Below are 72,089 nucleotides of genomic sequence, written 5' to 3'. Positions count from 1 at the left end.
CATAAAACATAAAAGAAAATAATTGTAAACTATATTCTTTCTTTATTTCAAAAATCAAAAATTGAGAAAATAATTAAAATTAAATTACTTTTGCAATTTAAAACACACATATTAAAATTTCAAAAATTTTTATTTGCAAAATAGTGAATTATTTTTAATTAATTTCTTTTTAAAAAATATTTTCACCAACAACTTTCAAGCCTAAATTATGTGGACTTTGATCTCTATCACAAGGTACGTAGGCCTTAGAGTTAAATTTTGAATCAAGTCCCCCCCTTATAAATAAATAAATATTTTTCACTTAATTCTGATCATTTTTAGATCAAACACATGAATATGAAAGGGATAATTAAAATAATTTTAAAACTATATTAATATAGCATAACAAACATCAGGTAACTGTTCTGACAATGGGTGTTATGGGGTGCCTAACACCTTCCCACACTCAATTAACTCTCGAACCTGAACCTATTTTTATTTCCGCAGACTATCCTTATCCTCCTTTAAATAGTTTCTCAAGATTTACTTTAAAATCTCGATGGTGGCTCCTCGTGCAACCATTCCCACCCCAAAGGCCGGGACCTTTGCTTACGCGCTGTCCGCATCGCATGCTACACTTCCTTCTATATATGTAGCATGAAATCATACTCATTTAGACAAGTTATGGAATGAGAATTTTTTCTTGAATTTGGTAATACTCTATTGCTAGTTGTGCTTTTTTGTGGCTATCCTATGTTTGAATACAAACATAATCAGAGTTTCATAAACTTTTTATGGTATCTTTGAAGGTTAAAGTTAAAAGTGTTTTAAATATTATTACTTCGATCATTATCTTTATCTTGTCTTGTCTTCTATTTCGTTTCTCCCTTGGTTTGTGTCCTAAGTTCTGTTTTGAACTATCATGGTCCTACTCGTGCCCCCATTTCAAATCATCTTTCTTCTTCTTCTTTTTCAATCCCGACTCAAAAAAATACTGAGCCTGAATGGGTAACCCAAAGTTCCCAACCCTTATTGATAGCTCTACTACATTCAAATTCCAGATCTTATTTAAAAGGTAAGAAACTAGTCATTTGACCCAATATATGTTATAAATATGATATATATATTGCATGAGCTCAACATAATTACAAGAGTTTACTTGAGCGTCTCTATTCTGTCTAGGTATATACAAGCGGGCAGGGTATATAGACACAGAAAGGATTGGTTTCAAGAGTGACGGAAGCATGCATATTAATTAGCAAAGAGAAAGAAAAGTGCTCATGTTATTGCTTTAATTTCTCTTCAATGTTCATCCAGCTTCCGTCCCACTCCATTGATGACATCACAAACTGTGACAGTGCCCCCACCCCTCCCTCATTTCTGGCCTCTCCGCTGGATCTTCCCTTAAGCATCTCTCGGCTAACTCTACACATCTGAAACAGAATATATCATATATGAAGAGGATCACTTTGTTTTTTTGTCATGGCGTAGTGATCATCATTAATGTTTTTTCATGCAGATAAGACAAACTAAAGCAGCCTTATTGCTTGGAGAAAATTAATCAAGTTGTTGCATGCAAGTTGGCCTAAATATTATATTATCTAACCATAATAAGAATAAAAAAAATAAACAAATGAATAAACTGAGGAACCTTGAATACATCCTCCAGAGGATAGCCACCTTGGAGATTCGATCTATGACATTTTCTAAAGTAGCCTTAGGGTCATTGTCTTCGAATATTTCATTAACCTGAAAGTGATTAAAACAAAACTTAGTAAAAGCCGGGTGGGGAAAACACCCACACCCACACACTGACGCGCACACACACAAAAGGAATATGTCAACTTTAGAAAAGTGAAAAATATGTTTTGTTTTCCTTATCTTTCTCATTTCTATTATTAATCAAAGAAGAGTCTGGCTTACAACTGTAATAAGGGATTTCATTTTGCTGGCTTCTAGACTGTCACGAAACAGAGCACGTTTCCCTGTTACCAGCTCGGATAGAACCACTCCAAATGCAAACACACATCAGTTTTGGTGTCAGTTGAAGCTCCTTCACAATCTTCAAACACAATATTTAAGAAAATTAGAACTAATTAAAATCAACCCGTTTTTTGTGCTGAACATGATTATTCAGAGAGCTTGACAACATAAAAATTGTGATTTTTTTGTTTTCAATCTTGGTTCTCAGTGAATATAGAAGCAGATGTAATATATAGCCTACTCTGGTGGAAGGTAGCCAGGTGTTCCAACAAGCCTTGTTGCTATGTTAGTATCCCGGAATATGTCAACTTTAGAAAAGTGAAAAATATGTTTTGTTTCCTTATCTTTCTCATTTCTATTATTAATCAAAGAAGAGTCTGGCTTACAACTGTAATAAGGGATTTCATTTTGCTGGCTTCTAGACTGTCACGAAACAGAGCACGTTTCCCTGTTACCAGCTCGGATAGAACCACTCCAAATGCAAACACATCAGTTTTTGGTGTCAGTTGAAGCTCCTTCACAGATCTTCAAACACAATATTTAAGAAAATTAGAACTAATTAAAATCAACCCGTTTTTGTGCTGAACATGATTATTCAGAGAGCTTGACAACATAAAAATTGTGATTTTTTTTGTTTTCAATCTTTGGTTCTCAGTGAATATAGAAGCAGATGTAATATATAGCCTACTCTGGTGGAAGGTAGCCAGGTGTTCCAACAAGCCTTGTTGCTATGTTAGTATCCTCGCCATTTGTTCGTTCTACCAGCTTTGCAAGTCCAAAATCTGCCACCTGTTAATTAACAAACTCAAGATGATTATTGATATGAACTATGAAGTACACACACTGATACACACACACAAATGATGTGATGTTATTTTCACATCATCAAGTTTCCTATCAGAAGAAGAACCAAGGGTGGTAGTTTAAGCTTTGCATGTAAAGTTATAAGAGCTAAAGTCAACAAAACATGTGCTTCAGGCTCAGACTTCAGTGATAAGCAGTACCTTTGCTCTGTACTTCTCATCAAGAAGGATATTGCCAGTCTTTACATCACGATGAACATATCGTGCTTTGGTATAATCATGTATGTATTCAAGACCTTTTGCAGCATCTAGGGCGATCTGAACTCTAGCATTCCAAGAAAGAGGCTGATAACCTGTTTCAAAACCACCTTCTCTTTGATTAGTTAATATAGTGCATCTGCACTAGTAGTGGAAGGATCTAATGCTCTGTAACACTTCAATGTATAATGTTAATAAATTTATTGCATTCTCTATATCAGACCTCTTAGTAATGGATTATGAAGATGATCACTGAGAGATCCATTCGGAACATATTCATAGACCAAATAGAGGTGGTCTTGTCCACTGGCATATCCTAACAACTCTACCTGCAACAGTAATTATATCTGTAAATTTATCAATCAAAATGTCTTTAAGACTTTATTTAAGATCATGTCATTGGATATATATATATATATATCACTTACAATGTTGATATGATGGATCTTGCATAAGATATTGAGTTCTGCATAGAACTCTTTTGATTTATTAGACCTCATCTTCTTTATTGCAACCTCCTGAAAAGCAAAATCAGCTGGTTTTTATACGCAATAAGATTCTTTAACAAGTAATATTAGCAACATAGAAGTTAATATCCTGTAAGATTCTTTCAATTGGCGTTATGTAATCTGAAAATATTTTCAAGTGGGAGTTTCTATCTTTCACTTAGAGAACTTGAGTGCAAACACTTAAATTAAATTACTTGATTCAAATCTCTTGTCTTTTGCATACCTTCTCGCCCATGACACCAAAATACACACTTCCATATCCACCAACTCCAATTTTTCTGGTTTCATCGAAGTCATCGGTAGCCTCTTCAATCTCCTCGAGACTAAATATTACTGTTTTTTCTGATTCAAATGGTGTCGCATCTGTACTAGTAATTAAATGCCGTAATATGAATTAGCAAATGATCTATCTTACATCCTTTGTGGGCTATTACTGAGAAATTGTACGGCATAAATAGCAACTTATGTTACCTTTCACAACTTTTGTATGAAGAGGGTCTGAAAGAGTTCTAATGGAAACTGATCTTTCGGATGATCCTTTGCTCTTTTTGCTCTTAATGATGAGAATAAGCGTTGTGGACAACGAAAGCAATGCCAACTGCTAGTATCCCAACGACTATTGTAAAATTGGTGATCCTTTTTCCTGCCCAGGGGAAAAATCAAATCAAGGACATTCAACCTCCTTTTGATTGCTTGCAAATAATACAAACATCAATGGGCTGAAGATTAAGGGTGTATAAAAGAGGCTAGTTAATTAAGTTGAAAATTTCTATTAGACTCCACAATTAAATTTAAGAAACTAATTTGATCAAACAAAAAAGAGGTTTCCATGTCCTTCCTTTACTATAACCGCAAATCTATATCCACCAAATAAATAAATAAATAAATAAACCAACTTCAGAAGAGCACGAGTGACATTGAATGTATATCAGACTCAAATATAATGCAATGATACAGTTTGATCGTGGCGGCCAAGAAAAAAATACCTTTATTATCAACATTACTATCATCAAGCGATGGAATGCCATTTAACTCACTGGGAATAAATGGAACCCATCCGACATCTATAAACGATGGGTTTGGATTTAAGATCCTGTTCAAGTTCTTCATGTTATCAACCGTAGAATCGAGCAGACTAGCAATCGTGAAGGGTGTTTCATTCTGCTGCACCGTATACGTCACGACAATCTGAGACTCACTCATTGAACACCCACAGAGAAGATATATCGTTAGAGTCTCATTTGTCTTCAAATTAGTATGATTTCCCAGAATCCATGCTTGCCCATTATAAACCAGATCAGAAATATTCTGCACTGTGTCATTAGGCTGCACTGGTCGTCTGATAAAAGTACCCACTAAGCTCACTGGTATTTAGACAAGTACAAGGTACACTAACGAGGTAATCATCCTGTTTACTGTCGGGACGCCTTACGGTTTTCAAATGGGATACGTTGATGGAGTAGTGTAATGCGATGTCTTCTTTGGTGAGGAGATTATTATTCTTGTTCACATGATATAATGAGGCATTGCACTGGGGGATAATAGTAGAGCAATTCAAGGGTTCTTTGTCAAAGACTTTGGTCTTAATCATGAACGAGTTTGCTAGAAGAGGAAGAAGCAGAGAAAGAAGGAGGTTACGTGAAGCCATAATGGAAGCTTTTGAAAAACTTTGGTGCTGAGAAGAAGAAAGGGTATAAAACTGAGGAGGTTTCAGACAAGAGCTTCGTGCTCGTCCGTTGTTGTCATGACTTGGCAAGTACTGATCATTCTTCGGAACGATTGATGATCTAGAATCTAGAATCTAGATTAATGAATAGAATATAATTTGCATGAACTGTGTTAAGTTAATTATAAGCTAGGGTTTTATAGGGTGGAGGGCTGTGCATGGCAAGTTACATATTACTGCTCGAAGTTTACGTTCTGAGTTATCTATGTTGTCTCTCAGCAATATTAACAAATGTCAAGATTAGTGATCTTTCATTGGGTGGCATTGTTGCCGCCGGCAATACATGCCAAATTCACACCTAGTTGGAACAAGAACCTATCATATTAATTGATAAAGATATATACATAGTTCTACCAGCAATCTCGTTTCGCACATTATAATTAGCTTTTGGAAAAGTAAAAACTGACCAAGACCTGTATGAAATATACTCCATCGAGCAGTTGAAACATGCAGTTACTGTATGATCAGTTTTGAAAGGTATTAATTCGAACGAATGTAAAGTTGGCCAACGTAGAAATAGTTAAGAATTAATAATTAATAAATCAGTAAAAGTATATAGTCCATGAAAAACTAGTAGGTATAATGCAACACAGTAATACAAGTCTTTACAATTAAAAATTGATAGTAAATAATTTAAGAGTTATAACCAGGCGGTGTCAAGAGATTTTGAGGCTTAAAGGTAAAAGGGCGTAACATATATATAATAAGTTATCAATACTTATATTACTTTTTAACTTTTCTTTTTTTCTTTAATTTTTCAGATTAATACTTTCTATTTGACATCTTTTATCACTAGAAATTAAAAAAAAAAACACAATACACATAGTATTTTGAACAAACACACCTGATTGCAGCAAAAAAGGTCCTGTGAATGTGATGAGCCTTTGAATGAAGTTGCGTGAGATTTAAAAGCTGACCTATTTTGAATGTTTGTTAAGCCAAGAGTTTTCTAGAATAGAAAGACGGGAAGAGAGCATGATTTCTTTAGGTTTTAGAATGGAAGCAAAAAAAGAGAAAAAATGGAAGAGTTGAGATGAAAAGTGAGAGAAAGTTAGAAATGATGATGCTAGAATTGTAGAAAGAGAATGAATAATAATTAATGATTAGATTAAGGCTAACCCAATAATTAAATATTATTTTGGAATGTGGAAAGTTTTTTAATGGGAGAAAAATTGGGGCTTTATTTTTTTAATTTGATATTTATTACATAATAGGACAAATATATCTCTTCATCTCCTCATACTACTACTACTATAAAGGCACTCATGACCTTTTTTTGGGGCTCTAGGCAAGCGTCTTACTTGCCTATGGGTTCCCACGGCCCTCGTTGTAACATGGTTAGTCTCCGATAAACTATGATCCTACTTCGATGCTGTGTGAAGATCGCTCATCAGACGCCCACAACACAAAGGATAAAGGAATATAACCATTGATTTAATCAAATGATCTTTATGTTTTCTTTTCTTTTTTTGATAAAATCTTTATGTTTTCTTTTATTTCAAAAGAGAATATTCAAGTCCGATCGAGAATAGAGAAATTAAAGAGACAGAGAGTAGGAAAAACCAATTTGGATGGGGATCTAAGCAACGATGTTTTTGCGAATAAATTAAAGAAGATTCTCATTTCTCAATCAGGTTTCATATATTGGGACGACAAAGATGTGTGTCAGCCTCGTGGCCAGCTTCTTATTATTTTAAATTTAAACTTTAAATGCTCGTTTTAGTTTTTTTGCAAGTAGAAAACGTTACCCTATTTCTTTGTGACTATATATGATCACTGACAAATTAAATTCCCATTAGTTTCTCGGTCAACTCTCAGAGGGTACGTACTCATGTGTACATATGTAACTTTATTTATTTATTTTTCCTTTTTTTGCTTATTGAATGGCCTGTACATGTAATTTTTATTCAACATGGATGCGCGGGCGCACATACATACATACATATATAACGTGCCTGGATTAGGCTTTTTGGTGCCATTGGTTAAATTACCAGAGTTTAAATGTCTTTGGTATTTTACAGCTATAGGTGGGTGTATCTCTTCTCTGTTGCTGTACATGTTTTCAATTTAATTAAGATTCCATTAATGAAAACCGAAAAACAGCTTGTGGACAAATTTTATTTTGATGTCACTGCACTGGGAATTAGCTGTGTATTTTTTTTTAAATCACCATAACATGTGCGAACATCGTGTTTTGGGACCAGGTTGTCGATGCCCTGGCTGGACTATGTTTTTCTCGTCTGTTTTCCAAAGCTTCTTTTATTTGTTGTCCCTGATCAAATACATACACTTGTTTTTTTTTAATATAAGGCCACAGAAAAAATTGTGCAAGAGATCAAAATCAGATTATGTCGTAAGTTATAAAGCTTTTACATTCAATGGTGGGCTATTATAGAAAGTAGTATCAAAATGATCCTCTTAAGCCATATAAGTTAGACAGTTGGCACAACGGTTGGCTTTTCTATAGATATGGTCAAAAGAGATTTCTCAATTTCTTATAAAGATGCTTCGAATGTTCTTTAAAATTTGTGCAAGAGGGTGGTTTTGCTTGAAATTAGTTTCAATGAGAGAGAGAGTTTTCATAAAATCGGAGCAAACATTCACTTTGATAATCTCAATATTTCAGCTTATGTCACACTCGTTCTTATGTTTGTGTGTGTGTGAGTGTGTGTGAGAGGGATAGAGGATCTTTTAAGGAAGCGTGAGGATCGAAGGACGTTCATTCGGTGGTTGTTATTATTTTAATTTTTAAGACCGACCGGAAATAATACTGTTGAAATTTTAGGTAATTAGATAAATATAAAAAGTCTCATAGTTACATTTAACATGCACTACCACTTAGGTCTAACGGCCACAAACTTCACAAAAAGTCAAAAAACGAAATGAAGGCAATAACCTTTTGTGCATTGAGTTATATGAAGATATCATTTCACGTTTATTGGAGAGGATATCCACCAGATTTTGTTTTTTCCTAACATTTTGCACACTGGGGTGCCGTACAATTAGTTTATTTTATTTTTGTATTGGCCTTCTCTTCTTCTCCGATATCCTTCCCAAAAAAAAAAAAAAAAACCCAAATATTAGCCATTTCTAAAATTTTGTTCCACGTGAGCTTTAGTACTTGTGGAAGTTCCTGGACAAGAGCAAACATAGCTAGGTTACTGGCAACGTACACTCATGCAAAAATTTACTTTAGCTCTGACCCAGTCACCCACCCTCAACTTTTCTTTTCCACCTACCGTAAAAATAGAAAATAAATAAATAATAATTAAATTAATATAAAAAAATTAACAGTCCTCCCAAAAAAAAGATCTGGAGAACAAACAAAGCCTCTTCTTCTGCCATGGCCACCAATATTAGAGGTACACTTATATCACAACTTCTACATATGATGAAGATATAACTTAGACATTGAAATATTGGAGATGGTGACATGCTTTGTTACTGCGGCCTTTGTTTTATTCAACATGGTGGTCGTAGTCATGGTGGTTCCTTCATGCGAGCAAGATCAGTCTGCAGAGAAAAAGCCGATGAGGCGAGGGATTTGCAAAAATAACCACACAGTACTTAAGGAAAGGTACGACAGGAATCGTTGCCCATATGCTGAGAAAATTGTGGCTGATCATGTCAAGGATCTTTTCGCCAATGACCCTATCGTAGTTGCCAACTTCATTCGCAACCTCTTCCATGACTGCTTCGTTAATGTAAGCTTCCTTCCCAAACAATTCAACATTCATGGATATATAGTAGACACCCACATGAATTAAGAGAAATCTGGGCACAACACAACATTTTTTAGAAATATATTTTGTTCACTTAAGAAACAATAATACTTTCTGATGGACTTGAACATTCTTACTACTGCATCATTTTTTTCAAAAAAAAAAATGAGTTCGTTAAAGATCAGATATGTACACTCTCTACTCTCTTTGTATTAGAATAATTTGGAGAAATATACTGCCCCTCTTCAATCATAAGAACTACTCAAACTAAAGTTATCGTGTTTAACCAAAACGTAAACCCTTTGGCATTGTGGATGGACTTGAATCTTCTTGCTGCATCATTTTCTGAGAAAATGAGTTAAACGCCCTCTCTTACAGGAATGCGATGCGTCGCTTTTGTTAGACTCGACGGAGAGTAATGGATAAGGTACAGAAAAGTTCTAAAACAAACGGAGAGCTCTTGCAAGGCGTGGGATACATTGACGACATCAAAGTGAAGCTGGAGGCAGCTTGTCCTCTGACAGTGTCATGTGCTGACATACTCTCATTCGCCGCCATGGAAGCCATGACACTTCTCGGAGGACCTCGATGTCCGTATCTCGGAGGCCGCCGCGACGGAATGGTGTCGCTTGCTTCTCAAGTAGACATAGACCGAAACATTCCTCTCCCAGAATGGACCGTCGACCAAATCATCCAACTCTCCCATAAGAAAGGGTTCAGCGTGGAGAACATGGTGGTTCTCAGTGGCGACCACTCTGCTGGTGTGGCTCACTGTAGTGTCTTCAAGGACAGGATAGTTGGGTACGGTGGGTCGCCGAAACCTAACGTGCCAAACCAGCTGGTGACAGGGCCGGCTATGAAGCGTAAGCCACCGGGGACGACGGAGGCGAGGGCATATCCGACGGTGAGCTTTGAAGAGACACCGACGGTACTTGATAATATGTTCTTTAGGAATCTGGTGGAACAAAAGAAGGCGTTGCTGGCATCGGATCAGAATTTGCTTAACGATCCAAGAACTTCTCCTTACGTGCATCAGTTCGCCGGAGATGAACAGTTGTTTAAGAACAAGTTTGCCGACGCGTTGGTTCGGATGTCTTCTTTAGATGTGCTTATTGGGAAGAGTGGGGAGATTAGAAGGACTTGTAAGTTAACAAATTAGTTTATGTTGTCTGGGGATCGTCCGCTGGGGTTGCAGTTATTTTAGAGCCGTTAAAAAAATATTGTAATTTCGAAGTCGGATCAATCATACATTTCCTTCTAACCAAAAAATGCAAATCATAACATTGCCCTTCCTTAAAAAAAAAAAAAAAAAAAAAACTACATTTGCTATTTGCTGGATCACCCTTTATCAGAAGCTGAGATGCCATTAAACCTCAGATTAGCGAGTCAAGCAACTTGGTTATGTGTCTAGTGCTGTTTATAGGAATCAAGACAGATGAGAGGATAAAGTAGAAGCACATTTTTGTCCTTTCATCTTTCTTGTGAACGGATAGAAGCTCCCTTTTACATTGGATAGAATGTAAAAGCCGCCGTGCTTCAGGTAACAGCGAGATGCCAAACTGCCACGGGTTCATTCTGAAAGCCACGGATAATAACTACAGCGACATATCACCTCCTATTTCGTTCATAACTTTCTCCACCTTAGACAAAATATCTATCAACAGCAAAACCGTGCATCAAAAACGTCTCAAGAAAACGACAGAACGCGTGATGTTAACAAATGAATATGTCAGAAAATAAGGCAACAAACACGCTGAAGTTCAAGCCTTGAATCTGCAGAAAGAGCATAGTGATTGATGCTAGAGAATAAGATTATGGGTAATATGAAATATTGAAATTACCCGTAAGAAAAAGGAACATGAGTACTTCTTCACTTAACTAACCACCTTATGTGTTGAAAAAGTGAAAGGATTGACCAAAGAAAATAACCGGAGTTTACATTTGTAAGCGAAATAAGCATTACGCGAGAGAGAGTCAGAGTTAGGGGTGTTCACGGGACGGGACGGAACCGGAACACCCCCGTCCCGTGCCCCGTCCCGAAAAAAAGATCGGGACTGAATTTTGGTCCCGTGTCCCGTCCCGTCCCAAAAGTCGACCCGTCCCATTAAAAGTCGGGACGGGACCGGGACAAGATCGGGACGTCCCGCCGTCTCGATAAATGAAATAATATCGAAAAAAGATTTGGATAATAATATTCGTTAAAATTTTAAATTATATAATTTATTAAGTTTAAAATCAAAATAACACAAGTACATAAATAACAATAATTTAAAATCAATTATTAAATTATATTAATCACAACTACATATTATAATAAAAAATACAAGTAATCTTTATGCTATAAGATTAGCAACAACAGGCAAGTCAAACACAACATCAAATAATTGTTCTTCTACTTTAGTGAAAATGTACTAAGCTAATTACTCTTCTAAAAATAAGCAAGAAATATGTTATAAATAAAAGTTATTAAATAGATAGATATAAGAATAAATTATATTAATATAATTAATATATTATAAAAAAGATATCACCATGTTTACTCCATGCCATTAAAATTATCAATATAAAAACACTTTAGTTTTAAATAAGAATTGTAAGTATTAAAATTATAATTGATATAATTAATATAAGTATAAATTATATTAATATAATTAATATATTTAAAATAAAAATAATATATATAATATTTGGGACGGGACGGGACGTCCTGATGGTAATCCCGTGTCCCGTCCCATCCCGAACCCCTTTCCTGTCCCGTCCCAGTTATTTTCGGGCCGGGACAAGACCCGTCCCGATATGATCGGGATGATATCAGGCCAATCGGGATGAGTCCAGATTGAACACCCCTAGTCAGAGTAGTAGTTATTATACCTTGGAAGAAAGAGTCTTCCATGTACTTCTGCAACAAAAGAAGACAAGTAAATATATTAATGGTAGAGTACTATTTATAATAGCAGAACAAATTTAAAAGGAGAATAGTTGTTCCAAAGCATTCTCGTCAGGGAAAGCCTATGCTGACGACCAGCTCTGTATCAACACAGGTAATAGAATTTTGCCAGTATCAGTACTTTAAGGGTAAAATTCTAGATATGTACCACAATCTGGGACTTGATATCAATCTCCTTGGAAACATTTTGTCGAGCTGCAACACAAAATTTTAATCAAATAAGACTGATTGTAGTGGGAAATCAGAACCAATCTTGATGTCACCAAAGAAATATCATACCCTGGCTGATCTCAGAGCAATCCATTAGTAATGATGTGAAACTGGGAGGCAAGGCAGGGTATACGCCTTCAAAATTGTGACCAGCAGTGGTTTCCTTTTCTTGGGTACCTGAATACCGGTTACCTTCATTGTTGGAACTTGGGGGCATTTTCGGAATATAAGTGTCAAAAGGTGTTATGGTGCTAAGTTCCTCACCAGCTCTACACATAAGGGAAGCATCAGTATATATTCTCAACAGAAACTCTGCATAATTTGAAATGAACATACACAACTTCTGGAAAGAGGAGAAAAAGGAAATAAATAACAAGGAGAGAACTCGGGACATTCATCAAAGCCAGCGAAGTAAAAGAAATGCGAAAATTGACACATTAACATCATTGACAGTGCATGAAGATGTAATTACTCAAACTTCTATAGTCATCCCGTTACAACCTACAGCAGTCATTGAACTTCTCACCGGTGGGAGTGCTTGTTTGATGACATAAACTCTGATTGCGATGAAATTTCAGATCCAAAGTCAGTATTGGGAGTTTCTGGTCCCTTCTTATCTTCCAGGATCCCCTAAAATAAAATAAGTAAACAAACACACTTCAGGAAAGCAAAGATGGCATTACAAACCATGCCCCTCGTTTCATGTACCGGTCAAGCATCTATTATGATTCACAATAGTGGCTTCACCTTCAAAGTATCTATAAATGACTGTGCATCATAGAATGATGGAAACCTCATGCCGAACTTCTGGATCTGCCAAAGAGCAAAATAACTGTCTGAAGAGCCTTTTCTATTACTGCAAAACAAGGTGTATCATAACTAGGACTTCAGGTGAGTTATGTGCATAGCCAGATTTTCTTGGTATTCTAGTGAAAGCAGTCCAGTTATAACCTTGCAGCAATGCAAAAATTATCAGCAACCTACAGCATTTATCTATCATTTGCAAAACTAAAAAACTTCGTATTTAGTATTTGCAAATGCCTGTGTAGGCAGCAAGAATTTCAATTTATACATCATTTTTTTATTCAATGATAACGCCCTTAATCTTGACAATGTAAACAATATTCATGTAGCTAGAAGACACGACAAGAAAGACAACTACTTTTTTTTTCCGCCAAAAAAGAAGAAGAAGAAGAAGAGAGACAACTATTTCGTTCTCTCTCTTTCTCATTTATAGCATCTGAGAAATGGGAAGAACCTGCACTGATTACTTAAGGTCGTGCTTTGTAAAGTTAACAAAGGGAGGGATATGAGATAAGTAAAATGGTCAACTTGCCTCCCCCACGGAATCTCTGTAGCTGACTAGTACAGTTTTGATGCCCCTAGCAGGAAATCCAGATGCACATGACACCTGGGGCCAGGAAAAATGCAGCTTGGAAACGTAGTGCTCCTCCTGTCAAACATTACACAATAATTCTCCATTGAATGATGTGCTACTAAGGAAAGAATCAACTGGCAGTGGCTCACTAAGACCAAGCCATATAATGTTCTAAACAGGAGCAGCTCTATTTATATGCATTGCTGCTGCGTGCACATAATGAATAAAAGTGCGTCCATTAACATGCAGAACAAAGTGTATTTAGTATAAATATATTTTTCGTCAGATAGGCTAAAAAGAGATCTCTCTTATCAAGCACATTTTGAGAGATAATCGAAAACTAAAGCTGAATTTAGGCATGAAGGTTAGTTGGAATTTTAAACAAATGCTCCGCCAGAAAAGATAAGAAGAGGACAAATAAAAAAATTGAAGAGAATTTCCATTGACGAGGAACATTATCCCAATCTCAGCCTAACGGAAGTACCGGTACTTGAACAGGGAAAAAGTATTAAACATTACATTGTTCTTCAAACTGTATTAAATATGTATATATTGTATAGGCCTATTTGATCGAAGCATGTTTTATAGGGCCGTGTCCTGTCACTTAGCCGTACATATATTTCTAAAGCTCAAGTCTCAACGTCTTTTATATGCAATCAAATCTTTTATAACACAATCGGATGAACTTTTGCAAGCAATCTAAAACATCATTATCACAGTCCTTAAACTACATAATGGCGATTTGACATATTTCAAAATCTTCTGCCATGAACGCCCTACCAAAATCTGCAACCATTAAAATGACATTGATGTTCTTTGAATCTTAATCAACGTATTTCTTACTAACTAGAAAGAGCAATCGTTCGAGAACCAGGAAGTAAACAAATATCAACACTCACAAATCAGAGCAAGTAACATGAGAAGCGTCTAACACTGCCGAAGAATTAAGGACTTACGAGTACTTCGTCGTTGAAGTAGATGGTGATGATCACATCGGAGTTAGAATAGTCGTTGATGAGCCGGCAAAAAGCAATGGAAGGGGACGAGATCCAACTGCCTCCGGGACGACGATTCCTGAGGCAAGTAGGCAGAGGAACAGGATCCGAGCAAGAGATGGTGATTGAGGGATAGGCGAAGAAACGAGCGAAGTTGATCTCCCACTCATATCTGACAGTCTTCATCGGGTTCTCACTGCCATTGCCTGATATCAGAGCGAGCGAACCAGCCATTTGTTCTTGGCTCGCCTTTCAGAACTTTGAATTTAGGTGCGAAAAGAATGAAGAACACTCTTGTTTATATACGAAGCCCCCGGCTGCTAACCCGAACAGCGTGATCTTGTTTGCGGCTTTCGTAAGCTGTAAGGCTCTTTCTCTCTCTGTTTTTTTTTTTTTTTTTGCTTAGGTACAAATTAATAAACTGAAAAATTTGTTTTCCATTTTGATATTGATATTAACTATTATTTCTCGATCTTTGTTTTATTTAATATTATTTCACTTATAATTAATTTTATTTGAGAATTTGATAACAAATCTTTATGTTGTCATCTGTGAATCAAAATTTATAAAGGCAAACAAGAATTTAGAATGAACAAATTATGGTGTTGATAATTGTGCTTCATCGTGATAGAAGACAAGCATATTTGTTGCTGGATTTTATGGGGGACAGGGGGAGGCATAGCTTTAAATAGTCGGCTTTTGTGGCCACTACAGCAATTAGATGATCCATCTAAATAGTACTCTTTTTTATTTTAAATTATAAAATATTTTTAAGTAAAATTTTACATATCAATAAATTTTATTAAATACACTTAACAATTTTATTTTTTTAAAATAAAAATATAAAATCTTAAAAATATTCATAATTTTAATATATTAAAAAGAAAAAAATAAAAATTAATTATAGAAAGAGAAAAGGTAAATTTAAAATTGATACATTAAATAAAACCTTAATATATTCAAAATGTCTTATATTTTAAGATGGATAAACTTTTTTGAAAGTATTTTATAATTTGGTATAAAGAAATTTTAATTCAAATTTGGAATTTAGGGCCGATACTACAAGCTACTAACTCAAGTTGGAGTACATATAAGAGATTGGATACAGATTTGGCTTTGGAAGCTGATATTGCATGCAAACGGGAAGGATTGCGATTTGTACTTACCTTTTTCTATATTAGATGCAATTTTTTTTTAAAAAAAATTCAGCCAAGTGAAGCAATTGTGCATGAAACGGAAAGAGCAGAATGAAATAGAAAGAGCAGAAACGAGCTGAAACAGAAGGCACACACATAATGAAGCAGAAAACGAGAGACACACATAATGGAGCATCATAAACTCTTTATAACCGCCCCTTAATTTTTGTAACCCCCCTTTAAATTTGTATGGCTCAGTTTCACGAATTCTAGGATTATAAATAGGACCTTGAGACTTGTGAAAGAGGCAGACTTCAGAGAATAAGAATTGCTTGTTGTTCATTCGGTTTCTGTGCCATTTTGGTATCAGAGCTGGTCCAGAGAGCGAGAGAGTGAGTTACAGTTGAGAAAGTACGCCGGAAAGAAGAGAGATTCAGAGGAGGAGTCCCTGACGTCTTCGCGTTTTACAAACCAGGCATTTTCTCAGAAAACTAACATCACCATCGTGCTCAGGAGGTCCGAAAATGTGGAACAAGAGGTTCCTCGTTACCGAAAACAGCCGCACGCACCGCCACGCACTACTGTCTTAAGACCACACGCCTCGCCGTCGGTCCACGCGCCTTCATGCGCCATCCGAAGGTTGAAGACGCTGACGTCATCTGCCACGTCATCATTCTGACCGGTCAATGACAGGTCAGCCCAGTAGTTTTTCGCCACGTGTCACAATCGCCACGTCACTGTACCCAGTCAGCCAACTTTTCAGAAATTACAGTTACGCCCCAAATCTTTCAGTAATTCCAATTTTACCCCTATTTTTTATGAAATTTCATATTGACCCCCAATTTTTTTGAAATTCCATTTTAACCCCTAAACTTTTCTAAAATTACACTTTTACCCCTTGATTTTACCTGAATTTCATTTTAACCCCTATATTTTTCATAAATTTCAATTTGACCCATTATTCTTCTAGAATCGCTATTTTACCCCCTAGACAGTCCAAAATCCCCATTTTGCCCTTAGCCTTTTGAAAAAAATCTCACTTTACCCCTATATCCTTCAACGTTTCCAATCGCACCCCAATTTTTATCCCTAGCCTTGACACTTATCCAAAATGCCTCCAAGACATAGACATGTGCACGAGGTTGAGATGGAAGAGTTGAGACGTAGGATATGAGAATTGGAAGCCACTGTAGCAAACTCTGTTAAACAACAATAGAGAAAACTTAGAGAGAGATTCGGGAAGCAGTAGTTCGTCATCTACTGACAACCGCCGCCGCCCACGACAACAACAATTTCGCCCTAATGATATCAAGGTTGACATTCCTGAATTCGAGGGAAGGCTCCAGCCAGACGAGTTTGTAGATTGACTGCAAACTGTTGAACGAGTATTTAAATACAAGGAGATTCCAGATGCGCAGAAAGTCAAAATTGTCACCCTCAAACTCAAGAAACATGCTTCTATTTGGTGGGAAAACCTCAGACGGAAGCGAGAACGTGAGGGAAAGCGCAAGATTGAAACCTGGGAGAAAATGAAACGCCAGCTCACCAGGAAATTTTTACCAGATCATTACCACCAGGATAATTTTATCCAGTTGCAAAATCTTCGACAGAGATCTTTATCTGTAGAAGAATATACTAGAGAGTTTGAACAACTCATGATGAAGTGTGATATTCAGGAGAAGGAGGAGCAAACAATAGCCCGGTACCTTGCAGGCTTAAACACAGATATCAGTCGTCCAGTCCAGCTTCAACAATATTGGACCTTGGATGATGTCATCCGTCTAGCCATGCGTGTTGAGAAGCAGATGCCCAAGAGATCCACTTTCCAACCTTCATCCTCTAGGAGTTATCCAGAAGGCTGTAAAGCAGAATTTCAGTAGACCAACTCCTCAAGCAAGCCACAACCTACTGCTATGCGCAAACCACCATCCAATGCTGTCAAGGAATCTGGTTCTAAAGCAATCAAATGCTTTAAATACCAAGGATTTGGCCACATTAATGCAGACTGTCCTACACGAAGGGTTGTCACCATTGAGAAGGATCAGGGTATGAAGCACTAGAAGAAGATGAGGAGGACGATGAGTTCCACGGCACTGATCCCGTATATACGAGGAGGTCACACCTGCTGATCAAGGAGAAGCATTGGTGCTTAGACGAAGTCTGCATACAACAATAGTCAAAGAAGAACCTTGGCTACAATGCAACATTTTTCACACTCGTTGCACGGCCCAAGGAAAAGTTTGTAATGTTATCATTGACAATGAAAGCTGTGAAAATGTAGTATCTGACTACATGGTAGAGAAATTGAAGTTGCCAACACAAGATCATCCGCAACCTTACAAGCTTCACTGGCTCAACAAAGGGAATGAGGTAAAAGTTTCTAAACAATGCCTTATGACCTTTTCTATTGGGAATCGATATTGTGATGAAATTTTATGTGATGTTGTTCCCATGGATGCATGCCACCTTCTCTTGGGGAGGCCATGGCAATATGACTGACATGTTATGCATAACGGGCGAGCGAACACTTATTCTTTTACGAAAGATGGTGTCAAGTTTACACTAGCGCCTCTACCACCCAATGAGATTAGCCAATCTTCAAGGGAATCTAGTGTTTTTAAGCCGTTAGTGTCTTTGTTGACTAAGGAGGAATTCAAGGTGTCAAAATCCGAAGCCCAAATGATGAGCATTATTCTGGAGCTTGAGGTAAACGATGAGATAGCCAATCCACCTGGAGTCATTTTGTTATTGTCAGAATTTTCAGATGTAATATCCGATGAGATACTACCAGGGTTGCCTCCAATACGAGACATATAGCATGCCATTGACTTCGTTTCAGGAGCAGTCATTCCTAATAAGCCTGCTTATAGGATGAGTCCCTAGGAACATGCTGAAGTCCAACGACAAGTTGAAGAGTTGTTGAAGAAAGGATTAGTTCGAGAAAGTATCAGCCCTTGTGCTGTACCTGTTCTTCTAGTACCTAAGAAGGATGGAAGTTGGAGAATGTGCATTGACTGTCGAGCCGTCAACAAGATCACTATTAAGTATCGATTTCTGATACCTCAGCTTGATGATATGCTGGACCAATTGCATGGTGCCACTACTTTCTCCAAAATTGACCTTTGTAGTGGGTACCATCAAATCAGAATTCGGCCAGGAGATGAGTGGAAGACCGCTTTCAAGACCAGAGATGGCTTGTACGAGTGGAATGTGATGCCTTTTGGATTAACAAATGCCCCTAACACATTTATGCGCCTGATGAATCAAGTATTGAGACCCTTCATTGGTAAATTTGTTGTTGTGTACTTTGACGATATTCTTATTTACAGTAAGAATCAAGAGGAGCATTAGATCACTTGCGGCAAGTTTTGCAAGCCTTGCGTGAACAGAAGCTTTATGCAAATCTCAAGAAGTGTATCTTCCTCACTAACGAAGTTGTGTTCTTAGGTTCCATCATTACCGCGGAAGGTGTTCGCATTGATCCAAGCAAAGTTGCAGCCATTGACAGCTGGCCAATTCCAAAATCTATCCAGGAGGTTCGAAGCTTCCACGGATTAGCTTCTTTCTACAGGAGGTTCATCCATAATTTTAGCTCAATTGCCGTACCACTTACAGACTGCACCAAAGGAGAGAAGTTTTAGTGGACAGAGCAAGCTCAGAAAAGCTTTAAGGAGCTTAAGAAGAAGTTAACCGAAGCTCCAATCCTAGCTCTTCCTAATTTTGACCAAGTATTTGAAGTTAGCTGTGATGCTTCTAACACCGGCATTGGTGCTGTCTTAAGTCAGGAGGGCCATCCCATTGCCTTTTTTAGTGAGAAGCTCAATGATGCCAAGCTCAGATATTCTACCTATGACAAGAAATTCTATGCCATTGTCCGAGCTCTTCAATATTGGAGTCATTATCTCCTAAATAAGAGTTTATACTTTTTTCGGATCATGAGGCTCTCAAGTATTTGAATTCCCAGCAGAAGATCAGCCACAGACATGCTCGTTAGAGTAAACTCTTACAGTCTTATCCATTCCTTATCAAACATAAGGCTGGAACTCTGAATTCCGTAGCTAATGCCCTTAGTCGTCGCCATGTGCTACTTACAACACTGCAAACCAAGGTTGTTGGATTTGACCTTATCAAAGAGTTGTATCAGGATGATCCTGATTTCCAAGGAGTGTGGGAAGCAACCGTAAATCAACCTTTCCACCAATTTTACAGGCATGATGGTTTTTTATTTCGAGGTAAAACCCTCTGTATTCCACAGGGTTCCTTAAGAGAAGCCATAATTTGGGAAGCACATGACGGTGGATTAGCTGGACATTTTAGACTGGATAAAACAGTTGATCTAGTAAAGGAGAACTTTTACTGGCCTTGACTTGAACGGGATGTCAACAGGCATATACAAAGATGCAGAATTTGTCACTTGGCTAAATCCAAGGGTCAGAATACCGGACTATACATGCCTCTGCCAATTCCAGAAGCACCGTGGGAAGATGTAACTATGGATTTTGTTCTAGGTTTACCACGGACTCAAAGGCAAAAAGATTCTATCATGGTAGTTGTGGATCGTTTCTAAAAAATGGCCCATTTCATCCCATGCCAGAAGACCAATGATGCTGTTCAAGTAGCAGACTTGTACTTTAAGGAGATTGTGCGTCTTTATGGCATTCCTAAAACTATCACTTCTGATCGTGATGTGAAGTTTCTTAGCCACTTTTGGTGGACGCTATGGAAGAAGATGGGAACTAAGCTCCAATTTAGCAGCGCTAGTCATCCCCAGACAGATGGTCAAACTGAAGCTATAAATAGAATTCTTGGTAATCTTCTTCGCAGTTTCGTGGGAAAGAATTTGAAGCAGTGGGATCTTATTCTTGCTCAAGTTGAGTTTGCTTATAATAACTCTGTCAATCAAGCAACTGGGAAGTGTCCATTTGAAGTTGTTTATGGCACTCGTCCCCTTAGTCCACTAGACTTGAGCCCTTCACTTGATAAGCAGCAATACAGCTTTGATGCTGACCAAAGGGCTAAGGAAATTAAGAAGTTGCATGAGCAAGTTCGCGAGCGAATCCAAAAGCAGAATTTGAGATACAAAGCTCAACGTGACAAGCATCGAAGACAGTAGACTTTTAAGATAGGAGATTTGGTTTGGATATATTACGAAAGGAACGATTTCCTAAACAGCCAAACACCAAGTTGTCTCCAAGAGCTGATGGTCCATTCAAGATAGTGCAAAGGATCAACAACAATGCTTACAAGGTGGAATTACCTGGTTCTTATGGTGTATCTGCCACCTTCAATGTCGCTGATTTATCTCCATACGTTGATGAAGATGATGAATTTGACTCGAGGGCCAGTTCTTCCCAACCCAAGGAGGATGAAATGAAAGAGCAGAATGAAACAGAAAGAGCAGAAACGAGCTGAAACGGAAGCAACACACACAATGAAGCAGAAAACGGGAGACACACATAATAGAGTATCATAAACTCTTTGTAACCGTCCCTTAATTTCTGTAACCCCCCTTTAAATTTGTATGATTCAGTTTCACGAATTCTAGGACTATAAACAGGACCTTGAGACTTGTGAAAGAGGTAGACTTCAGAGAATAAGAATTGCTTGTTGTTCATTCGGTTTCTGTGCCAGTGCAGGCTTTTATACACTGATGCGCGCTCATGAGGAATGAGGAACCTAAGACAAAAAGGAAAATTGGGAATACATGCTTCAGGCAACTGATGAGTGTCAACGTCGAAAGATTGCAAGAATCACAACAACAATGCTGGAGGATCATTTTCAAGTTGCCTAAAACCAAAAGCAAACTGCATGAGATACAAATTGATATATATATATATATATATATTTTAGGAACATCAGATACATAAACAGAGATACAGACCTAAGCACAGATTAGAATTGGCAGGGTCCGAGTCATTAAGGAATCTAGAGTTACCAACTTGGAGGGGCAAAATTTAAAACCATCAAGCATAAGGAGTAAAAACTAATTTTCACATTTTTTTGCAAAGAAAATTAAAAAAAAAATACAAAGGAACATCGCAGCTAGAGGGAAGGGTTGCACAGAAAACTAACAGGATAGGATTTCAACCTAACTCGAAGTCTAGTCTTCCTTATAGAAAGATTGGTTAAGAAAACTTGTAATTTGATCCTATCCAAGCATAATCCAAAGTTTAATAGGACTAGATTGATTTTGTAGAATTAAAAGACTAGTCTTGATATTTCAATATCTCTTTTTGTTTTCCCCCTTTTTTCCTTTATAAGTGTTGCAACAATTCATTTCAACTTGATAAACTCAATTAAGATAATAAAAATACTTATAATTATACAAAATTTATCACAAAACATTAAGAGTTAATCATCATAAATCCATAACAATCTCCAACAAAAAAAGTATTAAAACAATCTATTAAAACATTAAACAAACTTTAACATGTATAAACTACATTACAACAAAAAGTTAACAACAAAGTTTAACCAGTTCACATGCAATCATCTTTTCTAGTGTCAATTACACTTGACATATCTCCTCCAACATCAAGAACATGAGCCACCAAATCATATATCAAAAGAGCACAAGCATCACTAGAGGAGCAGCATGGCGAATGGTGGACGACATGAGAGAGGCTAGGGGTAGAAGACTGTTGGTTATTGCTTCTGTGCAACGTGAAGATGGAGTGAAGAGTGAATGAAGAGAAGAGAGGTAGAAAATTAGAGAATGAAGTGAGATGATGCATTTAATAATCAAGTCTTAAGTTTCACATTCAACTATATTAAAAATAAAAAAAATTATAATTACGTTTAAGTAATTTTATAAAATTGAACCAAATTAAGTGGTTTGAAATGTCAATTCCTTGCCTAATCCAAACTGAAAATGAAATTTGATCTTGTTAATCCTTTTAATTCTTTGGGTCACTTTTTCTACAAGACTAAATCGAATCAAATTTGCTCAAATTGAATTGAGTTGGATAAAATCATTAGACTTTTGCATAGCTCTAATAGGGGGCAAGCACCCCCTGCTTTCATCATTGCTCTGAGTACAACCCTAGAAGTCACTATGGGATGCATTGTTCTTCATTCAAACACAGCTATATTCATTAAAGGTATGGGTTCAAAGATCATTTATATTTTTCATGTGTCCAAATGGTCTTATCAAATTTTTATTCTTCAAATTGGAAAGTATTTGTGGATAATTCACTATCAAAGTTCTTATATCAACAACAAAATTTGAACTCATAATCTTATAAATTATGAGTTAAATCTTTATCTATTGAATTAACTTATTAATTTAATAATTTTACAGCAAATAATACTGTTTAAAATATGTGAAATATATTTGTATAAGTAATTACAAATAAATAATTATAATGATAAAAGTATAAATAACAATATTTTTTCATTCCTGAAGCATAAATAATTGTGACAGTCAAAGTGTAAACAACTATTATTATTATTATTATTATTATTATTATTATAAATAACTATTTTTATTCCCACGCATATTTAGTATTTAAAAGAGACAAGTAATTAACAATTTGCTTGAATGTGTAGTTTATTATCCTTAGTTATACTCAAAACAAAAACAATTTATTTATTCTAGAAATATATACTTTTTTATTTCCACAATAAATCTTTCAACCTCTATTACAGCTTAGTATATTTTATAATTTGCTATCACAAAGAATGTTAAAAATTTTTAAAATATATTTTATTCCAAAATTTATTATTCCTGTTATCTCATGTTTATTATCCTTTACAATTTATTATTTTTATGCATATAAAAAATATCAATGATAATTTATTTTATTTTATAATTATTTACTTAATACATGTTAGAAATATTAAAAAATTTTATTGAAATTTTTTCAGTGAGTTGTACACCTATTTTTTATAATTTATATAAATTAAATTTATAATTTTTTTACTTAATACATGTTAGAATATAAAAATATTGTATTTAAAATTTTTCAATGAGTCGTACACCTATTTTTTATAATTTATATAAATTAAATTTATAATTTCATAACATAACAGAGTCCATCATTTTTTTTAGTGTAAGTCTCATGTTTATCACCTCTTTTTTAAAAAAAAAAAAATTTGGGTACAATCGCTTGTTTTTTTAATACAATTCTATCACCTGTTTTCTTCACTCGGACCACCTATCTTTCTTTCATTTTTGGGCCACAGATATTAGATTTACACTTTTTTCATTATAGGCCCACGCTCTACTTCACTATAAAAATTTTCTTATAAAAAAGTGCAAATTAGTGAATTACCATAATTGCAATATACTAGAGTACATAGACAGATCACAGATTGTCGCTGCGTTGACCCCAAAAAACATTTTTAGTATCAGTCTGTAATTAAGATTGAGAATTGACGGACCCCAAAAAAAGTGTAATTAAGAGTTTGTTTGGATAATTATTAAGAGTTCGTTTTAGCCACATTTAAAATATATTTTTATTAAATTTAACAAATAATTTTATCCTCTGAATGAACTTCTGTACTACAGAGACTAAACACATGCTCCCTCTACTTTTATTTTTTAAAAAAATTATTATTTTTATTTATTTTTTTACATAAACAAAATTATATATTTTAATAAATATTTATTATATATTTTTTAAATTACCTCTCATAATTTATATTAATAAAAAATTAGTAATATATATTTATGTTAATTAATATAGTATATTTTAATTTAATTTTTTTATTTTTAAATATAATTATTATGAATAATTAATTTTTTAAATTATTTTTTATTTTAAATTATAAAATATTTTAAAATTTTTTTTAAATATAAAATATTTTAAATAAATTAATGTTTTATTAAATAATTTAATTTTAATATTATTTTTTTCTTTCTATAATTAATTTTTATCATTTTTTTATTATATTAAATAATAAATATTTAAAAAATTATAATTATTAAATATATTTAATAAAATTTATTAATATATAAAAATTTATTTAAAAATATTTTATAACATGGAAGGAGTATATAATATAATTTATATATTTATATATATATTTTATTGGCGGGAGTACTCAGAATTAAGAATATTCCGATGATTTCAAGGTCAGCGTGCTGAACCCGCTTTGAACTAGTTTCCTCTCCTCTTCTGTGCTTCATATCCAAGGAGGCAAAAGCAGAGAAGTTAGAACAAGTTCTCACCATGGAAGTAGTGCTTCACTCAGAACCTTCTCTCTCCCATTCTCATATGATCTTCACCAGCAAAACGCGAAACTTCACTCATGCCTGGGTTCAGCCATTTCAAAAACTCCGTATCAGAGATCGTGATCGGTGGATTGGACGAAAGCTTCGTTTTACAGTACAAGCTACATTGGATTCGGCCATTATCGAACAATTAGGGATTACGGAATTTGATATTAGGAATCCGGCTTTGTCTTCTTCGTATCGCAGTTCGGCATTGCCGAAACCGAATCAAACAGTCTTGGAAGCTCAAGCTAGGGTTTGTACTGGGCCTACACAGACCAGGCCGCTTGGAGAGGATCAGGCTTTTAAGGTTCTCGATACAATTTTAAGATCAGGTCATCATACCATCTACTTAATATATGTCCTTCGTTCCCGTTATTCACGACTATCGAGTGATGGATTACTCTCTAAAATTAAAGCAGCTTGGTTTGTTTGCGTGTTTTGATCTCAGCTAGGGGAGAGCTCAAAGATGAAGATAAAGTTTCTGGAGCACAACTTGGGGCATTTTTTGCTGGCATGACGATCCGTGCAAATGCCTTTCCTGAAGCAACCCAATGGAGTGAAGGAGAAACGCGGGCGATGAAGACGCTCTGGCCGCTTCTGGTTCGAGTGCTTCCATCTGATGTAATATTCATAGCTGATCCTGAAGGATCCATAATGGGGGTCGGAAGTTCTATTGGACCACAATATGTTGGAAATAGCACAAGTGAAATGAGATTGGTTGGTGCTCTCAGGGAAGTATTAGCCGGAGGCCATCTTGGATATGAGGAAGTCCAAGGAGTATTAAGAGAAGTTCTTCCCTTCAAGGATGGAGGAGAATCACAAGGAGTAAGTGATGCATTGCTATCAGCATTTTTAATTGGTCAACGTATGAACAGGGAGACTGACCGTGAACTAAAAGCATATTGTCTTGCATTTGATGATGAAAATGGTATAAGTTTTAGTCTCATTAGTCAACTTGAATTTGACTATAGTTCAATCATCACATTCTGAATTTTTATCAGCGCATTTCCGATCGTTAATGTTTTCATTTGTTTTCTAGGTCCCACTCCTGTTGCTGATGTCACATCTTTGACACATTATGGTGAACCTTATGATGGAAATACACGATTCTTCAGGAGCACATTATTTGTCTCTGCTGTTAGATCCTGCTATGGAGAATCTTGCTTGCTTCACGGAGTAGAATGGATGCCACCTAAAGTGTGTTTATTCTTTCTTTCTTTCTCTTTTTTGATGAGCTATTGTGTGTTTATTGTGCTCCTTCTTAGGATCTCAAGTTTGTTATTTCTATCACAAAACCAGGATGTTTTTACAGTCATTCTATTTTTGACATTTTCTCCTCAGAACTGACTACTGCGTGTGCTGATGCTGAAGAACATTTTGCTATTAATTTTTATAGTTCATATCTAATTATACTTGCCATGTTTCGTATTGAGGATCCTCTTATTTCACGAGTGCACTATCGTTGTTTGTTTTTCAGGGGGGTGTTAATGAAGAGCAAATGCTGAAGTATATGGGGGCTAATACCCACTTATCCCCATTGCAGGCCAAAAAACTTCTTGAGGTCTCTTTGATCCCTACAATATATGTAGCACAATGTTTTTCTCATTATCTTCTTTCAGCCTCCGTATATTATATCTTTGTGCTGGCTTTTTTCCAGGATGAAGAGGTTGGTTTTGCTTATATAAGTCAGCGTGAAGCTCACCCATCTCTGTAAGTTTATTTGGCCAACTTTATTAATATAACCCTTGTCTGTGCTGTTCATTTGTATAGCGACACTGGTCTTATCCTCCTGCAAGAAGAATGCATGCACTTCAAGAACTTGTGTCTCTGTGGTTGATTTTTGAAAATGTAGTTTGAAGATTACTTAATCATTATACAATTATTAACTGGTGTGTCTTCTTCATCTAGTGATGAAAGTGTAGATTAATGAGTGATCAGTGGCATTAGCTTTATAATGTCAAAAACCTTTATGGGACTATGTTTTGATAGTTTCTTCTCTCATAGTTAAAATTTTGAAGATAATTTTGGATTTTTTTTTTTTTTGAGACCTGTCAGGATTATTCAACTACTTGTGGATATCTGGCATATTCTGCTAACTTAAATTGCTATTTTTGCAAAGATTATTGTGGTATGCTTGTCTCCGTGTGTGTGGCCATAAGGATTGTGTTTAAGATGATGGTTGAACACACAAGTCTTTTCTGCAGCTACTCATTAATCGTTTTCTGCAGCTACTCATTAATCGGAATGAGGGAGCACATAAAAAAACGTCCTCCACTTGCAACAACTGAAAAGGTTCAGCAACTTGTAAAGGTGGGATCAGTATTTCTTTTGGCTGTGATGCTGGCAACTTTCTACTTTTTTTTCTTTGTTGTTCTCTATTGTATAACATTTTCTGCGAGGCTTTCTAGCCATAGCAAACCATCTAATTTCTAGCTGCACCAAGCATGTAGAGTTTTGTGGCAAATGATGGCATTTTGAAATTACTTTATTACTGACACATTTCATGATCGATATAATTTTGTTAAAGGCTATGCATTTTTAGTTTTTGACATTCATATATTGATAAATTCAATATATACAATGGTTTTAGTCCTTTTTTTTGGGATGGCCAGAATTCTTGTGTATTTGTAAACAGAGCTAAGACATGAAAGCATTGTCAGGCAAGGTTTTAAATGCATATTATATAACTATAGTTCTTTTGTTGTGGTTTTGCTAGTCAACTTTAGTAATTAGTAACACTGTCTTTTTTTTTTTCCTTTATAAATTTGATCTTTCAATGAAAATTTCCAGAAAATAGTTACTACAAAATTTCTTATTTTACTCATGGGCTTATGGTATGAGTTGAAAACATATAGATATATATGGCAATAATCCTGCCACTCAACTCCTGAAATAAAGCTGCCATAAGGCAGCAAAATCCTTGGGTGTAAAGAAGGGGGACATAGATGTTGATAACCGACAATAAATGACTTGATCAAACAACTATAAAAACAGAGAAACAAATGCATTATAAAACCTTATTACAATCGCAAAAAATGAGAAACAAAATAAGAAACATCATTAATCTAAAGAGACGATCACCAAAGAAAACACATAGGATTTGAGAGGGAATAGCATTCTGATGTTTCCAAAATGCATTTACAATCTCTTCCCTTAAAATTTCTCCTTTGATGCAGTTTTTTGGTGTTGAAATATCTTCTAAATCTGGGACAATACTATTATAGTAAGTTCAATTACCAGTTTCTTCATTGTCAGTTTATTTTAGACTATATAAATTGTGGAAACTCAGTTTTAAAAAATTAAAATTTAGAAACTCTTCTTGATCCATTTGACTTTCCTCAATATTCCTTAGCAGCCTTCTTACTCTATTCGGATTATCCTTAATTTTTTTCTCCATTGATGCAGCTTCTTGGGGTCGACATACTTTCTAAATCAAGCACAGTACAAATATATCAAGCTTAGACACTAGTTTCTTTATTGTCAGCTCATTTTATAGAGAGTATATAAGTTGTGAAAACTTGGTTTCTAATAATTAACATTGGAAAATAAAAATGATGAGCAATGGGTTGATCAAGATAAAATATTTTGACTGTGAATTCTGACAGTAGGAACTGAATTGGATAAACCAAAGTGGTATAAAACATGGCTTGTTTTTCCTTCTTTCTGAAAAATATCACCATTTGTTTATATGTTTGTTGGTTTTCAATAGGCTCGTGGCAGGGATGCGATTGTTGCTGGGTTTTATCATGAGGGTTATGAAGAGCCATTGTTAATGCTCATGAAAAGAAGGGGTGTTCATTCTGGTTTGGTGGTGAAGGTTGGGATTTCACCTTTAATATATCATGAATTGAGCATTTCCATATAGCGTTTTTATGAATAAACTTTTTGTTGAAGTATATAAACAATTTGATTCTCCTCTTACTCAAAATGATTAAATCATTTTAATATATCAAAAAACCTTACAAAAGAAGCTACTTCACATATACTGTGGATATTCAAATTGCAGGGTGAGGAAGGTGCCCTCTCAATGACAACAAGGTTGAGGTCAGTTAGCACAACTAAAGGACTTCCTGTGAACTATTGTTCAGGGTTCCGCTCGCTGAACATTTCATCTACATCTGAACTTGGTGGTCTGTGTTTATTTTTTTTTTTTTTTTTGGGCCGAATCGTTTAGTTGTCATGTTTATTTTAAGGCTTGAAATACTAATTGATTAGAATGCCTGTTTGTATGTATGTATGTATATATATATTTTGGTTTTCTAAATGTTTAACTTGATGATAAATTTTTACTATTCAGAATACTATTTGGCTTAATGGTACTTTGGTCCACTCTTTATAGTGGACTGATGTAAAACATTGATATTTCTTATTGCAGGAGTCTCACGTCAAGTTTTTACTCTTGAGGTCAATGCCCAAGACTATGGTTTTCAACCAACAGATACTCCGAGAACTGATAGATCGGTAGAGTTCTTGATGTTAAACTTTTTATATTAAGTATGTTTGAGGGTAGTGTACTTTATTAAATTAGCTTAAGTTATTTGGTTAAATACGTCCTAAGTTTTATATATTATTAATCTATCTTCTATCTTCTAGATGTGAGACTTTTGATTTTTTATCTCTAATATTCCCTCTATTACATTTCTTTTTTTTCCCCCTCAATTGTTTTTATTCATTTTTTCCTTCTTCTTGTTTAGGCTTGTACTTTTTTTTTAATCTCAGAGGCCTTATATCTATTCATCTTCTTCTCCTATCTTTCTTTTTGATCTCTCTCTTTCTTTTCCCCATCTTTCACTCTCTCTCTCTCTCTATATATATATATTGAATGGCTCATGATACCATGTTAAATTTTTTATATTAAATATGCTTAAGGATAATCTATTTCACCAAAATAACTTAAGCCATTTGGTTAGACACATCCTAAGCTTTATATATTTTTAATCTATTTTTGTGATTATTGTCTCTCTTCCATTCTATGTTATGCTTTCATCTGGTGTTTACTAGAAGTTACCCATATTTCATTTTCCCTAGCATCTAAATTGTTCCAATTTTATGGAATGACCCCAGAGAGACTTCATTTTCCATGGCAGTGTGTTTAAAATTTTGCTTTGCTTGCCAATTTTTTTCTTTTGTTACCTTTCCTGGTCTCCAGATCATCCAACTGCATTTGGTTGTTTATTTGTTGACTGAACTTGTTATATGCTTCTCAGTGCTCTAACTTGTCTCCTACCCCTGTCTGCATAAATATGGGAGTGTTACTAATTGTGACGTGTGAGAAGTTGCGTGAAATTGAACTAAAAAAATGTTATATGGATAAACAGATGGTTTCCATTTCTGAGCGATAATATAGTTCCGCGAGGTATTGTCCAGTGAGCTTTCTTTCCACAATCAGCAAGTATAATTTTTGAAAATTGCAATGTACTTATTTTATTCCATAACTTGCGTATCACTATGTTAGTAACAACCTTAACCCCTTGCGCATTCCTGCATTATTATTAATTTTTTAAGAATATATGAAGTAGCCCAAAAGGTTGAGTCTTTTGACCAGTATAATTTGAACTTAGCCATTTGTGATACTTAGACTGATTTTTTTTTTTTTTGGTTGCCTGTTTCCTAATTGCTAGAATAAGTGCTGAAGCCTATGACTTCTAATCGTTTCTGAAAATTTAGGTCTCGAAGAACATTGAATTGGGTTTAGCAGCTCTTGGTGGAGAAAAGGGTCCAGCATATGATCGAATTGTCTTAAACGCTGGTATGGTGGACCACTTGCTTGGAGTTGATGGTGCTGAAGACATATCCGTGGCCCTAGATAGAGCAAGAGAGGCCATTGACAGTGGTAATGCTCTTAAACGGCTCTTAAACTATATTAAGATTTCCCACAAAGTGGATTAAACTAGCCCCGGCTGGTAGAGGTACATGTCATTTGCAATGCTCTTGATATGGTGATCATGGTTGGAAGAGGAAGCAAAATTGTCAGATGGATAAACCTTAATCCAAAATATGGACGAAGGAAAGGAAGCATTAAAAGGGAAGGGGAAGTGAGAGATACAAAGACTCAGTTCTTTAACACGTCATTCTGTACTTCACGTTACCCTTTGTATAGATATACCTCATGACAAGGAATCACGAGTGGTTTTGAGCCTTAATGAACTGCCAGGTAGCATTGTCATAAAGTACTAAAAACGTCGTACAGTCTTTTTTTATCTTTTTTTCTTTCTTTGGTGATAACTTCATACAGTCAATTTTTGGATATTCTCGTGTTAGACGGTTCTTCGTGAAAAGACTGTAAAGATTTGTAATTTCTTCCTGGATTTGCTCATACACATTGAAGCTTTGTTTTGATTATATGGGGATTGGATTTTTCTTTTCTTTTTTCTTTTAATCTTTACTCACGTTTTACTCGTAGGCCTGTTTGGTCGCAGGTATTGGGAGGTTCTTATTGAGAAAGCCCATTTTGTGTTTGGTATGAGTCCATGAGCAATCATTGGGACTATTTAATCCCGCGAATGGAATTATGCAAACATGGTCTATTTTGACTAACATGGTTGAACTAATTAGAAGAATAAACAAAGTTTAATTTCTGATTTAGTTCATTGAGAAGAGATTGTGTTCATTTATTAGATTTGGGCTCATCACCCTCACATCTTGTATTTTGTGTTTTTTTTTTTTTTTTTTTGCTTTTAACTGGTATGAATCCACTAACGCTAACAAAGTGATGTAGATGATTGATGTTGCAAGGTTTTTTGGAGTAAGATGCTATACAAGTAAAATAAATTTATCATAATATATGCAAAACTATTTATCAGGTAGATGAAATTGATTCTCATATAGGCAATCTTGATTTAGCACGCAAAACGATCCTCCTCTGTCCCATACATGAGCATCGATATTATCTATAGTATCCTGGTTTTTTTTTTTAATAAAAAGATCAATATATAAATATATAAGTAAATAAAAAAGTTGTAAGGATAAAGTCGCCACTGATAAAGTATTAAAAAGGACATTAAGTGGCTGATTATCAAAGAGAAAAAAGAAGAGAGAAGACATTAAGTGGCCATCAATATTTTTTAACAGAAACTGATGCTTCTCCGAAACCATTGAGGAGAGAAATAATGTCTCCCTTGAGCAGATCATGGAAGAATCTTGATAAATAGTCTTCACTGTGTAGTATTTTGGTAATTTTTTTTAAAATTGTTAATAGCGTGTTACTCAAAAGACCTGTTTGCAAGGTATTGGGAATTTGTGACTACTGAATCTTTTTTATTAGATGTATGGTGTTGTGTGTGTGTGTTTTTCCCCCCTATTCTATCATTCAGTATTCTCAATGTGTATAATTGTTATTACCAACAACAGCTTTACAAGTGCGTTGGAAATGTCTTAGATATATTTATTTAATATAACTGCTTATTATATACGCAAATTCAATATCACAGGCTAAACTGATTTAACTCTCTCCATCAATTGAATCAAACACCCATCGATAATATATGTTATTACTATGTATGTATATTTCTATGACTTGTTACTTTAAATAATGTGTGTGTGTATGAATGTTTTTGGAGGATAAAAATGGGAAATGACACTTTTAAGACCTAATAAAAAAATTATCATATTTTAAAATTCTAAAATCGCAAAATGTCAATCAAGAAATTTAGTTTTTCACTGACATTTAAAACATGCCAATTGAGAAAAATACCCCTATACACATCCAACCTAGACATTCTAGAAATTAAGTTGAAAGTTCTGACGGTATAAGTTGAAATAATTTCCAACTAATTATTTGTCATATTCATTGTCTAATTTTGAAAATTGCAGATGCTAAGTCGAAAGAAAATAATATATTCACATTGAAAATACTAGAAGAATAAAGTTAAAAAATTTCATTAACTGAAAATAATTTTGATTGAAACTTTTTTAAAAAATCAACTTCTGCGTGAATATAAACATTTTTGCTTATTGACTTATTTAAAACAGCAGTGAAGTAATAATGAATGAAAATTCTTAATTGACATTTTAAAATTTAAGAGTTGTAAGATATCATTATCCTATATTTAGTTCCTAAATGTTATTTTTCAAAAAAGAAAAGAGCAAAGACAGATTTCATTTTCTAATTTGTTTCTATTTTGTCCCCCGTGGGTCATCTACTCATCACTTTACTTTCGTTCGGTATGAGAGAAAATGACATAATTTACACATAATAAAAAAACTTAATTATTTAGTTATATATTTAATATATTTTTATTTAATTAAATTTAAGCAGAGAGATTTTAAAGTATTAATAACAAAATAAATGCTCTATAAAAATTTTTGTGATTTAATTAAAAATACACATAACTATTATCTTCATTAAAAAATGTAAAACATTTTTTAAAAGGTTAAAAATTTAAAAATATAAAATATTTTTAATTTTTTAAATGTAATTATTATTTTTTAAAAAGTATTTTTCTAAATATATTAACTTTTATTTTTTTATAATAAAATATTTTATTAAATAAAAATATAAAAAATAAAATTAATTTAAAAATAAATAATTATTTTATTAAAGTATAAAATTTGATTAAAAATATTTTATATAGTTGAATAAAAGAAGTACGTATATGAGGATTTTTATTTACATGATCAATTTCCTTCTCTTCATCCTGCCAGAGGCACAAGCAAAATTGCTCTCTTCATCTTCACGAGTCACGACCTGAGCGGGGAAGGTTAAAACTTAAAAAGGAGAAAAGCTGAGCCGCAGTTGGTTTGTGGCTTTGTGCAGAGAGGAAAAGCTGATAAACAAATAGGAGCCACTCCTCTAATAGAGAAAGTGACATAAATATTTGTCGAGCAGCGAGGCCATGGCTCTTTTATCTCTCAGGAGACTTTTGGCCACATTTCTTGCTCCAGCATTATCCCTTCCATTTTGATATAGAGACTCCAATAATCCATTCAAATCATTCAGTGGTTCTGCTTCTGCCAAATTTTGTACACTTACTGCCACTCCCAAATAAAAACACGTTCTTTTTTCTCAATTATACAAATAGAAAAAGGTCTCTCTCCCGTCAGACACGCATAACAACGCTCTATACTACTGCGTTGGGTTTCTTGCTGGACATTACAAGCGACTCTAAGCGAACCTCGCAGGTAACATTTTGCTGTGAGAAAGCTATGAAGCAAACCTTTTGCCTTTTCCTTGAACTGGGTTTGTATTTTGTTCTCTTAAACTTGAAGGGTTCGTTCAGGATTCTGGTTTGGAGTGGCTGAACTCTGTTATGGGTTGACTTTCATTTTCTTGGGCGCGTATCATTGTGTACTGGATATTCTAGTTTCTGTGATTATGTAATTATGTCATCGAAGTCATGTACCGTCGTTCTGTTATAGGTTCAATCTGAAAAGTGAAATTTTGACGAGTTCAGTCTGTTCTATAATATTAACGTGTAAAGGGCTACCTTCTCCGTGTTTATTTTGTAGAGTATATCTGAACTAATGGGATTTATTTCTATAACCTATGGGATTCTGACGAGTCTTGTATGGAAGGTACGGGGACTATATGGGACTTGACTTTAGGGATTCGATCGAGTCTTGAATGAAATTTGGATTCTCTAAGGTGGCTTTTGTGGTACAACTCTCCCAGAAGTTCTTATCCATGGCAGGGGAGCACGTATACCTATATAGGTAGCGGATACAATACTAACATGTATGCAACAACGTGATAAATTCTAAGATGTCTAATATGCTACCTCCGGGCCAATTTATATTTTAACTGTAAGCTGTTTTTTCATAAATAGGAGTTAGTATATGTGAAGTATTGTGTCGTGTCTAATTTGAAAGTCCTACATGTTTTGAATAAAGACACACTACGTTTTTTATCTTGGTAAAAAAGGCCTTGCACTACCTGTCATGAGTTCATCCTCGTTCTTTCTTCCTCTCATGAGCTAATGAGATGTACAAGTTAGAGGACATGGGGAAATGTAATGACTTGGTTGCAAATATGGGGCTTGAGTCCCATGTTTAAATTATAAGACTTTGATGTGAACTTGTATAAACCTTGTTTTATCCAACTTCATGAGCCAGCGTTTTGAGCTCTCAAATAATCATATAATTTCTATGTTATTGTTAATTTGTTACAGTTATGTTTGTTCCACTAAATTGAATGTACTATTCGTTTTCAGACATAGCAAACTCTTATCTTTGATGATGCTGTGATTTGAAAAGAGAATAAAATTCAATAAAAGTCCAATCATGAAACTCTGCATCTTGCATTCCCATGTTTACTTCACCAATTAGCTTGAGTTCTGTCACTAAGCATGTTCCTGAATTATAACATTTTACATGTTAAAAAATATATTTTATCTGAGGGCTCTTTTCTTCTTTACCTTTCTTCCCCAATGAGCTTTAAATCAATCAGGTTGGCAGCGGGCTTTATTTGTAGCCAATTTTTTTGGCTTCTTATCTAGTGACATCTGCAAGAAGTCTTCTACTCCACCATGCCTCCAAGACCCTTAGACTATGAGTCTATTAATGAAAATGTGAAGAGAGCTCAATATGCTGTTAGAGGTGAATTATATCTTCGAGCTTCTGAGCTTCAGAAAGAAGGGAAGAAGGTTTAGAGTATATCATATTCTTGAGCAAACTTAAGCTTTTGGATAAAATGATCTTAATGGATATAAACTCCTCTTATTTTAAATATTTTGGCAGATTATATTCACTAATGTTGGCAACCCTCAGGCTCTAGGACAGAGACCTCTGACCTTCCCTCGTCAGGTCCACTGTTTGTACCATATTTTCTTCCTTCAATTGCTATCTTGTAGTTTTCTTGGTATCAAGAACTAAACGTACTTCTTATTTAATTATATAGTTAGAGTGTCAGACTTTGGTACTTGTTACTTATGCTGAACCAGAGTAATTCTGCTGTTGCAGGTTGTTGCTCTGTGCCAGGCTCCATTTTTACTAGATGATCCCAATGTTGGATTGCTGTTCCCCGCAGATGCAATTGCAAGAGCTAAACATTATCTATCAATGACCTCGGGAGGTCTAGGTATTGTTTTCTTAAGTACTTTTCAATATTTTATGCCTAACTGTATATTCAAAATAGCATGTTAGAGTTTTATACAATCTGTTTATCTTTGAAATTCTTGCATGGAAATCTTCATTTCTTTATGAAGTTATTAATATTTCAATTACAAACAACCCATGTGAAAAAATTCTGTGATATTCAGATAACTGGCATTTTTCAACTTCTTAAAAAAATGTAAAATCCTCACAAGTTAAAAAGCAATTTTCCAAATAATGATCCTGGAGCCAATGTGAACATTGTGTGCTGAACATAGATTCTATAATTTTCTTCAATGTATTTTTATTTCTAGTAAGAATTCTGGATTTATTGACCCACTGCTGCAGTATGATCCTAGAACTAATGTAGCATTTATATCTATTATCCAATTTTTCCTGTGAAGTTTCCTTCATTTTCCTTGCCCAAGGATCATAAATCAATTTTCAGCTCAAATGAAAAAGAAATTGATTCAGAAATTAGGTTGCACTAGCAGAATATAGGGGAATTTCATAGTTAAGCAAGCTCTTGCCTGCAAATGAAAGGCTTAATTACCAATACCATTGAGTTTCTCTCAATTTCTCTTAATAGGTTCATGTGTTAGGAATTTTGTTTTTGACACAAACCTCCACTAAAAAACTGTAGAACTTATTGTATATTCTAGGTGCTTACAGTGACTCCCGAGGCCTTCCAGGAGTAAGGAAGGAAGTGGCAGAGTTCATTCAAAGGCGTGATGGTTATCCTAGGTAATTATCCTCCGTGCTAGCTCCATTTTTTTGGCTTCATACTTTTTAGGGGTTCTCAAGTCTAGTTTGCTATTTGTTAGGTAATGGATTAATTACTTCTTGCTTAATTGACAGCGATCCAGAGCTTATATATCTCACTGACGGTGCCAGCAAAGGTGTGATGCAGATCCTAAATACTATCATCCGAGGTCAATCAGATGGGGTAATGCATATGGTCTATTTCTTAGCATGTCTCTTTTGATGTTTCCTGTATTCACAGTGCCATTTCAAACTATCTTCCGACACTTTCTTTTCCCAGGTTTTGGTTCCTGTCCCACAATACCCACTATACTCAGCAACAATTGCTCTCTTTGGTGGTTCTCTTGTTCCCTACTACCTTGAAGAGACAGCAAATTGGGGTCTTGATATTAATGAACTTCGTCAGGCAGTTTCACAGGCTCGCTATAAAGGAATAACTGTATGTGTTTCACAGACTTGTTGATATGAAGGCCATGAACCTTCTCATAGTGAATTCATTTGTTTCCCAATCCAGTTTTCTTGTTCTTCTTGAAATGACAACCCAAAATGACTGGGCTGGTTGTTTCATCACCAGAGAAGGCAGGGGAAAAGACACTAAACATAAATGGTTCATTTATGAATTACCTCTTCAAGTGCAATTCTAAAATGTTTCTACTGTTTCTTGTGACTTTTCAGTCACCAAATCACTTCATGATGATCCAGTCTACTGGATTCAAAGATTCAACATTAAATTCAAGTGCTTCTGATTTATCAAAATCTCCTCTTATCCTTTTATGTAATTCCTTATCATACTAATTAAATATAAAAACTGAAATTTGATCAGGTAAGGGCAATGGTGATCATAAACCCTGGAAACCCAACTGGTCAATGCGTTAATGAAGCTAATCTAAGAGAGATTTTGCAATTTTGTTACCAAGAAAATCTAGTCTTGCTTGGAGATGAGGTTTACCAGCAGAATATATATCAGGATGAACGACCTTTCATCAGTTCTAAAAAGGTATACATTGTCATGCTAATCTCATGTTTTGCCTCTGATGTTAAATTGAGCAAATACTAAATATTCATTTGACACAAGTAGGTTTTGATGGATATGGGGCCACCTATGAGCAAGGAACTCCAGCTTGTCTCTTTTCATTCTGTGTCCAAAGGATATTGGGGTGAATGCGGACAGCGGGGTGGATATTTTGAAATGACCAATATTCCTCCAGAGGTTTGTCTTTTAATAACTCTTTTTATACTTTGCAACTTCGCTATCTGTAAAACTTAGAATGAATTGGCCCATAAGACAAGGCCTTAAGTTCAAACTCATATGGTCAACCCACAGCCCTAAAATGACTAGTCTAGCATAATGAAATGGCTTGTACAGCCTGGTTTTCTAAAAGCTCAGAGCGTTTAAGAGCCAGGATAGCCCTATTTGACTCTTTAGTGACTTTCCATCTTTAATGTAAGATTTACCTTCAGTTTACAATGTATCTACACTGCTGATACTTTTTCCTTGATTCTTCCTTTTTGTTTTTCTGCAGACAGTGGATGAGATTTATAAAGTTGCATCCGTGTCACTCAGTCCAAATGTTCCAGCACAGATATTTGTGAGTCGGAGCTGCATGTTTAACGTTATGATATTTCTTTATGAATTCAGTATTTGTTCGCATTATAACTAGCATTTATCTCCCTTCCATTCCTTTCCTTCAATTTCCACCTTGCATTGCAGATGGGATTGATGGTCAACCCGCCCAAACCCGGTGACATCTCTTATGAACAATTTGTTAGGGAAGGGTAAGTTATGCTTAAACTAAGCTGCTAGATGTTGATATTTTTGTCATGTTGACTCATTTTCTCTTTCAATATATATGAACATGGGAAGCAGATTGCCACTTGCCCAAAGTCTTAAGACATTTACATAATGGCCTCTTTAAGCTATGAACTGACCATTATTATAAAAATATGCAGCAAGGGAATACTTGATTCACTGAGGAGAAGAGCAAGGTTAATGACTGATGGATTCAACAGCTGCAGAAATGTTGTTTGTAATTTCACAGAAGGTATGGACTGTACACAAATGAATGTATAAAAATATGGACTGTACACAAATGAATGTATACTTCCAGAAACTTTTTTTGGCCTGGTAAGCTAATACGTAGATGAATACCTTTGTGTTCAGGTGCCATGTATTCATTCCCTCAAATTAGATTGCCACCTAGGGCAATAGAGGCTGCAAAACAAGCTGGAAAGGTTCCAGATGTATTCTACTGTCTCAAGCTTCTGGAAGCCACTGGCATATCCACAGTTCCTGGTTCGGGATTCGGGCAGAAAGAAGGGTACAGATTTTTCTATATTTTACCTCTATTTTTCCTCTAATAAAGATGTTGATAAAACCAACCATAAAGCTTTACTTAAAGTTCAAACTTTTGAGTTGAGATAAAATGCTTCTTAACATTACAAAGTGGTCTAGATAGTAATCCCTACCACTATTTTCAACACCATGTATGCTTAGCTTGTGTTTATTCACATCTCTCGTGTACCTACTTGTCTTCTAAAGTGAAAATGTGATTTAACTGTCAGTTATGAAATCGGCACAGAATTAGTCCTCCGCGGTCACACTCCTTCCAATTTTATTTATAAGGCAAAGAGAGGAGATTTTTTTTAATTCTATTTGTAATTTATATCATTAAATTTTTATTACAAATTTTCTCCTTTACCCTCCATTAAATGATAACAAGAGAAGGTGCACTACTAAAGCATGTATATTTAATGAGTTGTAAGGTTTTCTTTGATTCTGATAAAACATATTAAAAGTAACTTATAAATAAGATCAGAAGGGTATATAATAAAATCTCCTACTATAAAGTCTGTAGATTTAGTGACAAATTACATGTTTCTAAAACAAGCCTTATGAATAAAGAAGAGAGATTCCACTGTTGCCCTGTTTCTTATAAAAGCTATTTAACTCATGATAGGGTCTTCCATTTGAGGACAACAATTTTACCAGCAGAGGAAGAGATGCCTGGCATTATGTCAAGCTTCAAGAAGTTCAATGATGAGTTCATGGAGCAGTATGAAGACCATAGAGGTTATTCAAGGATGTAATCAAGCATATCATTGTGAAAATTTGTATTAAATCTCTCACTAAATCTTTTGTGACAGTAAGCTTTTCTTTTCATACACTTGTAAAACTTAACCTCCTCTACACTACATGAGGCAACCTTTATCTGTTGGCAATGATTCTCTTACTACTTCATCATCTTTATCATCCGTCAACTGTGTATTTTGTTTCAAGCGAGTCTGGCCTCTAGCAGAGTTTTTAAATGGTGTGGCAAAAATATATACTCCATCCGGTCCCTCTATCTATCATAGGGCACTTTCTAGAAAGGTTTTTTGATCCTTAATATAAGATACAGAGAGAATAATTTATTATCATTTTTCAATGTTATCTCTATTGTAAATTGAATTTTATGACTTATCATATAATGTGTATCTCTGTTCTTATTTTTAAAAAGGGTAAAGTTGGAAAATTTTCATTTTAAAACATATTAAATGAGTTAGTTGTTATATTTTGATTCCCCTAAAGTAATTAAAAGCATCTTCTAATTTTAATAGAGATTGAATGAAGTTTTAAGCGTGAAAGTTCTCATTCTTAAATTCAGTTGGTAGGAAGGGATTGGACCGTTGTGTAAATTGGCTAGTGATCCAAATCTATGAGATGATAGATGAGTTCATGGTGTCCATGGACCAACTCCAAAGTGCGAGACCATATTATATTTAGACTTGTATAGCAAGCTTAGGCTTCAGCATTTCTTATTCCATTTTTAAATGACTCATTTTCATGCGTAGATTGAATCAATTATACATAAACGTTAAGCATATTTAATGTTTATCTTAATAAAAAGTACACTAGACTTGTTAATGTTATACCCAAGGCTCCAAACTCATCTCCATGCTACAAAATTAATGGAAGTTAATGACAAAAAAAAAAGTATATTTAAATATGCAAATGACAATAAATTCCTGCAAAATATATAATTTTTCAAATCTCAAGACCTTTATGGTATTAATGTCTTTTATGAAATGACTATAATGTCCTCAAGTATAAATTAATAACTACTTTAATTTAAGTAATGATCACTTTTATTTATGAAATATCTAAAATAGGATATCAAATGACAAATTTCGTTCTGCATATTTTTAAGAAAAAATTACATCTAGATCTCACAGAAAAAATTTATTATCAAAAGATTTTATGAAACTTACAAAATATTTTCAAGTCTCAAATTTTATACACGTACAACTTGGGTAAGGGCATTTACAATTAGACAACGGGCATTTACAACTTGCTATTATAATTTGTCATTTTCTTTTGCAAGTTATAAATGTCTATTGTCTAATTATAAATGTCCTTGCCTAAATTGTAAATACACAGGATTTGAGATTTAAAAATATTTTGTGAATTTCATGAGAACTTTTGATAATAAATTCTCTATAAGACCTAGATATGATTTTCTCATTTTTTTAATCACTAAAGTTCAAATGTTATAAATATCAGTAACTATTTTAATTTAAATAATTATTTTTTTTAATAATAATTGAAATGGAATAAATAATTACAACCTCCCCTCTGCAAATTTTTTAATCATTAAAATCTAATTATTGTAAATATCAACAACTATTGTATTTTAAGTAACAACTAATTTTCTTCTCACAGAGACAAAAACGAGGTAGCAAATAACAAGTCCTATTCTACAAATATTTTAATCATTAATCCATTTATTTTTAATTTTAAATTAGGGTCATTATAATCATTTCATGAAAGATATTAGTCAAAAAAATTCGAAAGGATTTGAGATAAATTAACATATTTTGTGAAAATTCATTATTATTTATATATTTCATGAGATTTTTCTGTCACTTTCTCAAATTTAAATCTTAATAAATTGTAGCGTCGAAAATTACGGCCTGAAATAGATTTGAATACAGTTAAAACAGGATTGTACAGGTCATGATTTTTAGGACAGATATTCTTCCTTCTAGATACTGTATCTGCTCTGTGCTCTGGTCATGGAATACGTCATTTGGCGTGAAGGACGACACATTGAAGAACTGCTTTTTCCGGTCATCACAGCTAATGGCATGGAGAAGAGTCTTTCATTTTTTTTCCTTCATTTTTTTTATTTTTTCAATTCTTATCAGTTAAATTATTTTATTAAATAATTTTTTAAATAATAAAATTAATGAATAGTAAAGATGAAAAAAATAAATGAAAAAAAATAAAAGAAACAGAAGTGAAGAGATTCCGAATTTGAATGGAACCAATATATCCAGTGGGGTAAAAAAATTTGGATAAAAAATTGGGGAGAAAGTACTGAGCATTTAAAATTGAGAAAATCATTGCAAAGTTTCTTGTAAGGTTCTAGTTACTAGAAAGATCCCAGAAAATGAATAAATTACACTCAAATCACAATTTAGGATCATTAAATACCATTTATTTCTATGCAGATCAAATAATTCTTATCTTTCTTCACAGGATCAATAGATTTAAATATAATTAAAATTTGTTGTGAGAAGAAACCATCACTCAAATATATATATATATATATATAAAGTTGTGAAGAAGGAATTAATTATTTTTAAAATAAAAATGAAATTTATTTTTTAATAGAAATTTATTCACTAGATTACAACATTTTTTCTATAATCATTTAGTTAATATCTTGAAGTTGTTAATGAAAAAATTAATTGTTGTTAAAATAAAAATAAAATTTTTTTAATGAAAACTTGTTCACCGAATTATAACACTTGTTTCTCTTTATCATCAAGTTAATTTTTTAAAATTATTAATGAGAGAATTAATTGTCATTAAAAGAAAAACATAACTTGATTTTTTTTAAATCAAAATCTGTTGTTAAGAGAGTTTATGTATATAGGAGGGATAATTTTATTTTTATAATAAATTTTAATTATATTTAGATTCCTCGCTCTTGCAAGCACTATCAAAATTATTTTGCCATGCAGATTGCGGAGTAATGAATGTCGCTTAGTGGTCTTGTTATGACATTCCCAATTATTTATTTATTAATAAATTTTATGTATATCTCATCAAAAAAATTTATAATCTTTTGTTAAAAAATATAAAATATTTTTAATCGAGTCTTACTCTTAATAAAATAGTTATCTACTTTCTAACTAACTCTATCTTTTTATATTTACCTGTATTAAATATTTTAAAATAAATATAAAGTTATTATTAATAGGGACACTTTAAAAAAAAAATGATTATATCTCAAAAGACTAAAAATATCTTATATTTTTAAACATCTAACTCATTAAAAAATGTCTTTAATAGAGGGAATATATAATTACTAAAATATCATTATTTTATTTTAAAATAAATAGTCAAGCCATCCACCACCTGTCGCTGGTCCGAACAGTCCCCAACATCATCCGACCGGCCATTATAGCTCCGGCAATTGGCAGTGGATGGGTTGATTTTTTAAAGAAATCAGCAGAATAAAAATATTTTGGTATTTATGCATGAAATTTAATAATAAATAAAAATTTGAAACTTAAGGATAATTTATAAATTTCATGAAACTTTATGTAAATAGAAATTCAGAATCATCTGAGGGAGTTTGTAGTGATTTTCTTTTAAAAAAAATTGAAAGTGGGCATGGATTTGAGTTTCAAGAATTATCAATATAAATTTTTAAAATGTCTTAAAACTCGGTTGCATATTTTAGAATCTGAAAAGCTGTTTAAGTATCGTATTGATCATTCCTCACTTTTTTTTTTTTTACCCATTTCATATGTTAACACAATTTTTTCCTACATTAATAATCACATTATATCTAATTGACCAACAAATAGGTCAACTGGACAACCAAACGCTAAGGGATTGAAGAAAGATTCCAACCATGTGAAAAACAACATTTATAGGATAAATTCCTGGATTATAAAAAAAAAAAATAATGCTTTGTAGTTGGTAGGCTTCATCACTTTAAATTAAAGTTGAACAACTGGATTGGAATAAATTGAAAAGTAGTGGAAGTCTGAAAGTAAAAGAATTTTTAAATATGTTTTGCCTGTAAAACATTGGAGATGCTGTTGAGTTTACAAGAATATCCCAACTCAAGATTAAAAAAAAAAAAAAATACAAGTCTGCAATTACATCCTTGAAGCAAGAATCTCATCATAGATGGAAGTAAAATATACAACAACATCAATAATATGCTTTGAAATGTGAGATCATAATTACAAAGAAAACGACAATAATATTGTGATATTAACTATTACGTATTATGACCAATTAAAGTCAATATGAATGGTAAAAATTATCATTATTTAAATAAGTACATGGTTGGAGGTTTGAAATCACAATCTCTATATATGTAATAATTTAATTAGAAAATATTACTTTCGATGAGAGAGATAATCTTTATTATTGACAAAATCTACTCCTTATGCTTACCTAAACAAATTATTAAGAGCTATGCAATAAAAAACATGGCATTAAGTTTGTAAAAAAAAAAAACATGGGATTAATCAATAAACTTATATATGGAAATCAAGGCGGTAGTATTAATTAATTATTGTCAACTTTAATTTACTCTTATTTTATTTAACGTGAGCTACATAATGTGCTCTATAACTTCAGGGAGCAGGGGAAAGGTTCACATTTTGATTAATTAATAAATTTAATTTTAGATTATAATTTTTATTATTGGCCAAGCCTGCTTCTTATAAATAAAAAAAGAAAGAAATTTGTCACCATGTGAGTAAAACAATTCGAACATTGTGCTAATTAAAGCTCAAATTCTTTAGCGTGATTTTGAAAGGAAGCTCAATTTAGTTGCAAGAATAAACTTGTATATTTTGTTTAGTATAATTATAATTTTTAACCAAACTTTACCTCTTAATAAAATAGTTACCTACTTTTAAATTAACTCTATCTTTTTATATTTATCTCTATTAAATACCTCACAACAAATATGAAATTATTATCAATAGGGGTACTTAAAAAAAAGGTAATGATTAGTTCAAAAAATTAAAAATGTCTTATATTTTTTAACATCTAATTCTTTAAAAAAAATTTTATATTTTTTAATAGAGGGAATATACACGTGTGTATTTTGTAATTAATAAATTATTTTATGATACAATTCATGAGAGATAACAGTATAGAAAAGGAGCATCATGTACATCATTAAAAATGAGAGGAGATATAAAATTGTTGCCGTGCATCATATACAAGAAGACTTGCTCCCTCGTTTGACATTATAAAACAATTTTAATTGAATTATATTTTCAAAAAATTAATTAATTATTTGTAAAAGTATACATTTTTTTATGTTTTACTTTGTTTAATAGGATGCTTCAATTAAAAAATTTTATTAGTTACAACTCTAATTAAAGATATTTTTTAAATAAATTATTAATTACATTGTGAAAGATTCAAAATTCTTTATATTTTTTTAACATTTCACCTAAAAAAAATCTTTATATTTTTTAAGGGTGGGAGTAATTAGCTTAAATTTTAACTCGGGAGAATGAATCAAGTTCACAAGATTAAATCAATGATAATTAAATTTTTAAAATTTTGTTAAAAAATAAATTAAAAATATTCAAATAATTACAAATTTAAAAATTTTAATTACAAATAATATATTTATATTTTAAATGAAACTTTTAAATTATAAATAAATTTTTTTATAATTATTTAAATTAATATTTATGATTCATTTTATAAAAAATGTGATGATTTATAATCCAAATTTGAGATATTACCTAAAAAGGAACTTACAAATTCAAAGTTATACGGTTATATTAAATATGTACCAAAAAGATCTTACTGTATCAATGTGTAATAAAAATAATGATAGTGTTTCAATTTAAACATTGTAATACTAAAATCTAATATTTTTTTAATAAACAAAATAAAATTTGATCTAATAGCACGAAATACTAAATAATTGTATAAAAGAAATTATATCAAATCTGTTTTAGGAATCAAATCCTATCCACTTTCTAATAATTAAGTATTAAGAATTATTAATTATCACAAGTACATAGAATTAAACAAATGCTCAATGATAACATCAAATCAGTACTGAAGATTATGTTTGATGTATAGTAAGTTCCATATTTTATTCAATTATTTATTCCTCAATCCTACGCTTGGCACTCATTGGGTTCATCAGAACATCTGGAGAATATATATATATATATATATATATATAACCCAAGGTCTGAAAAGGAAAAGAAAGGTGCATTGTATCATGAGTGGCAAAAAGGTCTTTTCGTTAAAAAAGTTGATTTTAAAAAAAGGCTTTAATTCAAAAATTAAAGAATAAAATAAGGAAGGTAGAGTTGGCGATCCCAAAGCCTTAAAATTTTGGCGCCAAAATCCAAGTCAATCTTATTCTCTTCCCTCCCTTCATTTCATCCTTCTTGCGTGCTGCCCGTCGGTCAGCTGTTTTCACGGGCACCATTCGTCTTGCCTTCAACCTTTGTGCCCCTTTTACATTTTTTTTGCCCGCAATTACCAATTTCTGCACTGAATTTTACTGGCCGACAAAATTGCTAAATTAAATATCCGTCTGCTTTTTTTTTTACAAAAAAAAACAGACCTTTGAAAAATAATTTTAAACAACTTCAAGATGAAAAATAAAATTTTAAAACATTTTTAGATAGATATTTGACTGTATTAAATTTGAATATTTTTTGATTCAATTACAGTTTAAATTTATTTACCCAAATTAATTTTTAAATAATACTCCTTTTAAATTTTTTTATAAGGTGTTTGAGACATTTTTTCCATGCATTAAGAAAAGTTATGATGTTATTTTATTTATTAAAAATATCCAAAATTTTTAATTATGTTCTCATTAATTAAAAGAATAATAATTTTTCAAGTTAAAAACTAAAACTAAAAAATTATTTTATGTTTTTATTTAATGCTTTAATTTAACTGCATTTATTTGGGTAGGCCTGTATTTTCTAAGATGCAAAAGTAATTTTTATAGCAAACAAGTTGATTTAGTATTTAAAATCAGATCGGGCTTTGGAATTTGAATAATGAATATCCCAAAGGCCAAAATGAAGATACATTCTCCCTGTTTTCTTTTTTTTTTTAATAAAAAAAAACCTCGCATGATTCAAAATTCCATTTAATATATTCTTTTTATTAAAATAAACAGGTAATGATGTTTGGTTACGTCACGAGTTGCCTCGGGTTCTCTCTCACTCTCAACTCTCATTGGTTGAAAACATGCGCCAATTTCAACGTCACTCTTTTCCACTTCATTTATATATAAGCCCCTTCTCCACCTTCCTCTTCTCTCTCTGTGTGTCCCCTCTGCTTCTACAATCTTCATTCGAACTCTTCCATTGAACCATCCTTCAATCTTCCCTTTTCACTCTCTCCCTTTTCCCACCCTCCTCCCCCTCTCACCGGTCAACTCTTTACTTTCACTTTCTTCAACCCTTCCTTTATTCATTCACTGCTCTGCAACATCATTCTTTGCCGCCATGGGTTTCTCCGAGAAGGCGCACCTCGACGGAGCCGCAGCCTTTGACTCTGATAATAGAAAATGGGTCCTTGCCGGAATCTCCCTCCGACCGCCGTTGAAGCCCATATACACCATCCCCGCTGCTGTCGTCAACGACAAAACGCCTCATCAAGACGATGGCGACGAAACAGACGCGTATTGCACGACGCCGACGAGCGAAGAAGCCAGACTCCCGACCACATTCACTTGCCCGCCGGCTCCCAGGAAGCCAAAACCTTCTTCCAAGTTCAATTTCCGTCGTGGGACTCGTCAGTTCTTCAACCCACCAGATTTAGAAACTGTGTTTATACGCTGTGTTGAAAAGGCTAATTGATTCATCTTCATCAAATCAGTAGTACTTCTCAAGTGTACCTTTCTTTTTACCTTAGTTTAAACGCAATCTTCTCCGTTGGGTAGGACTATTTGTACAGTGCAATCTAGATAAATAAAAACGACATCTTCATGGATTCTCTTGCTTGCGTTGCGTTGCGTTGCGAGCTTGAGTTGAGATTCATTCCTTACTTGTTCTGAAGCATCTCGTGTTCGTTTCTGTGCTTTGCTTGAAATGGTAAAGAAGACATATTTCGTTTTCGTGGCAGCGACTTTATTGAATTCTGGTTGGCCGGTGGAGAGGTGTTTTGTATTTGTAGTTTTGTACTGTAGTGAAGCAGTGTGTCTGTTCATGAACACGCGAAGGAATGTGACAAAATTCCACAGTCAAAAAAGTGAGGTAAGCTAAACCAAATACAAGTTGGAGGAAGATCGTTTTCAATGAGTTTGGCTGATGCTGCACGGCTTTTCTTCTTCTCATTGTTCATTGACTAGGACTCAAAGCCCCACTTAAGTAGCACTTGTTGGATTGTAGCCTAAAGCTCTCAATCTGGGTAATTAGATTAAATTTGATAATTTAGATATAATAGTTTTTAAAAGAATAGATTAGTCTGTTCTATTAAATGCATTGATGACAGATTTAGGGAGCTAGCACCCACAAATGTTTTACTTCCTTATAAATGTTTGAAATCATGCTTTAGAAATAGATCATAAAAATTTTTGTAGTTAAATCTCGCCTCCCATAGGTAGAAAAAGAATAAGAAAATTGCCCCTAGAAAATAATCTTAAATCTATCATTGGTTGAGTGGCTTAGATTTACAGTGAAGGTGTAGTAGAGAAAAACTAAAACAGAGAAAAACTCCAATGAAAAGAAGCCAAGTATGTTTGTTATAATGTCAATATATATATATATATATATATAGAGAGAGAGAGAGAGAGAGAGAGAGAGAGACGTGGAGCTACAATTTCTTCTCATTTAGGCCATTGAAGGGATTAATGAGGGGTTTTATTACATATCACAGCAGAGTGTTAGCCCTACTAGAAATCATATGTATTAAAGTCCTAGTGTTTAGATTACGAGAAGTCTTACCTCAAACAAATTTAGATCGAAGAAAATGTGTTGAATGAAAAGTGACGTAAACTCAATACTTTGTTTTAAGATTTTAGGGTAACAACGAGCCTCCCTGGTTTTATTTATTTATTATGTTAAACATAAAGGTCATGGTAATAATTATGAAAATAAATAAGGTTTAAAGTACAAAACCGCCCTGAAGTATTTTTAAAGGTGTAATTAGTATTCTTAAGTATTTTTAGAAGCAATGATGTACCCCTCGATGTAATTAAAATGTTACAAATAAGACCTAACCTAACTTAACGAACTGATGACGTTAACAGTAAAATTGCTTACTTTGACCGTTTCTTGCTCTCTTGATGAATTTCTACGAGGCGCATTATTTTGACCGAGACCTTTATTTTTATTTTTATTTTTCAGTATTAAAATACCATCACGTTTCAGCTTCCATGTCCCCTCCTCTGCCGTCGTATCATTGCCTGTGCCTTCTTCTTCCAAGGAAGATGAGTGGTTCTTAGTCTTCTAAATCTGAACCCTGTTAGTAGGTTCTTTCATCTCAACGTCAACCTTCTTCTTCTAGATATCAGTCAACCTTCTTCTTTCAGATCCCAGAGCGAAGGAGGTCATGGCATTTGATGGAAGCACAATGCTGAAGGTCTCGGTCTCGATGGATGATGTGGTTGCAGATCAAAGGTTATGGATTTTTGTTGGGAATAGAGAGCAACCGTCTGAGAACGGTGGAAGAGGAGAGGTAAGCAAGAGGAATGATAGAATACCACATCTTAATTCAAAATCTCAATGCTCAAATTTATGAATCCTTTTCCTTTATTATATATAAGTTATTAAGCCTGACTTTATTTGATATGAGACTTCCCACATCATTTTAAATCCATTTACATTTGGATAACCTAATAATCTCCCCTACAAGTATGAATCCACAAGCTCTCTATATCAAAAACGCCTCAAACACCAAGTCCTTATTTTTTAGGGCCAGCCCAGTTTTCAAACTTCAAATAGTGTGGTGCACGCAAGTCTCTATTACAATTAGGGTTAGTCATTTGAACTTTAAATATATGCACAATGACGGGCTTTCAAGTCCTGCGCAAAACCTGACTCTAATATCATTTGTTAGAAATGAAGAGTGACCACCTGAGAATGGAGAAAGAGGAGAGACAGGAAAGAAGAGTGGAATGACAACACATCTTAATTCAAAATTTCAAAAATTAATTTTATGAGTCTTTTCTTTTCATTATATATTAGTTATTAAACTCAACTTTATCTAAATCATCTTAAGTTCACTTACACTTAAACAATTTAATCATTTTGAATGTCTTTATTTTGGTATTCAAACAATAGTCATACAATGGCTTCTTCACGACTATCACATGGCTTCTCCAATGGCCAAGCCACTGTTGTTCTCGCCTCCACCATTTTCTACAATAACCCTACCACTATGAGAAACCTCTATACTCCGTCTCTTATTTTGCATTGATAAATGGTGATTTTTTTAACCCTTATTTTTGAGTGAAAACTGAAAATGATTCTTTTGGCGTTTGGAATTACTTCAAGTGAATTGAATGTGTTGTGTGATCTCTATATGTCTTGGGGTTTTTTGCTTCCTCCTTAAACCATATTGTTGTTTGTTGAAATGTTGATATTGGATTGCGAGTGAATGATGATTTTTTGTCAGTGATTTCTTTTTTTTGGGTAAGAGGTTGTTGGCTAAAGTCGCAACCCATGGATCCCTACTAGTTGTGTTTTGCAGAAGCCATGGATCACAACATTTAATGTTCCAAGCTTTGTAAAGAGGAATTTCTTGTTTGAAAATGTTCACTTGCGACGTGAGATGAAAATGAGGGAGGGAAGTGCTTGGTCAGCTTTGGGAAGTTTTAACCAGAGACAAAAACAATACCCAAATCAAAAAGAAACATCTAACGTGGCATTAATGTGTCTGCCAACATAGCACTTAACAGTCAAAGCAACAGTCAACAACCAAATTTGTTGGCCGAGGGTAAAATTGCAGCATTTTAATTACATTAAAAGGAACATTGCTCCTAAAAATATTTAAAAAATACTAATGCTGCCTCTAGAAATACTGTGGAGACCAATTTTTATTTTAACCCTATAAATAAATAAAAAAAAAGGTCAACTTGGTAGTATTGTAAAGAACATAATGATGAAGAGAGACATCCATACCGTGAGCTTCGTGAATCAATCTAATGCTGCAAACTTACGTGACTCTCTATAAACATGATTTAAAATAAATTACTTTCTTAATATATACTCCCACCAATCATTAATATAAAGCAGACTTTAAATTTTTTTTAAGATAAAATTAGAGTAATGAATATATATTTTTTAAACTTTTATCCCTTTTTATTTATTATCATTTGAATTTCAAGGTAACAATAAGTCACAATTAAAAAATTGAAATACTTTTTATCAATTTTAAGGATACACTAGTACTTATCATTTTTTTTAATAAGAGCGAAGTTAATTTTATCTTTTATTAAAAATAAAGAGAGTAGATCAATCGGAGTTAACTCTAATAAAAGAGACTAATATACTATAATATAACAATTCAATATTGAATATTAGTTAAAAAAATGCTCACATTTAATATTTAATTATATTTTAAATAAAATTACTTTGTAGGCAATAAAAAAAAAGGGGGGGGGGGGAGGAATAGAGTGTGGAAGCAAAATTGGTTGAGAAGTAAAATGAGAAGAGGGAAGGTTCTGGGCAATGAAGATGTGGAAAAGAGACAAAGCACATGTGGAGGGGAAGGATTAGAATCCTATGCATATGCAAGTTGGGTGGCCCTAGTTTTGCACTTCTGAACTAATGCTTTCAAGGCCAATTATTGGCACATTGAAAACTTTTATCTTATTCACAAATTCTTTCTTCCACTACCGGTTTCTTCTGGAACTATTATTAATAACTATTTTTAAAATTATATTTTATTCCAACAACTCTTCCCTTCTCTTCTTAGCTTAGAGCAAAGACTGATAGTTGTTTCCAAATTTTGATAATATTACGTATTCAACATACATGATATATGTCCTCGTGTGGCATGCATTTCAATCCATTCCTCTCAATTTGTCTATTTTTAAAATAAAATATTTTTTATTTAAAAAAATAATTATAAAATTATTAATAGAAAACTTAGAGGACAAAAGTGCATTCTAAAATAAAATTTATCAATACATTTTTATTTAATCTTTTCACTTATTAATTTATATAAAAACTTGTTTTGAAAATATATAAGCTAAATCTATAATAAAAAGAGATATTTAAGTTATACACGATGCACCTTTTTTCTGAATCAAATCAAAATAAGTGATTTGTTTCACCTACTTACTTAACCTATAACTAGCTTTTGTTATTACTGAAATTTAGGAAAATCGGCAGTGTTTGGATAATATATATTTTCCAAAACCATGATTTTGAATCCAAAATTTATTTTAGATGTGTATTCAAACAGGTTGTATAGGGAATGTTTATCATGGAGATATTCAAAACCCTGATTAGTTTAAAAGGTGGGGGAATGAAGAAAGAGTGGAGTAGTACGCAAAATATTCACCTAATCTCCTAATAATAATATAATATAATACAATACTTAATAATATAATACTAGTGATATGAAAGTGAAAGCATATGGTTTATGAGGATTGGAGTTAGTGATGGAAGCTAAATGCAATAACCAGATGGCATGTGGTTCAACTTGTAAATAATGGAGTTAAATCAATTTATTTTGAATTCTCAAGTTCTAATAATAATCATATATAATGGGATTTTGGATTAGATTAAAATGAAAGTGGTAAAATCATTAGATTTCTTAAGATATTGGGCTATGGATTAAAAAAAAAAAAAGCGAAGCTTTATTTAAGAGTTGAGAAGGGCAGATTGTGGTTGGCTTAGTGGCTTGAAGTGTGTGGGGTCGTACTGGACTAAATCCTTAAATTAATCATCCTCATTATTGCACATCACATGATCTCCATCGTTAATTATATTCACAAATCACATTTGAATAGGCGTGCAATTAATTATAAAAAAAATATAATTTTAAATCCTTATACTTTAATTGAGTTTTATTATAGATTTATATATTTTTTTTAGTATTTCAGCTTTTACACTTCTTTTTTAAAACATTGAAAAATATATATTTTTCTTAATTACAAGACGGCAAATTTCACGTGCACTCATATATTCTTGCATCACTTTTTTTTTTTACTACATGAATAGACAGGATATGTTAGCTCAAAAAAAAAAAAAAAGAAAGGAAAAGAATAGACAGGATATCATAGCTAGAGGATCTGATTTGTACTCTAAGGCTATGTTTGGTATGAGGTATTGACAGGTTGGGACTGGGACTGGTATTGAAGAAACCCACTGATACAATGTTTGGTATGATGGATTCTTTAATCCTTGGGTCTGATGAAACTCATGTAGATGGGATTAATGAAACCCATGGGGGAGGTGGTATTGAAAATTTAAACCTGGGATTGAATTTTTTTAGACAAAAATGCCCTTTATTTTTTTTACACATCTGGCCTTCCACCTTCGTCTTCTCCGATCTCGCAACCACCGGCCAACATGAAAATCTTCTCCTTCTCCGATCTCGCAACCACAGCCTCTGGATCTCGCAACCGTCGCTGCGTTCTCCTTCTCCGATCTCACAACCGCCAACCTCTGGACCTCACAGCCACGACTTTTAGATCTCGCCACAATCGCTACCTTCTCCGTTGCCGATCTCACAGCCATAGCCTCTGGATCTCGCAACCGTCGCTACGTTCTCCTCCGATCTCATAGCCACGACCTCTAGATCTCGCAACCATCGCTGCCTTCTCCGTCGCTGATCTCGCAGCCACCACCATTTAGATCAAAATCACTTTCGTCTCCTTCTCTCACAGGTCCAAACTCGATCTCCCTCTCTCAAAAGATGCACAGTCACGAAATGAAGATGAGCCTGTGCTGCCATGGTTTTCGAGAAGGTGTTCCAATTTTTTTTTAAATTTTAAGGATAGTATAGTCTTTTCATACTTTATATTTAATTGTAAAATAAAATAAAAATAATTATTCTCTATAAGTATTACCTCATACCAAACATGATTTTAAAGTCTCATTCCCACTACCAATCCCACTACCAATCTCAATACCAATCCTAATACCAATCCCTCTAAATTCAGGCTTGCGTACCAAACAGGGCCTAACGGATACATAAAAAACAAACAATCTGTAGCCTGTAATTCCTGTGGTTTTTCAATCTTCTTTTAACCAACCATTGATTCAAGTGGTAAAAATATGAGTGATTCTGTAAATTTACAATTCAAATCCTATTATCGGTATGGTATCATATTAATAAATGATGTATAAGCAGTCAGTATCTTTGTATTTGAGTTTTGAAATCCAAACTGTACATTATTGACCAAAAAAAAAATCTACACTGTACATTATTATTCTTGAAACCCAACTTTTTTTAGATATGTTTTTTAAAAAAAGGGTTGATTGCTCATTAACTATAGTCTGGACCCTGCTAACTTGAATTTTAGATCTCTGTGTCACCTGAGTTATTAGTTTGAAAAATACAGGCTAACAATTGACATGTAATCATATCATTTGAATTGAAATTCAAAATACTCCCTACTTAAAAATATAAGTATTTTTTAAGGGATTAAATGTTAAAAAATATAAAATATTTTTATTATTTTAAAGTATAATTAATGTATTTTTTAAATGTCCATAATAAATAAATTATTTTATATTTATTTTAAAATTAAATACTTTATTAAATAAGGATAAATATAAAAATATAGTGTTAGTTTGAAGATAATTAACTACTTTATTATGAGAGATATTTCATTAAAAATGTTTTTCATTTTTTAAAGGAAGTAACAAGCAAGCCAATCATTACAATTACTAATCCAAGCTAATTAAGAATTAGCTTGGGATCATTCACTATAATCCTAATTATGGACATAGCCCTCTAAATAAATACTCCCTCTGTCTTTATATATATATATATATAATATTTTTAACTAAAATTTTATATTAATAAAAGTCTGTTATTTAGTTAAAAACCCATAAAATCACAGTTTTTTTTTAATTTTGTCTTGCCTCTAATAAATGTCATAATTAATATCATGGTGGTGGATAAAATATACAATTAATATCTATTCACATTTTGAAGATAAGGGTAAAATTATCTAATTACTTAAAATTATTATAACACCTCCTTATATTTAAAGACAATATAAGATATCATTTGGTTATTAGAAAGAAGTAGAATGAAATGGATTAAAAAAATTAAAACAAAATATGAACTAAATCACCTTTCTCCTCATGATAAATAGGATAAAACTCATTAATATATATTACAAATATAAAAATCATCATACCTTTAAAAATCTCATAAATTATGATTCACAATCCTATGACTAAATTACTTATTTTCTTTGTACATGTTTTCACTTATTCCATTTATCATCTTATTTTTATCTTTATTTTTTTAATTCAATTCACTCTATTCCTCTCTAGTAATCAAATGGGACCTAAGTTTTTAGAAAATATTTTATACATAAGAATAAAGGGGGTATTGTAATCGTGCCATTATAAATTAATATACTCATCCCTCATGGACAAGAGAGTTAATATTAATTAATATCCTTATTCTGCCTGTGAAGATTTTTGGATATTGTTGTTTCCATCACTTTATACAGACAAATTAAAACTGTTCATAGTTAAACAACTTGTTTGTTTGTAAATATTCAGAGAATTTCACATCAAACGGATTTAACTCGAAATAAAATCGACCCTAAAACTTTGATGGCGTCCAGGCAAAAGCAAAAGCGGAAAGAGACAATGGTGCCAAAATTTTGACTATTTGTCTCCTTTTATATACATAATGGAATTGGAGAAGGAAGGCGCAAGATGAATATTACTACTAGCTAGGATTAGCTTGCTTGAGCATTGCTATCACGGATGGATTCAAAAACACTATTATTGGAAAGTTGAGAATCATACTATAACGTGCATCGATGAAGATCACGTTGAAAAAATGTGTTTTTCCCTATTTATAAAGCTTGAATCGTTTACTTACTTAAAAGAAATTAAGTCATTTCTACTCAACTTAAGTAGCGATCATAACTTCTATTCCAATAACTACACACACACACGTATATATTTCATAACTTCTATTCCAATAACTACATAGGTACGTACGTACGTACATACATACATACATATGTGGTGTGCATAAAATTTACCCTAAATAGGATTCTTCAGATTGGATAAAGTAACTATTTCGAAGTAAGCCTTCAAGCAATGTTTGATGGTGCAATTAAAGTAAAGCAAATTAGGCCATTTGGTTTGACTGATTGATGAAGTGAAATTAACTTATTTTGAGATATCAGATTTGAATATTATTGTAATTATAAGATATTTTTAAATAAAATTTTACATACCAATAAACCTCATTAATTATACTTAACAAATTTATCTTTCTTGAACAAAAAAATATAAACTTTTAAAAATATTTATCATTTAATATATTAAAAAAATAATGAAAATTAATTATGGAGAGAGAAAAAGTAATATTTAAATTGATGTATTTAATAATCTATTTAAAATGTCTTATATTTTGAAATGAAAAATTTATTTAAAATTATTTTATAATTTGGGATGGAGATAGTAAGATATGAAATCATATTAATGGCTATTATTGGTAATAATGACCCACACGCGGGATCCAAATTAATCTAGATGTGTGGTAAGAGTATTCCCAATTTTTTTAGGATGCTGGGCGATCAATTAAAAAAGAAAAAGTAAAACAATGTCCTTCAATTCAGGTGGCGGATGATAATTTTCAAAGTTGGTCACATATTTGCTTTATAATGTCAAAGCTAAGAACCATAGATTAAATAGAACAAAGGAAGAGTGTGCCGAACTTTTTACATAGAAATTAGGTCAATTGTGATAAATAAGAGGCTTTCATTTTTTTTAAAATTATTTTTTTGGGTAAAATATGTCAAATTATTAATTATGATAATTAATAAAGGCGTCGGGAGTTGGGGGCATCAAATCAAAAGATGCTTAATGGGCCAACCCAAAGTTTGGCCAGGTTGGGCTGAAAAAGACACAAAGTTGCAATTGTTGGAGTAAATGGGCCCACAACACAAAATCAACCTTTCATTAGTAGGTCCACCAGGGATGGATTGCCATCTTTTACTTGCAAAAACAGTTGTCTGTTAGGTGTAAAATTGTCCTTTTGATATACTTTAATATTTTTAAATAAACATAGGTAATAACATATTCCATTATTTAAAATAAAATATTAAAATAAATCAATTTTATTTTTTACTGAAATAAAAATAGTCTCATGTGATATTTATAAAAACTGAAAACATAGTTACAGAAATAACTTTCGTATGCAATTTTTTCTCTGCAGGTTTTTTTGTTCCCATGCATTTTATGCCTTTTGAAAAATAAATTATATTATTTTTATTTCAAGAATAAATTTTATTTTTATGTCAAAATATAAGAGAATAATGCTGCTGCTGCTGCTTTTTCCTTCTTTACAAATGTTGTTATTCACACACGGACACATTAAACATAAAATTTATTATAAGTTATATTATTAAGTAGTCAATAAATACTATCTACTATAGTGATGGCGAAAAAATGGAAGTATCTATCATAAGATGCATTATTTATGAAATTCATTATTTGAATTAAGTTTAATGCATTGTTATAAAAGGACTAACAAACAACCTTATTAAACTTGTGAGTTTGAAACTTTGAAAGTTGAATAAACTAATAAATAAAAGTTGAACTAATAACGTAGATTCGTAAACTTATCTCATATTTAATATTTAATAGTAAATAAGGAAATGTATAATTATATAAATAAAAATATATTTATCTAATAAAACATTTATGAAAACATAATTTAAAATATATTTATTATAATATTATTAAAATTTCACGATTGAACATTATTCTACCAGAACAATTAGTCTAAACATACACAAACAAAATTTCAACAAATACAAATTCTACATAGATCCACACCTCTGATCATTAAATTAAGGGCAAAAGGATAAAAATATTCACGAAGTTATTAACTAAGAGCATTCAATAGCTTAAAGTAAATAAATAAAAAAAATACCAATAACGTTACTTAAGTTGGTGAAAGGATGACAAATTCATTAAATTCCTCAAACATTAACTATTTAGTTGACATCTAAACAAACGTCGACCATGCTGATGTGGACTAAAAAGAGAAAAAAATACTAATGAAATTGTTGATTAGGGACATCTAATAGCCTAATATGAGAAAAAGGACATGAACATCCATAATATTACTTTAATAAGTGTAACAGTGGCCAATTCATCAAATTCCTTAAACGCTGACCGTTTAGCTGACATTTAAGTAGAAATTGACCATTTTTTTGCTAACATGAATTAAAACAATATTCCTAAGTTGGAGCTTTGTGCAGGCTGAATTAAAAAAATATGATGACAAGTTTTTACTTGAGGCTCAAGTTTTGATAGCGAGAAAATATCATTTGACTAAATAAAAAAAAAATTAAATCACTCACTTTTTTAAATTTTTTGCATCATTGAAGCTTCTTCTTGATGATGCAAATTGATAAAGGAAATTTCCTATAGCTCAATTTCCTTTCCAACTTCATTTGCAACTTTGTACCTCTTTCGGTTAGTTTGGCGACTTAGGTTTAATGCCTAGCTAAGAGAGTTCTAAAAAATCATGCTTAATTGTCAAAAATTTTTCGAGAAACCTTCACTTGAGAAATGTTTGAAATTTCTGTTAAGGATATCAATAGATGAAAAGAAATACATGGCATGGATTTCGACGAATTGATTACTATTACACTTATTAAAGTAACATTATGAATATTCTTGTCATTTTTTTCATTTTAAGTTATTACATGCCTCTGATTGATGATTTTATGAGTTTTTTTCCCCTTTTTTTTAGTCCACATCAGCAAAAAAATAATCAACATTTGCGTAGATATTAGCTAAACGATCAACATTTGAGAAATTTAACAAATTGATCACTCTTACACTAATTTAGATAATGTTATGAGTATTTTTATCTTTTTTTTCTTACTTTAAGCTACTAGATGCTTCTGGCCAGTAATTTCATAGGTACTTTTATTCCTTCATCCTTGACTAAATTCTACATAAAAATAACTCAATATTTGCATCTTCATATCCTTCCAAGTTCATTCATCAAGACAAATCTATAGTAACTTTAATTGTATTCATCTATAGACTTACACTCAATATTTATATATTTTTTGGAAAAAAAAAATGTTTGAGTTGGATTTATGAATTTGGAGGTGGAATGTGAAAGACAACAAACACTTATAGAGCTCCAAGGTTATTAAAAATTTAAAATTGTATATGCATGAGAATTTAACTTTGAATTTGAATCGAATATCTCATAGATGTATGAAAGTCTATAAACTTAAATTTGATTCAAATTTATATCTTTGTTTGTTATAACTTATTTATATTTTGAAATTTTAACTATTTTGATCATCTCATATTTTTTTAATTTTTTTTATTATTAGTGCCTTGCTTCTCCTTCCTCTCACCAATTGAAAATTTAGAAAATGATAAATAAATTTTTTTGAAATAAAAAAAATGATAAGTTTGATATAAATATGCACAAATTTGGTTCTATTAATGATTAAAATGATTTTAAAAATTATAATTTTCTATCAGTAAATTCTAACAAATTTTATAAGGTTAAAGAATAAAAAAGTCCTAAAACTTTTTTTTCCAAGAATATCACTTAGTATTCTAAACTTTTTATTGGAGCAATTTTGTTTCAAAATTAAAAAAAGGATAACTTTACTCAATTATTAATGTAGATGTTTGTTGATCGTTACTTCAACTTTATTTAATCCACACAAAAAAAGAGTTCAGCAAGTCCATGTGAAACAAGGGAAGCAAGCACAGAATCACATCTTCATGGTGGAAGTACACTTTTGGATTCTCTTCTCCTACGCAAACACCTTCCTCTTCATTCCTATTGCTTCGAGAATCTCACGGAATGAAAACATTAAATCAAAGGAAAACAAATCTCATAACCCTTTTGTCCATCATCCAGGCAATAAACATAACAAATATATTATCGATATGTGCATGTGGTATATGACCGATGGCAGAGTTAGGATCTAGAATTAGTGAGTGCAAGATAATTTAATTTAAAAATAATAATTATATGAAGATTAAAATTGCAATAACATAAATAAATTGATTATCATTTGTTTAAAAAAATTATGCTGAACATGTTAATATGGATCCTTATGTAACTATATTTTCTTTATTTTTATTTTGATCACTAAAATATTGCATATTTAATAAGTTTTTGAATATAAATATTTTTTATTTAATTCAAAAGGTGTAAAATATCAAAATAGAGAGTACAAAGTTATAAAATTTACCCACCTCATTTATAATTTTTTTCGAAATGAAGCGGTACATTTGCCCATCCTCATCGCCACTGTATATGACCTTGGCAAGTTTCTACATGGAACTCCTTGTCAGGGGCTTTGTGAAAGTACAGATACGCACAGAAAATTCTCATCAGAGCCTTCTCCCAGAGACAATAATTACTCCAACCAATTGAATCTTACGTGACATGAGAAAGTGAAGGACTTGCAAGTAAAGCTATTCTTCATCGATTCTCCTCCCAATGGACACTCAACATTTCTTAGACCTATCTCAAGCGGACGAGAACGATATTCACAAGGGGTAACATGGAGAAATATTAGATTTTATATATATAATATATATATATATTATATTTTGTATAGTTTATGCTGATGGTAACTAATTTGATTATAACTATTTTATTTTTTATTATTATTTTATTTTTGATAGATCTTTATTTTATTTTTTATTGTATAAACATATCTCATATTGAAATTAATAATTTAAGTCATCATTTTCACAAATTATATTAGCATCGAAGCTAGTGAAATTTTTTTTTTATTGTTTTTCCTCCTTGCTTTATTTCATACTTTTAGAGCCCTATGTATCGAATCCATCATTTTGCCTCCCACCATTACAACTACTTTGGATGCTCCTGCACTTGCTAATGGAACTACTTAGTCCTCATCTTCTTCTGCTTCTTTGTCGTTCACTCAGGATCAATGTAATAGGCTTCTTACTCTTATGTAGACCCCTACACCTACCCCCCAGCTCATTCGACACAAGTTAATCTTGTGACCACCTCTCCTTCCAACCTTTCTCTGAATGCATCTTTAACACTTGATATATCTCACTTACTTTCCTCTAAACACCTTTCGTTTGCTTGGATCATTGATAGTAGCACGACAAATCATATATGTTCTTCTGTTGATCATTTCTTTGAGTTAATTTTTGTTTCTCCTATTTCTATTCAATTATCTAAAGATTTTGTTGTTCAGGCTCATCATTCTAGAACCATTTATCATTCCTTTAATTTTTATCTTACTAATGTTTGTTTATTCTTCAGATCAACTATCATTTTATTTATGTTTCTCTAAACTTACTTTTCACTTTCATTGTTTTTTAATTCTCAATGTCACTCATTGTTTCATTCAAGCTTGAACTCTTGGAAGACGATTAATATAGTTGAGGTCATCATAGTCTCTATATTCTTCAAGATCATGCAAGTGGGTTCTTGCCTTCTTCAGTTTCTCCTATTACTTTATATTTAAAGTCTATATCTTCTTTTGATTTGTGTCGTCTTCGATTAGAACATGCCTCTTCTATTACTATTAGTATTCTAGGTTAAAAATCATCTTCGATCACTTGTAAATCTATCTTAAATAAAAGTTGTGATGTTTGTCATTTTGCTAAATGACAAAAATTACCATTTTCTATTAATGTTTTCTCACACTACTTGTCTTCTTAAACTTTTACATGTTGATATCTAGGGTTCATTTAATATTGCTTCTGTTTAAGGTCATCGTTACTTTTTTGACTGTTGTCTATGATTATCTCTCTCGCTTTACTTAAGTCATTTTGATGAAATTAAAATTCAAAACTAAAACTCATTTAGAGCGCCTCATTCTCTTTCTAGAAAATCAATTTATTTTACTGTAAAAATTATTCACTCAGACAATGGTTCTAAATTCCTCATGCATTCTTTCTTTGATTCAAAAGGCATTCTTCATCAAACAACTTGTGTTGAAACACTTGAACAAAATAGTGTTGTGAAATGTAAACACTAACATATTCTTAATGTTGCTTGAGCTTTATTATTGCAAAGTCATTTATGTTTAGCTTATTGGTCTTACGCTATTTTATATATTGTCCACATCATTAATCATCTTCCCACCATTGTTTTGTAATAACAAACACCTTATGAACTTCTTTTATAATGTGTTCCCTGATTTTTTTTTTTTAATTTTTGTGTTTTTGGTTCTCTTTATTTTGCTTCCACTTCTATTTCTCATCGCATTAAATTCAATCATTGAGCTAGGAAATGTGTTTTTCTTAGTTTTCACCTTGACACCAAAGGTTTTATATGTCTTGATTTGCATTCTTGCAATATTTCATTAGTCGGCATGTCATTTTTTATGAGATTGAATTTCCTTTTTCTTAATCTTCCACTTCTACTACTTCTTCTGATTTTCCTTTGCCACAATCCTACACCCTCCTCTTGATTATCTTGATCCTTTTATCATTCAATCCTCTTCTACTTCTACTATTTCTATTACTCTAGATTCTTCAGGTCCCATTTCTCCCATTTCTCCCACCTCTTCAAATTATACTTCTACTAATATACCTTCTTCATTACCTTTATGTTTGTTTTTTTCGGTCTCACAACCCTCCTTCCTACTTTCATGATTATCATTGTTTACTCTTCACTCAACACCTCTTCTTCCCTTAATCCAAGTCTCTGTTATCCCTTCGCTTTTGTCTTTTCTTATAATTGTTTTTCTCCTTCTTACAAACACTCTATTCTCTTATTTTTGCTTCCTTTGAACCTAAACATATAATCAAGCAGTGAAATATCTCAACTAGAGAGAAGTTATGTAGGCTAAATTTTCTACTTTTGAGTAAAATAATAAATGGATCCTACCTAAGCTCATTATAGGCAAACATCTCATTGGTTGTAAATAGATGTTTAAAAAAAAGTTTAAGGCTGATGGTTTCTCTTGGCAGGCATAAAGCTCATTTGGGTCACTAAAGGTTTTATACAAACCAAGGGGATTACCAAGGGATTGACTATTTTAATACTTTTTCACCAATAACTAAACTAACTACAATTTATTTAGTTTTGGCCTTAGTAGCTGCCAGCCCTTAGCTCTTGGAGTAGTTAGATGTCAATAATACCTTCCTTCATGATAATTTAAATGAGGAGGTCTATATGGCTCTTCCTCTTAGTTTTAATTCTCTATCATCTAACACTATTTGCAAACTTCAAAAGTCTCTTCATGGTTTGAAGCAGGCCAGTCATTAATGGTTTGCTAAGCTTACACTTGCTCTTACTTCATATGGTTATCTCTAATCTAAAGTAGACTATTCTTTATTTGTTAAGAAGACTGATTTTTCATTTATAGTGTTATTGGTTTATGTTGATGACATTATCTTAGCTGGTAATGATTTTATTAAAATTTTCAAAATTAAAGTTCTTTTTGATAAGTCTTTTATAATCAAGGATTTAGGTTAGCTCTTATATTTTCTTGGTCTAGAAATAGCACGAACATCCTCTGGTATATCTGTCTCCCAATGAAAATTTGCTTTAGACATTCTTTCTAATTGTAGTTATCTTACTTGTAAACCAGCTTCTACCTTTATGGATAGGTTCGCTAAACTCTCTAAAGATGATGGTAGTCTAATGATGATCCATCTGCTTATCAGCATCTTATTGGTCATCTCTTCTATTTGACAACCACTTACCTAGACATTACTTTTCTTGTCTAACAATTCTCTTAGTTTATGTTTGATTCATGTAGTACTCATCTGCAAGCTACCCATTGTGTTCTTCATTATCTTAAGCCCTTACTAGGTAAGGGCTTATTTTTTCTTATTGACTTTGATCTTAAATTTAAGGCTCTCTCTAACTCTAATTGGGTTGGTCATGTTAATTCCTGTCACTTCATTATTGGCTTTTGTGTTTTTTCTTGACAAAGCTTTGGTTTTCCAACGCTTGAAAAACAATCCACTATTTCCATTCCTCTTCCGAACCTGAATATCGAGCTCTTGGTCCTATGACTTGTGAGTTACAATGGTTATTATTTTTTATACAAGACCTTCATATCACTCATCTTTCTCTACGTTGGTCTTCTGTGATAGTTAATCTGCTCTTCATATTGCCTATAATCCTATTTTCATGAGCGCACTAAACATATCAAGCTCGATTGTCATCTTATTTGTGATAAGCTTCAAGCTGACATCATTCATTTATTTCCTATTTGTTCAAAGGATCAATTTGCTAACATCTACACCAAGTCTCTTAGAATTGATCCATTCAATAATCTCCTATCCTAGTTGGGCATGTCATGTGTGACATACATTCTTCAGCTTGGCGGGACATAGAAAATATTAGATTTTTTATTATATATATTATTTTATTTATATATAGTTAAAGTAATTATAACTATTTTATTTTTTGTTATTATTTTATCCTTTGATAGATCTTTGTTATTTTTTTATTAATAATCTTAATATATATTTTTTCTTATAAAAATATATCTAATATTGAAATTAATAAAACAAGTCATCATTTTCACAAATTGTATTAAGGGGGCCATGAAAATCCCTTTGCCGGCGCCACAGAAATTCCTACCATGGAAATTATGAAACCAAAGACGCTGCTTTGACAGAACCTTGAGCAACGCATTGCTGTTGGCAGTGTAAGATCTGTACTTGCCTTGTCTCGATCTCCTTCTTCAACAACGTTCAGCGTCATGAATCGGATAGCTTGAGGAGAAAAAGAGAAAAGGAAAGTGAATGACCGGAGATCACCGATGAAGCAGGGGAAGAAGGGAAGGAAGAAAGGAATACTAATGTGGATTTTTTTTTTAATTTTAGCTGAAGTGCACTTTTATTTTTCTAATTTTACGTAAAATTTTGTTTTACTCCCTTAATTTAAAAAGTATATTTTTAATTATGTAATTCTAATATTTTTAATTTCAAATAATTATTTTATGTTTTGATCATTGTTATTTAAAAAAATTAAATTTAATAAGTCAAGAATGTTTTGTTAATATTTAAAATTTTAATAAATTTTTTTATAATAAAAATTTAGGATTAAATGATAAAATATATTTTTTAAAATTAAAGAACTAAAATAAAATCTGATATGAAATTAAAAAACCCAAAATATATTTTAACATTTTATTTTTGAAAATGCCACATGGCTGTAGACATGGTAAAGAAGGTTCAAGTAACATTAACAAAATGGTAAACACTAAGAAGATAAATATTTAAAAAGATTGAGTATACCACGTCTATTATAATTTATTCAATTAAAATATTTTAAATAATTTAAATAAAATATTGTGTGATATTTTTAAATTAATTTTATTTTTATAATAAAGTGCATTTGATTTCTTACATTTTCTTTTTTTTATTATAATTAATTTCAAAATTAATTTATATTCAGTGTTATGTAAATATTATGTTTTTATTAGACATATTATAAATAATGTGGTAAACTCAATCAATCTAAGTATCTTTCACACACTAACAAGAGAGAAAAATTATCCCTTTTTAAAAGTTTCAAAGAAAAATAATTTCAAAAAAATTTAAAATACTAGATAGCTCTATTTTAAAAGTTTAAAAAAAAATTATTTAAATAAAAAATTTAGTACTTTTGAAAAAAAAAATGTAAATATTATGTTTTTATTAGACATATTATAAATAATGTGGTAAACTCAATCAATCTAAGTATCTTTCACACTAACAAGAGAGAAAAATTATCCCTTTTTAAAAGTTTCAAAGAAAAATAATTTTAGATAGCTCTATTTTAAAAGTTTTGAAAAAAATTATTTAAATAAAAAATTTAGTACTTTTGAAAAAAAAAATTCAAAACATTTTTACCGTGTTAACTTAAGTTTATCAAATTATTATTTACTTATTTTAAAAAAATTTATCTGTTATTCTCTCCTTTTATTTATTATTTGTCATTCAATTATGATTAACTTACAAAAAAATTGCCCTGGCCAAGTGTCACAATAAACAATAGTTTGATAATATGAGGATTATACTTATGGGTGAGTGTAATTGTTTATTTTTTTTAAAAAAAATCGTCTTCCTAAAGATTCAAATTATTTCATTTTTATTCTTTATTTTGGAATAATAATCCAAAATTCTTAAATTCCACTAATTCAGAATCAGATTCTTATAAATATGTAAACGTTGGTAAAATTAAATATAATACGAAGTTCCAGTCTTCTTTTCACGTAAGACACCCTATGTGAAACGTATAGTAGGAGTAGGACCACTGACTTAAGAGGATCCGAATTACCGTAGCTTCATCTCTGGTTTACTCTGCTGCTACCTACCGCTTCCAGCACCGAAGATGAAGCAGAGAACGTGCCCTTCCATTAAAGACTGTACCGTCAGAACTCCACTCAAAGCATCGGATTCTTCGGTTCGCCTGCTCGTCGGCAATGGCATCGGAAACGGCACGCGTTGCTGATTTCTCTGCTCTCCCTACGACATTCTGGCGAAAATTGCAGCCTCCTTTAACCTCCCGAACGTTCAAGCGGCCGTCGTTAGTGTGTAGGTCTGGTCGGAGGCGCTTAGGCCACTGAGGGAGCGATGATGATGCTATTGAAGTGGGGAAAGCGATTCAAGCATGGCCGAGGAGGTGTTAATCCAAATACGGAGAAGGCTCTGGATTATTTATGAAAGCTGTTGCTCGTGGCTCCCACACTGGCTATGGTTGATGCGGGTCTGATTTATGGGGAGACAGGTGAGAGATCCAAGGCGATTGCTCTGTATCAGAAGGCTGCTGAACTCGGAGACCCAGCTGGGCAGTGGCAATTTGGAATTTCCTATATTGCAAGGTATTTTCAGAATTTCAGTTTAAGCCATCTTGTTTTGCCGAGAAAAAAAGAAGAAGAAGAAGAAGTTTGAGTTATGTAACTATCGTTTCGTTTGTGGACCGGTAATTGTAGCTTCGATGTTTGCATTAATTTTGTTTATCATCCTCTTTTATCTTTGGAGGATTAGTACGTAGCAGTCACTGTCTAATTTTCCACTCGCATTCACTTAATGCCTAAATTAAATCACTTGCACTTGTAAATTACTATTAGCTGTGTCGAGAAATGTATTATAAGCTAACTTCTAATACTATCTATGCTCTTCAATCTGCATATACAATAGCCACTTTCGACTATAATCGGTGGTTAGTTGAGGATTAGAGGAAATGGGAAAATAAGCACAGACCAAGCATATCATAGTATATCTTAAGTTCTTACCATAAAGGCATATTACATTATATCTGCATTCTGCATATACAAAATCTTTACTGAATGCTTCACTCGTAAAAGCCTAGATGACAATAGTTTTATGATGATAGAAAATGGGGATCATAACGGTATACTCTTTTCCTGCAGCTGATTCTCTTAATAGTAAGGAGGCTTTAAAATGGTTATATAAAGCTTCGTTTGGTGGTAATGCTCGTGCTCAATACCAACTCGCGCTTTGCCTGCATCGAGGTCAAGGGATTAATAGTAATATGAAAGAGGCAGTAGGGTGTCTATTCTATCCTCTTATTGTCAATTATGATTGATCCCTTTTATTTTTAACTGGAAGGGGGCAAAGCAGATAATCCATTTCATCTTTATTAAGAATGCTTGAAACTTTTGTACGCTATTTCCTTCTTTATGACGACTCCGAAGTTGGTGATAAACCTATGTGATGGCATTTTAATGATCTTAGTGTGAGGATTATATCTTTAATGTCCAAAATATATGATGATACTAGGCATTCTTGGTTCCTATGTGATTATGATTTGTCCTGATCTTGGCTGATTAACAACTTGCCCTGGAATAGGCTAAGTGGTATCTGAAAGCTGCTGAAGGTGGTTTTGTACGTGCCATGTACAACATCGCCTTATGCTACTCCTTTGGGGAAGGTCTGAATCGTAGTCTTAAATTAGCAAGAAATGGATGAAGCAGGCTGCGGACCATGGTCACAGTAAAGCTCAATTTGAGCATGGGCTTGCTCTCTTTTCTGTAAGTGTATAAATGCTTTCTTATTTGAAACGTTCTCAGAAGAATAAATGCAATAAACAAACTGTCTATGATCTTCTCTCACTTATAACAAAGCATGGCTTAAAAAACCATGGGGTACTGACTTCTTCAATACAATCTCACCTTCCTTCTAGATTGCAAATGAACTGAATTGTTTGTGAACAATTCTGGTTTGGCTTGTACAGAAGAAGTTACTTCCATAGCAGTTCATTTATTAAATGAGTGAGCTTGAGTATGACATTAAGCTAGTTGAATTGGACCATTGGGCTTTGAAATTTGATGCTCAGCTAATTTACCTCATGAATGGCTTGTTTTAAAAATTTAATTATACATGCATATATATATATATATAATAGTATGCATTTTCTCAAGCATCAAATAAAAAATATTTCAAAGTAGATCCTTTGCAATCAATATTTTTGACTGTAGGGTGCAGTTATAATGTATAATCCGTTATATTCATAATTGTGGCTCTGCGGCTGATTTTTTTGTTGTTAGTGCTGTGATGCAAAATCAAAGTAAATGGAACGACACCTTAGATGAATCGGGGACTTTATTTGTGAATTCCATCACCTAATGAGGAAGTAACAATCATTTAGTGGTTTGAGAATCACTTTCCATCATTACTTTCCTTTCAAAAATCCTTCCATTTCCGCTTTCATGGGATTCACTTCAGCCAATGTTAAAATGCAAATTTCTTTAGAAAATCTTATGACTGCATGCTGCAGAGTGCAGTCAAAATATTGAAAACAAAGGGCAGCCAAGCTTGATCTTAACTTGAGTTCATTAATGATGCATGAATATTCATACACTTCTAAATTCTAATCTTCTTAAAAGTCGATGAAAGTTTCACAGCAACCGATAAAAGTTAGAACCTTTTAATCTTCCCAAGCTTTGGCTTGCTGCCTTGTATTCCCGGGGGGGGGGGGGAATCTACTACTTCTGACATTTATGCTTGTAGTGAGCAATGAGTTTTTCAGGATCACTTGCCTTGGTTTTAGGATTTGTTGATTGCACTTTCACATGTCATCTGTTTATATACCATGTAGGACTAAATTGATGGTCTGCTATGGCTAAAGTTATTCATAGACATTTTGCAATGATGGGTGACTGAAGGGTTCAAATTCTGAATCTAACTAATCTTCAGGTTTGTTGCTTCTTTTTAAATTAAAATATGATTGTTTCTAATGGAGGTAATGCTTCTGTACAGGAGGGAGAGACGATGAAAGCTGTGGTGTACTTAGAATTGGCCACTCGAAGGGGGGAAAGGGCTGCTGCTCATGTCAAGAATGTAATTTTTCAACAGCTTTCTGCAGCCTCTCGTGACCATGTCATGCATCTCGCTGACAGATGGCGTGCTTTGCCATCAATTTGACCGTTGATTCATGTCTTGAATCGCTTGTGATCAGGAAATTGCATATTTTGAGTGCTTATGCTGAATCTCGTGAAAGGCCAAGTCAGCGAAAAGACAGTGGTAACATGACCAAGGAAAGCAGGAGCTCGCTGGGAAATTTCCTATTGCATATCCTACGAATCTGATTGGCTGTCTTGTCGTAGGAAACGGTAAACTTGCTATAGTCAGTATACTCTTTTGCCAATTGCGAAAAAGGGCTGCTACTTTTCTCTGTAGGCACTAACATATTAATCAAACAGACAAGACCAAAGACCAAGACATAATGTAACAGGACTTTCTTGTCCTCCTCTTTGGTTCTTAAAAAAAGAAAAAAAATTGTTTTATTGTTTGGAGATAGAGTAAATATCAACAGCAAGGTGACAACACTTTCTTTGAATGAGTCGATATGATTTGATTTTTGCACATTTCCCATCTCATTCCCCAGTTCAATATTAATTTTCTTTTTTACCTGATAAAAAATTGTATTGTTTGGAAGAAGTGAAAGTAAAGTCAGACTTAGGAACATCAGGCAATGGGAAGGATGAAGTCAGAGAGAGTAATCTCCCCATCAACGGCGTGAAACTGTTGGTTAAAACAGAATATATGTCTACAGAATTCAAAGTCAAATAACTCTACTAAAGACACCATTAGTTAAGATTGGTAGGGGTGAACATGTCATTTTGAAAAAAATCCCTATATTTACTAGCAAAAGTGGTCTCCTTGGTGAATCTGGATAGTTAAACAGTGCCCTGAGTTCGAATACCTAACTATCTGTGTAACTCAGTTGGCTTAGTTTGATACTGATGGAGCTGCCTCTTCCCCAAGAGAAGTAGTCTTTCCACTTAATAACTAGTCGGATCTGCATTCTGTGCTCATCACCTACAGAGGTGATCTTGGCCCTTATTTTTAAATATTATATTATGAAAATACAAATTATAAAAATTATTATTAAATTTTGAGTGTCTAAAATATATCTAGATTGTCAATTTGTAAAAATTATAAAAATTTTAATATTAAATTGGATCATTCAGATCATATCTGAATTGTTCATAATATATCTGAACAGTCAATTTATAAAAGATATAAAAATTTATATTAAATTGGATTATTCAGATTAAATTTGAACTAATAAGATTGATTATCAATAGATTTATTAAAAATTTGATCTTTTTTATGCATTTTTATTTTGAGTAATATAAAATAAAAATAAAAATTTAAATCTAAATTGTCCAGATCATGTTAGGAGTGATGTGTATGATAGTGATCATTATGTAATGAGCACCGAGAGCAATTCAAATTTTATATTAAAAATTTCTATAATTTTTATTTTTACAAATTTAATATTTAAAATATTTAAAAATTAATTTAAAATTAAGGACAAAGATCATTTTAAGACAAAATGAAGGGCCATGATCACTCTTGTGAGTGATGGGCGTGCTCATCATTATTGATGAACATGGAATGCGGATCCATAGCTAGTTAAGAGTCAAGAACTCTAGATAAAAATGTCACCCTTTGAGAATAATTTTTTTACTCCCTTTGTCTTAATTATATGGTAAAATTTTTAAAACCATATCTGATTTTAAATATAAGACAAGGATGTAGTAATTATTTTTTTTAATATTGCTTCGTAATTGTATCAAGTTGTAATGACTAAACAAATTTTATTGTGGTAATTAATTTTAATGAAGAGCAAAATTAAAAAGTTGAACAATTTTTACAAGTCCAATGATATTAATTATCATTTTTAAAAACTGTAAAATTAGTTAATTTTGCCTAACAACATAAAGGGCGAAATTTAAAAAGTTAAACAATTTTTACAAGTACAATGATATTTAAAAAAACAGTAAAATTGGTTAATTTTACTTAACAAAATGAAGGGTAAATTTAAAAATTTAAACAATTTTTTACAAATTCAATGATATTGGCAATTATTTTTTTAAAACCCTAAAATTAGTTAATTTTAACTAAGAAAAGAGTAACTCATTTATTTGGCCAAAAAAAAAAAAACAAAGAGTAACTCATTTAGGTCTCTTGCATTGCAATCCGAACCATGGATATAGGAAGAGGGGCATGTGATTCCAACTTTTGAATTGTTCGGTCGGTTCCTTGTCAAGGCAAACTAACCTTCATGCTATAAAGAAAAATTTTATTTACTATAATCCTACGCTTTCAACAATGTTTATCTAAATGTTATAAATTAAAATTTGGTCTGATTAACATCAAGTTCTAAAAAATTTGTCTCAGGACAGCGTAAAACTTAGTTTCTATGAAGTCAAGTCCTATTCAATTAAAAAAAAAAAAGAATGTTAGATATCTGTCTCCCCCTCCCTCCCTCACCACTTATGCCACTAATCCATTTTTTTAGGTTAATGCAATAACTCCTATCATTTGTACAATTGTTACAACTTATAAACAATTCTCCCTCGCTTCATATGTATATTGAAGATGTAATATAAATTATTGAGATAAAAATTGTATAAATTTTAAATAAATACTTATTAAGTAATCATAAGTATTTTTACAAAAATAGTGTATATTTTTAAATTTAAAATTACAATTGATATGATATAAAATTTTTTAGAACTTGGTGTTAATCAGACTGAATTTTAGTTTGTAGCATTCAGATAAACATTGTTGAAAGTGTAATATTATGGTAAATAAAATTTTTCTTTATAGTATGAAGGTCAATTTGCTGCCTCTCTTCCATTGAGTATTCAAAAAAATATAAATAGTGGGAAAATTATATATTGGTCATGTGGAGCAGGTTTATTTATAGATAAGTCTCGTAAAATTTGAAACTATAACTAGGTTCTTTGGGACTTTAGTGTAATTTAAAATTAGGCTGTAAAGATAATAATATACCAATTA

General features: G+C 32.6%; 6 protein-coding genes and 1 pseudogene across 11 annotated transcripts; 5 read left to right on the top strand and 2 right to left on the bottom strand.

The window, feature by feature from the left end:
* Positions 1-1,262: 1,262 nt before the first annotated feature.
* Positions 1,263-5,180, bottom strand: LOC129322404 (lysM domain receptor-like kinase 3; annotated as a pseudogene).
* Positions 5,181-8,684: 3,504 nt separating this feature from the next.
* LOC129323015 (peroxidase 5-like) lies at positions 8,685-10,139 on the top strand. The gene is made up of 2 exons (XM_054969526.1): positions 8,685-8,962; positions 9,359-10,139. Exon 2 carries the CDS (start codon positions 9,399-9,401, stop codon positions 10,137-10,139), a length of 741 nt encoding a protein of 246 aa, XP_054825501.1. The 5' UTR covers positions 8,685-8,962; positions 9,359-9,398.
* Positions 10,140-10,215: 76 nt separating this feature from the next.
* LOC129323014 (protein POOR HOMOLOGOUS SYNAPSIS 1-like) lies at positions 10,216-14,812 on the bottom strand. Of its 2 annotated transcripts, XM_054969524.1 has the most exons (8): positions 14,472-14,811; positions 13,474-13,590; positions 12,885-12,950; positions 12,664-12,767; positions 12,207-12,406; positions 12,076-12,122; positions 11,852-11,879; positions 10,216-10,634 (listed from the first exon to the last, which is right to left on the bottom strand). In XM_054969524.1, exons 1-8 carry the CDS (start codon positions 14,742-14,744, stop codon positions 10,576-10,578), a joined length of 894 nt encoding a protein of 297 aa, XP_054825499.1. In that variant the 5' UTR covers positions 14,745-14,811; the 3' UTR covers positions 10,216-10,575. The 2 variants fall into 2 exon arrangements, with proteins under 2 accessions (XP_054825499.1, XP_054825500.1); XM_054969525.1 differs by lacking the exon at positions 11,852-11,879 and having other exon boundaries at positions 14,472-14,812.
* A 9,906-nt stretch (positions 14,813-24,718) lies between these two features.
* LOC129323124 (uncharacterized) lies at positions 24,719-31,228 on the top strand. 3 transcript variants are annotated; one of them, XR_008596363.1, is made up of 10 exons: positions 24,719-25,195; positions 25,312-25,791; positions 25,903-26,060; positions 26,341-26,424; positions 26,521-26,573; positions 27,068-27,173; positions 28,573-28,680; positions 28,870-28,907; positions 29,239-29,324; positions 30,531-30,670. XR_008596363.1 is itself a non-coding variant. In XM_054969696.1 (10 exons), exons 1-10 carry the CDS (start codon positions 24,820-24,822, stop codon positions 30,750-30,752), a joined length of 1,797 nt encoding a protein of 598 aa, XP_054825671.1. In that variant the 5' UTR covers positions 24,721-24,819; the 3' UTR covers positions 30,753-31,228. The 3 variants fall into 3 exon arrangements, 2 of the variants coding, with proteins under 2 accessions (XP_054825671.1, XP_054825672.1); XM_054969696.1 differs by having other exon boundaries at positions 24,721-25,195; positions 28,870-28,993; positions 30,531-31,228; XM_054969697.1 differs by having other exon boundaries at positions 24,722-25,195; positions 27,092-27,173; positions 28,870-28,993; positions 30,531-31,228.
* Positions 31,229-33,635: 2,407 nt separating this feature from the next.
* On the top strand, positions 33,636-39,905 carry LOC129322369 (glutamate--glyoxylate aminotransferase 2). 3 transcript variants are annotated; one of them, XM_054968694.1, is made up of 15 exons: positions 33,636-33,983; positions 34,377-34,514; positions 35,248-35,443; positions 35,538-35,603; positions 35,760-35,877; positions 36,554-36,635; positions 36,750-36,837; positions 36,934-37,092; positions 37,477-37,650; positions 37,732-37,863; positions 38,177-38,242; positions 38,365-38,429; positions 38,604-38,695; positions 38,815-38,971; positions 39,611-39,905. In XM_054968694.1, the coding sequence occupies exons 3-15, from the start codon at positions 35,327-35,329 to the stop codon at positions 39,738-39,740; spliced, it is 1,446 nt and encodes a 481-aa protein (XP_054824669.1). In that variant the 5' UTR covers positions 33,636-33,983; positions 34,377-34,514; positions 35,248-35,326; the 3' UTR covers positions 39,741-39,905. The 3 variants fall into 3 exon arrangements, with proteins under 3 accessions (XP_054824669.1, XP_054824670.1, XP_054824668.1); XM_054968695.1 differs by having other exon boundaries at positions 34,377-34,536; XM_054968693.1 differs by lacking the exon at positions 34,377-34,514 and having other exon boundaries at positions 33,637-33,983.
* Positions 39,906-46,974: 7,069 nt separating this feature from the next.
* On the top strand, positions 46,975-47,661 carry LOC129284466 (cyclin-dependent protein kinase inhibitor SMR8-like). The gene has a single exon (XM_054919957.1). It carries the CDS (start codon positions 47,172-47,174, stop codon positions 47,523-47,525), a length of 354 nt encoding a protein of 117 aa, XP_054775932.1. The 5' UTR covers positions 46,975-47,171; the 3' UTR covers positions 47,526-47,661.
* A 19,217-nt stretch (positions 47,662-66,878) lies between these two features.
* Positions 66,879-69,643, top strand: LOC129321322 (F-box protein At1g70590-like). The gene is given in 4 exon segments (XM_054967062.1): positions 66,879-67,320; positions 67,626-67,731; positions 67,734-67,807; positions 69,036-69,643. Coding segments are annotated over 4 exon segments (513 nt in total). The 5' UTR covers positions 66,879-67,152; the 3' UTR covers positions 69,201-69,643.
* The last annotated feature ends 2,446 nt before the right edge of the window (positions 69,644-72,089 follow it).

Source organism: Prosopis cineraria, unplaced genomic scaffold (genome assembly GCF_029017545.1).
Source record: "Prosopis cineraria cultivar Desert tree isolate PC_DT_omini unplaced genomic scaffold, ASM2901754v1 PC10, whole genome shotgun sequence".
Classification (NCBI taxonomy): Eukaryota; Viridiplantae; Streptophyta; class Magnoliopsida; order Fabales; family Fabaceae; genus Prosopis; species Prosopis cineraria.
The sequence above is the reverse complement of the archived record's forward strand: the minus strand, read 5'-3'. Positions and strand labels throughout refer to the sequence as shown.

Bases quoted from the DNA above. Each gene is read 5' to 3' on its own strand.
- LOC129323015 (XM_054969526.1), top strand. From the start codon at position 9,399: ATGGATAAGGTACAGAAAAGTTCTAAAACAAACGGAGAGCTCTTGCAA.
- LOC129323014 (XM_054969524.1), bottom strand. From the start codon at position 14,744: ATGGCTGGTTCGCTCGCTCTGATATCAGGCAATGGCAGTGAGAACCCG. The intron at 12,407-12,663 runs GTGAGAAGTTCA...CCTTATGTGTAG, and splicing joins TCAAACAAGCACTCCCACCG to AGCTGGTGAGGAACTTAGCA. The intron at 11,880-12,075 runs GTACATATCTAG...CTTTTGTTGCAG, and splicing joins ATATCAAGTCCCAGATTGTG to AAGTACATGGAAGACTCTTT.
- LOC129323124 (XM_054969696.1), top strand. From the start codon at position 24,820: ATGGAAGTAGTGCTTCACTCAGAACCTTCTCTCTCCCATTCTCATATG. The intron at 25,792-25,902 runs GTATAAGTTTTA...TTTGTTTTCTAG, and splicing joins TGCATTTGATGATGAAAATG to GTCCCACTCCTGTTGCTGAT. The intron at 28,681-28,869 runs GTTGGGATTTCA...TTCAAATTGCAG, and splicing joins ATTCTGGTTTGGTGGTGAAG to GGTGAGGAAGGTGCCCTCTC.
- LOC129322369 (XM_054968694.1), top strand. From the start codon at position 35,327: ATGCCTCCAAGACCCTTAGACTATGAGTCTATTAATGAAAATGTGAAG. The intron at 35,444-35,537 runs GTTTAGAGTATA...ATATTTTGGCAG, and splicing joins TTCAGAAAGAAGGGAAGAAG to ATTATATTCACTAATGTTGG. The intron at 36,838-36,933 runs GTAATGCATATG...TTCTTTTCCCAG, and splicing joins TCCGAGGTCAATCAGATGGG to GTTTTGGTTCCTGTCCCACA.
- LOC129284466 (XM_054919957.1), top strand. From the start codon at position 47,172: ATGGGTTTCTCCGAGAAGGCGCACCTCGACGGAGCCGCAGCCTTTGAC.